Source organism: Durio zibethinus, chromosome 18 (genome assembly GCF_047325235.1).
Source record: "Durio zibethinus cultivar Kanyao isolate XHJ-2024 chromosome 18, ASM4732523v1, whole genome shotgun sequence".
Lineage (NCBI taxonomy): Eukaryota > Viridiplantae > Streptophyta > Magnoliopsida > Malvales > Malvaceae > Durio > Durio zibethinus.
In genome coordinates, this window is record NC_143179.1 from 17,573,731 (window position 1) to 17,645,819 (window position 72,089).

Genomic DNA, 72,089 nt, shown 5'->3' on the forward strand with positions numbered 1-72,089 from the left:
CTCCAATAATTCAATAAATCTATTTCAAAATTCTATAAATAGTATTGAATTTTACTTACATAAGATGTATAGAGCTCCATTTTTCTAATAAGTTCTTCAATAACCGTAATATTCTTGCCGAGTAATCACCAAAATAAACCTTGACCACTTAGCAGATCAACCTACCAAAGCCACCCAATCAAGTCTCCAACAAAAAAATTAACAATGAAGGAAATCGAAGTTTAATAGAAAAATTAGCAGAAACAGAAGCCACAGCAATAGCAGCGACTGCAGCTAGAGGACGTTGAATGATTCCAGATAAGGAACCCATATTGAACACCTAGAATAGAAACTACCATACCAATATGAAGCAGTCCTAAAAAAAAAAAAAGTTAATAACCCAATCCAAAAGCCAAAAAAACTCAATCTGGTCAATACCCTGAAAGCCAAAAGAAACTTTAAATGCAAGAATCACCTGCACAAAATAAGAGGATCAAATTATGACCTAACAAATTGCATTAAATCAAGAAATAGAACATGCATGAAATAGAATAAATAAATAAATAAACAAACAAACAAACAAAAATAAAAAGAAATATTCTCGATGATTCAAACTTCGTAATTCAGATTAGAGAAAATAAATCCGGGATCTTGAAAATTAAAAAAAAAAAAAAAGATCGATGGGCAGAATCAAAATTTAGGGTTTTAGATTAAAAGAGACAGGGAGAGGGAGAGAGAGAAACAACTTACAGTTAGGGAGAGACGTAGGGATGGAGAAGACGACAAATCTGTGAAGCTGAGTTGTGCGATAAAAAGAGAACAAACAACACCACCAGAAAACAACACCAAAAGAACTTTGCAAACAAAATAGACATAGAGAAAAAAAAAAAAAAAGAATTACTACATTTTAATTTGGAAATTAAAAGAAAAAAGAAAAAAGAGAAAATAATAAAAAAATTATTATTCCTAAGTAAAGATTGAAGAGATCGATAATGGCGAATCAGGGGGGTGAAACTGATAGATTCGAAAATTTGCAGTTGCTGTCAGTGATCTGTTCAACAAAAAAGATACCATTGCTCTGCATGCTCCAAACGAAGTTTTTGGAGAAGCTATTCAAGCTTTTGGAGAAGCTTCTAGATCCAGAAACTTTTTTGCAAACTTAACCCTTAATTCCATTAGCTTTTTCCAAAATTTACCCCTCAAGTGATTTGATTTACATTGCTTAACTGTCTACATTCTCATCTTAATGGAACAGCTTTTATATATAGTTATAAATATCAGCAACTTTTTATATTTCATGGCTTTTTTTAAGTACATGTAAGGCTAAACCCCCCCAAACAAAGAAATAAATTTAAATAAAATGAATATTTATATATACTATCATTGCTATGTCCTAATTCCTTTTTAATACTTACAAGTTTTACTTTTTATATGTTTAAATAACTTTTTTACCCAAAAAACCATGGAACATCAATATTATAAAATTTTTGCAATTTTAATATAAAACTACTAAAATCATAGCATTTTTTAGTTTTGTTTCTTTTGTCAAGTAAAAAAAAAAAAAGAACATTCAATTTTGACATAATTAAAACTATAATGGAATACTGTTAAATGCCATTTACAAAATAAAAAAAAGACATACATAGGAATTGATATATACCAAAAGCTATATAGAAACTCCCTTAATTAATTAATTGATTGATTGATTAATTAATTCTATTTATAGTTTTGAATTAATTTTACGGAAAACGATTTTGTTAAACTTCTGTGCAGGTGGTGGAAAGATCTGTGTCTTGGGGAAAAGTTGAAGTTTGCCAGAGACAGGCTGGTGGAGAGAATTTTATCGGCAATGGGCGTGGCAACTGATCTTCACTTTGGTAATTGTAGAAGAATTCTGTCTAAGATTGTTGCACTAATAACAATTATAGATGATATTTATAATGTGTATGGTACCGTGGATGAATTACTGCTCTTCACCGAGGCTGTTAAGAGGTTCGTACGGTTCTCTAACTCTCTACTTTCTATAAAAGATGACCAGAGAGAATCAGTGATTTTTTAAAAAAAATTTAATAGCTAGGTTTCATAATATTTTTTAATTACTTTATAGCTCAAATCACTGAAAATTTAAGCTTAATTTAGTTTGTCCATTAAATTTATATTTAGCATTAAAATTTAAAACAATTGTATTAACATTTTCAAAATATTTTTAATTAAAATTAAATTAAAAAATTTTTACTGAATCTAAAAAATTCTATATGTATTTAGGACCCGGATTTCAATAGATTAAATCCATAGCTCAACCAGTGAACACCTCTACCCTTATTCCCAACAAAGCAAAGCCTTATGTAAAATGATTATTTTTTTCTGTGTCAAATTTTAACTTTATGATTCCAGATATACAATGGAGTTGTTTCCTGAATATATGAAGATATGTTTCCTTGCTCTTTTTAACTTCGTAAACGAAACAGCCTTTGCCATTCTCAAGGGGCAAGGATTCGATACCATACCTCTCATGAAGAAAATGGTACTCAAACCCTTCTATTATATATCTACTTTTGAATTACTTTTATTTCATGATCTTTTCCTTCTAGATTTCGATTTTGTTATTGATCATGATTTCTATCATAAATGTACAGTGGGTAGACCTAGCTTACTTATTGGAGGCGAAGTGGTATTATAATGGATATACACCAACCTTGGAAGAGTATCTTGAAAATGGACTGATTTCCATTGCCATTCCTGTAATACATTTTCATGCTTTTTTGGCTACAAATTCAATAAGAAAGGAGTGCATGGAATGCTTCGGAGAGTGTTCCAACCTAATCAAGTTTTCATCTGTGATTGCACGACTTGCGGATGATCTTGGAACATCATCGGTATGAAATATACAAGCATGATTGCTTGCTGTGAATTGAAATATATTTATGTAATGCTTTACCCTTTGGATTTTCTTGATTAGGATGAGTTGTAAGGAGGCAATGTTCCTAAATCAATCCAATGTTGCATGCACGAAACTGGAGCTTCGGATGAAGAAGCCCGTCAGCACATACGGGCGTTGATTGATGCATGGTGGAAAAGGCTAAACGAAGAGCGATTTGCTCATTCTCCTTTTTCTCAGACGTTTATTCAATTTGCATTGAACGTGCCAAGGATGTGTCAATGCATGAACCAGCATGGTGTTGGCCATGGGATTGGAGATCGTGAGACTAAGGTTCGTGTATTAGCATTAATAGTTTTTCCTATTCCATAGACCAAAATAATTGGAGGCGAGGTGACATAGCAATCTTTTTGTAGTAACTTTTTTCAATTAAATTCCAAATGTTGAGCCTCTATAAATATAAATTCAAATAATTGAAAGTTTCCTGCTCTTAGCAGGTTTATAGGTAATAAAATTTCTATCTCTATCCATATTAATTAGCTTTGTGATAATTTTGTTACCCTTGTCACTTAATTCCTTAAACTCATTACATAAATGTGATTTGAGTTTTTTTCATTAGTTTATCTTTAAGCAAAAACTTTTAAGTTTGTGTCTAGAACAACTTGAAATATTATTTTATTTTATTAAATAACAATTAGTCTACATAGATTTTAATAAATGACTTATATGAAACCTTGAATAAAATTTTAAAAGCATCAAACAAATATGTTTTATCTGATTTTATCCATAAATACTTTTAGTTAGATACTATGCATTTTTTTTTTATTCCTTACAACATATATAATTAAATCACCCTCTCCTAAGACCTCCGGATTACCTCAAGAAGCACCATACGTGTTTAACTTAACCACCCCACCAAACTTGTCTCTTAAGTATCGTTGACTCCCTTACATAAGGCATCATGAATTTCTGAGGCTGTTTGAATAAGAAGCATATCAATTATAATTTTTCAGTGCACTATTAATCAATAAAAATTTAATATTGTGTGAGATTTATTAAAATTCTTTATAAAACTCACACTTTAAAATAGTGAATCTCCTGGTTAATTATATCATTTTAGTAGAAATAATTGTAAGTGAATTTCTTCCATTTGAATAATGTTGAAGACCGTCGCAAATTACAATCTTATCAAATTGCTTAAAATAGGTCATATTTAATATGAATATAACTGGTCCAGTCGTTTAAATCATATTAATCATGCATGTTGCTCCTTATAACTTTGATTCATCTGACCTGTTTAAATATTCTTTTAAATATAAACATATGAGTAATGCTTCATTTAGAGTAGTGTAAGCCTTGCACTTGTTTTTATTATTGGATCAAAATTAAACCTTTGACTAATTTAAATTAAAATAATATTTTTAATTTCAATAATTTTGATCCAATAAGAAAAAAAGTGTAACACTTAAACTTGTATATATGCATCTCTCCTCTTTCTCTATATATAAACCATTTCAACCTTATATAAAATTATTTTTGAAAACTTAATTGAAAGGAAAATTAGTAAAATTGTCAGGTTAATCAAGTCATTAGAGATCGGGCTCCCCCTCAATCCAAGCAGAGCCATGTAGGGTTCACTAGAGGCTTGAGCCCCAATTAAGGTAAAAAAAAATATTGAAATCATGTGTATCTTAGACAAAATTTAAAGAATCCTGGTTAGTTTAGTTTATTAGTTGTTAAGACCATAATTATTAGAATTGGACTAGATTATTAGTTGGATTGATCGAATTTATGATCCTGACACCTAAATCAGTTCAGTTTTATTATTAGATCAAATTTTTAATTAATCCACTTCAAACCATATTGAATCACTAATATAATTAATAAATTGGTGAACAGATTGGGTTTTGTTAAATCATATGGGTTTTAAATTTTCTAAAAAATAAACTTAAAATTATGATTAATTAAGTTTTTATAATTAAAATATGGATTGTAGCGTAATTTAAATAAAATAACATATTTTAAAGTAAAATAGAAAATCAATAAATTAAAATCTAAATAAAATGATGTTACCTTCCTTTACATTGTATGCGCACTAAAGATCAACATAAAAAACATAGCCCCTTTAAACATTTTTATTGGTTCATCAATTGACTTGTTGACCTAACAAGTATATCATTGACATAGTAACCTGACACTTTGAATGATTTGTTATTCGTATTCGGTTTTGATAATTATGGTTGAGATTAGCATTGTTCTACCAATTGGTATTGTCACCTTGGAGAAAGCATTTTTAGTAATGAACATCTTAAAAACTTGTTTACATAATTGAATGGGAGATCAATGATTAAATGATAGTTTAGTTGTACATTGAAAAGATGTATTCAAATGTATTAATAAAGAAGTTATTGTGCAACATTTTCAAAATATGAATCCACATGAGGATAATTATAAAATTTTTAACAATTATGACTGAACATGAAAGTTTTAATTTTTCATAACTCTTATCAGTATTATTGTTATTGTTCATTTTTTATAATTTATTATATTTTTAACAAAATGAGATTCAGATGAAAAAGAAAGATTAATTCATTATAAAAAAAAATATTTTCAAGTGAATTCATTTCTACATCAAGAATATAAATTGACCTAAGAACAAAAACGGAATCAAGAACAAAAATATAAAAATATATATAATTTTAAAAAACACTATACAATGATTTTTTATCATATAAATTTATTAATTGTCAAGATAAGAGAGACTCATATACTTATGGATCGCTGTTACAAGTAAATAAAAAGGAAGAGATTTTTTATAATTACAACATGGATAAACAAAATTTTTTTTGATACATTGGGGAATATCCCTATCCATAATTATCTATAAAAAAGCGATATACTAGATACTATGAAGAAATTTTTGCATAGAAAAATTTTCAATTGAAGAATTTTTCTTTTTTGTCTTAGAAAGAAGGTCGATAATGAGTCTTGAATTGATACCAACACAAAGAGTATCAAAAGTATTAAGACTGTGGTTAATATTTTTAATAAAATTTAATATATTATAATTAATTCCTTAATAAATAAAATTTAGGACATTGCAATTGCCTTTGATTATTGTGACATACACCCATCATCATCACTATTCATCACCATTAGAAAGTAAATGACATATTTATGAATTGTGAAATTTTTATTAGTGAATGATGACTAAGGGTCTATTGCACCAATAGTGTATTAAAAAGCAATAAATGGAAGATAAATTTATATTTATATTAGTAATGAAAATATTATTAATTTAAACAACTTTAAAAAAGGTTAAAAGGTATAAAAAATCCTTGAACTAAAATTAGAAAATCATAGAAGACTTTCTTTTTTATTACAATTAGTTAACCTCTCTAATTTTTTTTTTTTTTTTTTTGCATCTAATTAAATCCTTATTTGGATGAAAAAGTTAACACAATTAATTTTATTACAAATTAAGATAAGATTTCATGTGATATAAGTAAAACAAATGAATACTTATCACATGATGCAAATAATATATATGAAAATTAAATAAAATAAAATTTTTTCTTTTTTGATTTCTTCTTTATTTTTTCTTCCTTCTTTCTAAGATCTCTATAAGGGTTCAATTGAATATAGTTCAGGGATTGATTGATTAAATTTTGCCACGCAATTAGATTTTGTTCATTTAAGTGTTGAATTGAGTTGAAATAGAAAATTAAAGGCTTAATTGTTCGTAATAAAATATGAAAAAGCTTAAATGATTATTGAATTGTATTTTAAGAGCATTTTTTACCCTTTAGCCTTTAAAAGAAGTCTTTTATAAACAAGTTTAAATAGGTCTTTGAACTAGTCATTTGTTAATTGCTCTACTAAAACCAATTTGTTTAGTTAAATATTTTTTAACAATAAGTTTTGTATCATTACCAGAAAAATAGATTTTATCGACAAAAAATCCCATTAGTAAAAGCAAATTTTCTGTTGATAATAACATTACCGATGGAATTTACCAACGGAATTATTTGTCAGTGATTAGACAAGTCAGTAATGCTTTTATATCGATAATAACTAAAATCCATTAGTAATTATCGATGAAATTATTACCGATGGAAAATTTATTGATAAAATCCGTCGGTAAATTCTGTTGACAATACTTATTTTCAATTACATTTAATATATTTTATTTATACTTTTTGTCATCTTATTTTATTTTTTAATTTATTTTTAAATTAATTACATGAATACTAAATACACATAAATAGAAAAATAAAAGAAAAAACAAAATGCTCCATTTTATTTATAAAAGAATGTAAAATATTTTACAAAATTATTTATGAATTTTATTAAATAAAAATAAAAAAATACATATATGTTACAAATTTCGTACAAACATTTGGTAATACACGCAACTCAAATAAACAAGTATTTCCAATATACAATAAGAAAAATACCTACAAAACATGTGAATGTAGATAGCCCTTCTTTCTCTTACCCTAACCTCCACCTGGAAATGACACCAATACAAATGTAAAAGTTAGAAGTTTACTTGAGTTATTGCTTAAACAATTTAGGGAAAAAACTTTGTCTATAACAAGTTATATTAACACAACCTGGTGAAAGATTTGTGCAAGCATATATCTGTCCATATGTATATATATCTTATCTCATGTCTAATATGAGTTCTACATATAAATGTAAAGAAATAAAAGCTTAGCATATAAACATGAAAAACAATGTTTGACAAGAGAAATAATAAATATCACTTCATAACTAATAAGAAGCTCTTAAGCATATATATGCAAAAACAAGAAAATGATCAATAAAATAAATAAAAAAAAGCTTAAAATTAAAATTTCAGCCTCCTCAATCTATCATATTTACCTAATATAAAGTATTCTAATTTTCATGATAAATTCTATCGAAAACCTACCAAGTTTAACGAGCACATGTTTTATGTATAAATGGATGAAACATTGGACCCCATTCTTCATGCAAGTATAGATTTAATAGGGCACTGTTAACACAAGTAAAATTTTTACCTAGTAGGTAAAAGGACTTGTAAGTTCTCATAGGAATTATGCAAATTAAGTGATTGTAGAGAAACTTGAGCAAATAAATAGGGAAAATAAGTCAACTTTAAGTGTAAAAATTTACTTTTGCAGGTTGGGTTTTAGGGCTTGGTAATGAGCTAGGGCATAGTTCTTTCTTAACACAACATGCAAAGGTAGGTGGGGTAGGTGTCAATAGGAAGAAGCTTGTAAATGGTGGCATCAAAGAGCCAGGTGGGGTGAATTTAAGTTTATTATGTAGATCATTGATCTTTTGTATAAGCTCATTTAAGTAAACAATGGTGTCCTTAAGTATTGAAGCCCTATCCATTTGAAACATAATAAGCGCAATGAGTCGTTAGCTGCCAGACTTAGTAACTTCAATTATTTAGATTTTAACGTATTAAAACTATAATATTGATAAAGTGCTTTTTGAACAAATTACTAGAGAAGACTAACAAATCGGGTAAAACAAGCTATTTTAGGAAAACTTTTAGCTTTTATAAAGAGACAGTTACAATAGTGTCAAGCAAAATGTTTTTTTTTTCATTGTTCTAGGAACTATAAGATTGTGTTCTGCTAGATATTCCAAAATGTATTTTTTTTTACTAGAAAAATAAGCTTTGGAATATCCAGGAAAATGCAATTTTATTCCTAGATTGAAAGTGTACAAGTAATGCATTTTTATCTCTTAAAAGAATTATAAAATATTTCCATTAAAAGAAAATGAATAAGTATATAGCTAAATTGATTCTATGATCCACTTTCTAAACCTTAAAATTGCATAAAACTAATGAAATTATCCATGTATAATTTCATGACTCTATTAAGTTATAGTTAGAGATGGTACTTGCTATTTGATGCTTCATGTTCCTGATAGAGTAAGATTTTACGTATTTGATAAATGATTTAACTAGATATGAGCAAGTGGAAACTTAAGTTTATGTTTATTCATCATAGCCATTAAAAAGGGTGGATTTTAAAGCCTTTATTATTAGTTTTTCTTTGTAGTAAATTTTCCTTCATTATTTTCTATAATTAAAACTGATGTTTAAAGAAAAAGTCTTTGCTTAAGTCATTCCATCCTAGACCCAGTTCTTATAAAAAGAAAAAACTATATGTAGTTAAACTTGTTTAGTTTATGCTTCATTTGGTTATTATTTTTATAATTTACTTTTTTTATTTTTGTAATAGAAAATTGAAAAATTAATTAAAAAAACTAAAAGTAAAGAATGAATAATAAAAAAATAAAATAAAAACACCAAAAGAATCTTAATTATGTTATCGATCTTGCTTCAATATATTAGCTAACTAGAGGCTCATAGCCCATATCCAAATTTTATTAGTGATTAATAGTAGGCCAGGTCTTAAGGCCCAGCATATAAAGGTAAACATGAGAATGAAAGAACATATTGGGCTTATAAAGGTTTCTTAAACAAGTGCAATACAAAAATACATGTATTACACAGTCAAATGTTGGTGGTAATATGATCTATTTCATTAATAAAGAAAAAAGCATAGACCCTTATTATTTGGATGTTATTGATCTTGAATTTTGCATCTTCTTTTTTTATCTATTAGTATTCATAGTTCAATTTTACAAAATATCTAAAACAATATGAAAAATCCATACAATTACCTAATAATCAAGAAGAAAAAAAGTTTCGAGCATTTGACAGGTTCTTAAGAGCCCTTCTTCATTGTTACAGACAAATTTGTATATTGATTTGAAAGCATTTCATTATAAGAATTATTTACCCAAATATACAGAAACTAAACCCTAAACACCTTAAAATGAAAAAAATTTCAAGTACATCAACTCATAATTCTATTGAATGCTACAAATTTTACCAACCTTTTATCAATACAATAATACAATAATAAAAAAAAATTTTAATAATTATTATTAAAATTAAAAATATATAAAAAAAGTTTAAAAACAAATATAAATTTAATACACGTCAAACCCAAATTTAACATAAAATCAATGTAAACTTTTTAATTTCTATAACTATTATTAAAATTAAAAAATATTCAATATAAAAACTTTTTAAAACAAATATAATTCTTAATACACATCAAATCCTACATGCGATAAAATCAATATAAATTTTACACTTCTAAAAGTTAATAAATCTATAAAAAAAAAAAATCAACAAATCTCAACAATACTTAACAAATAAAAAAAATAACTCAAAATACTAAAAAAATTCATCAAAATTAACAATACTCAATAAATATTAACAAAAAGTTTAACCCAACAAAAACTTAACAAATATATAACAAGAAACTCAACAAATTTATAACAAAAAGTTTAACAATAAACTTAACAAATAAACAACAAAATACTTTAAAAATGAATAGGTAAATTAACAATGATTGATGAAGATAACCAGCTAATCGGCAAGTTGAGAAGGATAATTGATAGTGAAGAAATAGGAATTTAGGTATTTGGGGTTTAAAGTTTGGGGGGAAAATTGTTTTTCTTAATTCTAGGAAAAAGGTTTAGAATTTTATGTGATTTTTTTATGGATTACAATGAAAATTACATCGGTAATCAATAACCATAAATTTTTTTGTAATTTTTTTATCGACAAAATGTTTCCATCAGTAATCCATCAATAAATAATTATCAATGAAATGTTAACAAAAATTGACAAAAAGTATAACCCAATAAAAACTCAACAAATATATAACAAAAAACTAAACAAATCTCAACAAACTTATAACACAAAGTTTAACAATAAACTCAACAAATAAAAAAAATAGTTGAAAAATTAATAAGCTAATTATCAACAATGGAAGGAGATTACCAACCAACTAGTAAGCTGGGAGGGATGATCAATGATGAGTGAGAAAGGAAATGGGAAAAAGGGATTTAAGGGTTTAAAATTTGGGAAAATTTGGTGTTTCTTGATCTTGGGAAGGGAGTCCAAATTTTATGTGATTTTCTAATGGATTGCCAATGAAAATTTTGTAAGTAATTGATAACCATTAATTTTTTTTCATAATTTTTTTAATGACGAAATTTTTTCGTTGGTAACAAATGGATTACCAACAAAAAATATTGTTGGTAATTTTTTACATAAATCACTTCATTTGTTTACCTATGGATTACCAGTGAAATTAAACCCAATGGTAATCTGTATTTAGGTCTTTGATCTCCAGGGTTTTGCGTTAAACCTTTTGGGGTACTATCGTAAAGTTTCATCAAGTTTTTGTCTCACGACTAACAAGCTTATAAAGGAGTGTATTATGGCCCTGCTACTAAGAAAATAAGCCAAAAACTATGGATTTAATGTGTAAGAGCTATCAAAGAAAACTACGTGTGGGTTCTATCCCATAGCATTGTAGGAACAACTCTCATTTAATTGTATTTGAGACATTATAAAGGTCTATAAAGGTCCTGAAATGGTCCAGGTCATCTTCGAGGTTAATGGTTCCATTATAGGTCTCTTTAAGTAGTTTTAGGTAGGAAAGAATGTCAACCTATCTTATAAAGGTGGATAAGGGCTTATGATCATGTTCTAACCATTGTAAGTCTTTATTTTTTTCTTTTTTAATGTCTGCCAACTTATTATAAAGAGCAGCAACTTGCACTATGAGTTCATTATCAAGGTTAGGGTTGATAAAGTTTTGTTTTATGTTCTAAGTAAGGGTTAGCTTTCAGTGTACTAAGGAAAAGCTTGTGGTGGCTCTAGGAAAAATAAGGCAAAACTTTTTTTAAGTGGATTATTTTTGTGATGGTTGTTATGTGGCTTGCTAATAATATTGAAGTAATTTTTGTTAGTGGCTACTTGGACATTTGAGAGCCAGATCTAGGTCATTAATGCATGGTAAAATTCTGCAAAAACTATTTCATGTTTGTTTGGTACATTAGGATCTATAGGGCTGAAAATGTAACTTGCACTATAAAGGTGACAGGGGAAGTTTTTGCTAGTAAGTTACATTTATTGGCTTTAAAGACTGTATTTGTTATGGGGGCTATATAGTTGGGTTTGAGGTTCCAATAGCAGCAATATGGACGAAGGGAGAAGTCAGGGTCATACTTAGAGATAAAACTCCCATTAAACTTTGATAATAGCTTGCTAGCTCTAAAGTCTAAGCATTTAATGGCATAGGGTTACTAGGAAATTGGATAATAGTATCATACCTTGGTGTCCATGGAGTAAAACTCCTTCTATTATCATACCTTGGTGGCCTACGAAATCAGAGTTGAGTTTGGAAGTCAGTTACACGTGGGAAAGATTAAAATTACAATAGCATCTGTTTAAGATGGTACTAATTGATTGCATGTTATTATTTAATTTTGGTAAAAATGGTTCTATTTTTCTTAATGTTTAAAATTAATTCCTTTTTTTTCTTTCTTCTTTTTTTTTTCTCTTTTTTGTTTTTTGTTTTTATTTTTTGAAACAAAAATAATTCAAATTTAAAACAAAACTTTTTTTATTTTTATTTTTTTCTCTTTTTTTTAAAACAAAAACAAATTAAATTTAAAACAAAACTTTTATGCTTTTTTTTTAAAATTTTTGGATTAAAGTGAAAACACTTTAAGTATTCTCATTTTGATATTTTCTTTTTGTTTTTAACCCTAATTTTGCCTAAAACTCTTCCTATAGTCCTAGATCTAGCCTAAAAGTGTCAACTTCAAACTAAAAAATTTGCACCTTCCACCATTAGAAATGCTATGTGCTTTCAGTATATTCATCCCCTCACCAAAGACTTCTCTTTCTAAAAAAATCAAGCCTCACAAATCCTTCCAAACACTCCAAAATTGAAACCCTTTTTTGTGGCTTTTTGGTGCTACTTTTCCCCGCTAGAAGATGTGTTGTTTGTTTTTATATGTGTGTGTGTGTGTTTTTTTTTGTAGTTTTTGGTGGTGTATGGTGGCAATGACAATAGATAGGGCCTCAATGGTGTGGGTTGTTGGTTTTAGATGAAAGACTATAATGGCATTTTTTGGTGAGAAGGGTCTTAAATAGGTTAGACTAATGAGGTTGTTATTTTTGGTTGTTCAAGGTTTAAGTGTTGATGGCATGGTGGCAGTGTTTGGAGATCATAGCTGAATCTCTTTTAGCTTCTAGAATTGACATCCTTTTTGGTTGATTTTTCCACCTAGTTTTATAACTGTTTCCAGCTTTTTGGATTATAGCAACAATTAAAAAAATAAGTAGAAATCTTATAAGTAAAAAAAACTTGTTCACAACTTAATGTTAGTTGTAATAGTGGCTATAGAAGGGTTGGATAAGGTGGTTGGCAATGAGTAGGGTGGTTGTAAGAGGTGATGGGTGTTAGTTCCATGCACGACACCATTCTCTAATTTCTATATATTTTTTTAATTTTTATATTTTTTTAAATAAATAAAATTTTAACAAATTTGCACTTAAAAAGCTTTAGGCTTCACAAATGGATTTAGGGCTTTAATTGTGGGTTTAAAAAAACATGATCACAATAAAAACTAAGCCCAATAAAACCCAATTAAAATGTTTAAATGGGTCTCAATTGTGCAAGTCAAAATCTTGAACGAAAATTGAGATTTACACGGATAAAAATTGGTGCCTACAGTTGCTTCTCTTTTCACATTACTAAGAATCAGGAATAGGATAAAGATATAAACAACAATTTTGTCTAGTCTGACTATTCAGAGCTTTTTTTTTTTTTTTTGAAAAAACCCATCTAAACAAAAGCTCAACAACTTCAAAATTTAGAAGAATCATTTGTCATAGCTGGGAATTCAACCTGAAAGTCTTACACATTGCTTTTTTTTTTTTGCTTTTTTTTTTTTTGTAAATTTTGGAAACTAATCCCAATAAACTTAAAGGTTGACTCACTAGAGGCTTTACAACTTTTTAAAAATAAATTGAAATGAAAATTGCTCCCACCAAAGGGTCCATAACTTTTTAAAACCAAATTGAAATGAAAAATCCTCTCACCATAGGCTCCACAACTTTAAAATAGATTGTGATAACCTAAAAATTATGCCCAAGGTCTTACAAATCTCGACACTAAAATATATTAGCTTAAAAGACTTATGATGTGGAGGACTTGAAAACTATGTTCGAAGGTCATATAAAATTAACACTAAAATATATTCAACTTAGAAACTTATAAATCTTGTCCAGATGACTTAGAAAATATACTCAAAAGTCTTATAAATCTTGACACTAACACAGATTCTATTAAGGATACTTATGAATCTTGTCGAAGGACTTAAAAATTAAGCCTAGAGGTCTTATAAATCTCAACACCTATAAATGCTCATCTAAATAGGGGTTCCATAACTTTAAATTTTCATTTGAAAATGCTTTTCCTAAACAAATGCTAAGAAATTTTGAAAGTCTTATTTGAAAAAAACTCCTTTAATCAAAAGTATTGAAATTTTAAAAATCTCATCTGAAAAGAGTTCATCTAATTTGAGGTATTAGAACTTTAAAAATCTTATATGAAAAAGGCTTCTCGAATTAAAGGCATTGAAACTTTAAATATCTTATATGGAAAAAGTTCTTCTAATCAAAGCCATTAAAACTTTAAAAATCTCATTTGATAGGAACTCCTCTAATTAAAAGGATTATAAGTTTAAAAATCTCTTTTTATGCTAACTTAACTAGGCTTGATATCCATATGTGTAAACTAGATTGCTCTTAAAACTCTCATCTTGGACTAACTTAACTAGGCTTAAAACTTATGCCAGCTAGATTGGGTTTGGCAATTCTAATTGATGCCACATGTTTAAAATCTCAATCGGTGCCATGGGCTTAAATTCTCAACTTAATACATCTCATCTTGAAAATCCCAAAAAAAGGTTTTAACACTTTTCCCTTTTTAAGAAAAAATTTCCTCATTCTTTTTGTTTTGCAAATACCGTAAACATTTTCCAAACTCTTGGGAAACCTTTTGCTTTCCAAACAATCTTTCCTTTCTCCTCTTTATTTTGATTTTTGACAAACTTTTTTCATTTTCTTTTCAATAGTTGAAAAAAGAAAAACACCATTATGATGCAAATGTCTATTGTAAAAATGATGGTGCAAATGCAATGATCCTTATGCAAATGCAAACATTATGCCAAAAATGATTACCAACAATAGAAATGCAAGTGTTCTTTCCATGTTACAAAAGCCTCATACAAAAGCAACTAATTATGTAGATGCCTTTTAAAAAGATGTAAAGGCAAAAATCCAATGAAGATGCATGAGAAAATATATTAATGCTAAATTTTTCTTTTGAAAACAAGTCTTTTCTCAATACCAAAACTTAAAGATTCTCATTTGAAAATACACGTGTAAAAAAAAAATTCACACTTGAAAACCAAATATTCACATTTGAAAAATTTTAGAGATCTACATCTAAAAGTTAAAGATTCTTATTTGACATACAAATATCAAAGATTCTCATTTGAAAATTTTCAAATATTCATATTTAAAAGTAAAACATTCTCATTTTAAAAGATTCATATCTAAAAATCAAATATTCACATTTGAAAATTTTCAGAGATTAATATTTTAAAGTAAAAGATTCTCACTTTCACAAGTAAAAATAAAAATTCTCATTTAAAAATTTTAGAGATTCACATTTAAAAGTAAAGATTCTTATTTGAAATATTCAAAGATTATCATTTAGGAAAGTTTAGAGACTAATATCTAAAAGTTAAAGATTCTTATTTTAAAAATTCAAAGATTCACATCTAAAACTCAAATGTTCTCATTTGAAAAGTTCAATGATTCACATTTGGCAAAGTTTAGAGATTTACTTCTAAAACTTAAAGATTTTTATTTAGGAAAGTTTAGAGACTGATATCTAAAAGTCAAAGATTCTCATTTTAAAAATTCAAAGATTCACATTTAAAACTCAAATGTTCTTATTTGAAAAGTTCAATGATTCACATTTGGCAAAGTTTAGAGATTCATTTCTAAAAGCCAAAGATTCTTATTTGAAAATTTCAAAAATTTACATATAAAAATCATAGGTACTCATTTGAAAAGTTTAAAGATTCACATTGGGAAAAGTTTAAAGATTCACATCTAGAGGTCATGCATTCTTATTTGAAAAATTTAGAGATTCACATCTTAAAACCAAAGGTTTACATTTAAAACGATCAAATATTCACATTGAGAAGGTTCAGAGATTCACATTTAAAAGTCAAAGATTCTTATTTAAAAAATTCAAAGATTCACATTTGGGAAAGTTTAGAGATTTGCATATAAAAATCAAATATTCTTATTTGAAAAATTAAAGGATTCACTTTGAAGGTTCAAGCTTTTCATTGAGCGTTTGAGATTTTATTCTCAAAATCAAATCAAAATCTCATCTTTGGCAATTTTTCTTAATCAAGGTTGACTAGTTCAAATTATCTTTTCATGAAAGCTTCTAAGGCTTTCTAGTAATTCGATTTCAAAATTCAAAGTTGAAACTCTTATTTTTCTTGTTTATTATATGCAATGCAAATGCCGCTTCTATGATGCAAATGCCTCTTTCAAATGCATGAATCCTTAACATTGATGAACATGCTTTCTTTTTTTCCATGGTGCAAATGCTCTATGCAAATACAAATGGACCATGCTTCACCTTTTGTCTATATGATTCAAATGCCTTTATGCAAATATGAATATCTTTTCGCACAGATGCAAATGCGAACATCTTTTTCATGCAATATGCAAAGATGAAAATGTTAATGTATTTCCCAAGATGCTAATGTAGCATGTAGAAATGCAAAAACAAGCATTCTTTCAAGATGCAAATGTAGATGATTGACTACTATAATGTAAATGCAATGATTTTTATTATTTTTCATTTTTTTTTTAATTTTTATTTAAATTTTCTCCTTTCAAGATATTACTTTTTACCAAAAAGTGATATCAATATTGTATATAAAATTCTTGACTATTCTTTAAACTTTTCCAAAGTAATCACAAAATTACCCTACATAATGTATTTTGTAATCAATGAAAGTATTACAGGCACATAACATTTACATATCGTGAAAATTAGTGATAATTATTAGAAATATCCATAGGGTCGATCAACAATTTAGTTTTTTTTTAAGGGATTCACTAGGATTGCAATTCAATAAGAAATGGGTTTTTCCTTTATCTAGGCTCACAAATGAATTTTCTTCAAAACATTTTCTTCCTTAAAAACCAAACACAATTTGTCATTCTCTCAATTTCTCAGCATGATACTTTGATATGTGTTAAAACTAGCATTTATTTTGAAGCAATTCGTAAAGTTTTAATGACTTGCAGGGAATAAATAAAGGTTTGAATTTTGGGTTTTCAACCTTTTAAAAAATATAAGATCTACAATCATTATTGATCTCTCAAAAGTCTTCAATATTTATTGATACTTCCTTCATGACTTTTTTTTTTCTGGTTAGAACCTTGGAAACTCTTTGTTTAAGAATCTCATATGGCACCAAAATAGTTATTTTTTCTCTATACTGCCTTTTTAGGGTTTTCACTTTAAAATTTCATTATTCATCATTTCTTTTTTCTTTTTTTTAATGGTTTGATTATACACCTTAATATTCAAATTCCTCATAATAAGAATTGATTCACACAACACAAAAATTCATAACATTAAAAGGGAAAATGAAATATCACATATCGATAACTGATAGTATGATTCCCAAGAAAAAGCCTTCAATTCAAATGCCCATATTCGATCAAAATGGGCTTTTCAAGGCATGTAATATAGGATAGGGTTATAAAAGAAAAGGATAAATTGGCCCAAAATATGTATTTAAGGTTAATGAAACCAAAGATCATGTCATTTCTTACAAAGCATTTTAAAATATTTATCTCTTTATTCTCATAGCCTTTGTCTCACCATTTCATCCTCATTTTTTTACCTTTTCAATTTTTTTCAGTTTTTTTCTTGTTTTTTCTTTTCCTCTTTTCAAATTTAACACTCAATTCATAGACATTTGTCTCTTGAAATAAAACATTCTTTTTTTCTTTGATAAGGCTTTATTATACCTGAATCTTGAATATACAATTCATTTACCTTCTATGTGGAAAGTGATCCTTAGTCAAGGTTCATTTGAAAAAAAATACTTTGGCAAGTTCAAAAAAAGTAGCGAAAGGATAATTTTTCTGTGTATGAAACATTGAGAAAGATAGCCATTCATAATTTTAAACACAATCACTTGAACTAAAAAGTAGACATTTGTGAAAAGTGGGAAACATAAATTTTTTTTTCATTTTTTAATTTTTTTGAACTTTTCATTTTTGGGATTTTTTTGAGTTTTTTTTTTTACTTTTTTTGAATCATTTGAATATTTTGAGTGCATAATTTAACCACCAACAGTTTTTTTTTTCTTTTTGTTTTTTTTTGCCATGAATGGTGTCTTAATTGTCTGTCACTTAAATGAGGGTTCTCAAAGAAAATCATGTTACATGAAATGTCTTGACTTTCATCTCAAAGTTCAAAAAAAGGTTCATTTTGGTTCCATTTTTTTTTTTTTTGCATATTTTCTCAAAATGAGAGGAAATGTATTATGGCATGAAACAAATTGTTTTAGGCAATAGGGAATTTTGCTTTCTTTGTTAATGTGCCTTAAGACATGAAATAATTACTGCTTGCGGGAGAGAGTTCTTTCATGTCTATGGCAATCAAAAAGGATTTAGGTGGTTTAATCATTTTAGCAAAATTTTGACAAGTATTGACTTACTAAAAATTTGAAAAAGCATCATGCCTGATTTTCGAAAAAACTCAAAATGACTTTTCAAAATTAATCTATTTTGTTCATTGTCTAGATACAAGCTTTGCTTTTGGGTATCGAGAAAATTAGGTTCATGAAGCTTAAACTCATGCCCTTTAAAGTATTAAGCCTATTTGGGATTTGAAACACGAAAGCATTTGGTGAAAAGAATGATTTCTGAGGTAAATTCATATCTAACAATGATCATCAATTATTTAGAAACTCATAAATTTTTTTTGTTATCTTCCTTATTTCCATGATCCGGAAGTCAATTTTCATGGAGCTTTTATTCCAAATAAGTTTTCGATTCCTAAAAATCATTTTACATATAGAGTGAATGATCACTTAAAAGAAATCATTACATTATTTTCTAAAACATTTGTTTATATAATGTCAAAGTACAATGTTAACCATATGCAAATTGCAAACTAATAAGAAAAAATATGTTTCCTTGGTGATTAAGAATTCAAATCAAAATAGAAATGTCCTGTAAAGATTAAATTTGTGATGTATAAGAAAAGAAAAAGTTAGTCTTCTAAAACTTTCTTTTTGTTTTTTATGAAAAACTCAAAAACAATTTTTTCCTCTAAAGCATACATTGACAGATATACCCTTTTTCATTGAAATGGAATGCAAAATATTTATAAAGATGATAAGGGATTTATGTACATATAACCAATGAAATGCAACAATATTTTTAGTAATAAATCATGTATTTGCATAATTGATTGTGTACCTACAATGTAGCAATATTTATAATGATGAAATATATGCTTGTTTGGTTGATGATGCACATGAAATGAAATAATATTTACACAACAGTAAAAACATATTAAAAAAATGTAATGTATTTACTATATGTTGCAATTGAAAATTTTATTATTTTCTTTTTGCTTTTTTGTTGTTATTTGTTTTACTTTTTTTTTTTAAATCACACATTCTTATTTTCTTCAAGAAAATGAAATGAATTGTTTTTTTTTTTTTCAATTTAATTGAAATAAAAACTTTATACAATTATAGACAACAAATTCAACATCACACAAAAGAAAACTAACATGAAAATAAAAAAATACAAAAAAGCTTTTTCTTGTGCCCTAATAAGGAGCATTTTATGAAAATCCGGCATGGCTGTATTTAGGGTTGGCCTCTTAAGATGCACTATATATTGGGGCCGGATTGACACTATCTAAATGTTTCCAAATTGATCCTCACTATAACTTATGTTGGAATAGTAAGGTACTTCGATCTTCACCCATCATAGGTTAGAAAAGAAAGAGTTCGATATGAGTAAAAGTATTTTGCTTGTCGTTATAAAAGTTAGCATTTCACAAGAGTATATGTACTTTACTTTCTCATATAAGGGATGGAGCTCGAGTATAAAACTCATTCATGACATGAATATGCTATGTGTAGATGAGGAAAAATAACACTATAATCTCTATCCTAAATAAGCCACATTTTATATACAAAACATAAAATAATCAATGAACAAATGACATAATTAAAATAATTGCTAGTAATTTTTCTTTTTTTCCTTTTTTAATTATTTTTTGAAGTGAAATCGAAACCAAGGAAATTAAAGTCAAATACTAATTAAAACTATTAAATCAAAATTAAAGATAACACATAATTAATATTTGGTCGACTCTCAAAAAATAATTTTCAATTAAGTCACTAAACTATCATAACGATTTTTTTAAGACTAGTAGATGAATTTTTTAAAAAAATATGGAGTCATCACCAATATTTTTTTACTATATATGATTGGCCACCTAAGAAAATTTTTCTTTTTAATAAAATCTTGAAATTAATTAAACTTTATTAAATAGATAATTTTTTATTTGAGAAAATAATTTGAATTCGAGAGTACAGTTATATGTGGAGAAGAACTAATACCCCTACAGTGTTTATTTTAAAAATAATACAAATTAATCATGTGTTATTCTTTAATCTTAACAAAAGTGATCTTGATTTTGATATTTAAAATTAATTTCTTTAAACTCCTTTTTATTATCACAATTTTGGTTTTTTTTTATTTTATTCACAAAATTTTCTCTTTTTATTTTTCCCTTAAATAAAAAAAATATTGTTTCATTTTTATTTAAAAAATAAACTGAATCTTTTTATTGAAAAATTCTCAAAATTTTTTAGTACATTTGCAACATCAAGAAAAATTATCTTATCTAGAGATTTCTTTATGAATCATTACTTGAATTTTCTTATAATTCAAAGCTTAGAGGCTCGTATTTCTTTTCGTTTTTTTAATTAATGCAAATAATATCCATGCATTATTACATGTAACTTTATTCCTAAAAAAACTCTTTTCTTTTATTTTTCTTTCCTTTTTTATTAGAAAAAGTAAATGAAAATCTTTTTTATTTGTTGAATATCTTTCTAAATACTCAAGTATTTTGGTAGCATTTTAAAAAAAATCATCACCTAAAGATCTTTAAAAGATCACTATTTAATTTTTCTTAATATCTTATCCTCAAAAAAATTTTCATTTTTGTTAGGTTTTTTTAACACTTGTTTTATATATGTTTATTTTAAAAATTTAGAATTTAAATGTTTATAGATAAACAAATAAATAACTTAACAAAAAAATATATAGAAAAAACAAAAAATAAAATAAAAAATTATCTAAAAAGGTTAGTCAAAATTAATCAAATCAGTCAAATAATTTGACGCTGGTTCATGCAAATAGTAGAGACTCGGGTTAGTTGAACCAGCTTAGGGCTATTAGCAGAGCCAAGCCTTGAGTTGGGCGCACGAACCCTTGGTTTGGGTGGGGTCCACGCATGAATCCTTGAGGTAAGTTTTTTTTAGTCATTCTCAAAACTTTCCTTAAAAAAAAAAAAAAAAAATTCTTTAATAAATCCAACAATAGCCAGCCAGTTCAAACCCCAAACCATATTCTAGTCACTAGCCACCGGCTGGCCACCTCCTCCTCTACTTGTTGTCGCTCGTCGATACCAGATCTTCACCGAATTACAGTCCTAGACTCCTTTTGATCTTTTTTTTTTGTTTCCAACCATAATTTTGCCTAAAACTCCTTTTACAGTCTTAGATTTAGGCTGAAAATTTCAACTTTAAACTAAAAAATCTCCACTTCTCATCACTTGAAAATGCCGAGTACTTCCAGTATGCTCATCCCCTCACCAAGGCCTTCTTCTCCTTTAAAAATCAAGCCTCAAAGCCCTTCCAAACACCCTAAAATCGAAACCCTTTTTTTATGGTTTTTTGGCACTGCTTGTCCCCAGCAAGGGATGTGTTGTTCTTGTTTTTTTTTTTTCTTTGTGTGTGGTTTTTTTTGTGTTTTTTTTTTTTTTTAGGTCGTTTTTGATGGTGTGTGGTAGTAGTGATAATAGGAGGGGTCTTGGCACTGTGGGTAGTTGGTTTGAAAGGGAAAACTATAACAGCGTTTTTTAACGAGAGGGGTCTTAACTGGGTTGGACTAGGGAGGTTGTGATTTTTGGTAGTTCGAAGGTGTTGTGTTGATGGTATGGTGGCAGTGTTTGGAGGTCTTGGCATAGTCTCATTTAGCTTCTGGAATCGATATCGTCTCTGGTCGATTTTTCCACTTAGTTTTATAATCATCTTCAGCATTTTGGTTCATAGCCAAAACTAAGAAAACAAGTAGAAATCTTGTGGGTAAGATAAGGCTTGTTGGCAACTTAATTTCAACTACAATGGTGGCTGTAAGAGGGCTGGATAGGGAGGCTTGCAGTGTGTAAGATGGCTGTAGGAGGTGATAGGTGCTGGTGTCGTCTAAGGCACCATGCTCTAGTTTCTATTTTTCTTTTTTAATTTTCAGATTTTAAAAAAAATAATTAAAATTTAAACAAATTTGAGTTTAAAAAACTTTAGATTTCACAAATGAATTTTAAGCTTTAACATTGGACCTAAAAAACATTATCCCAGTAAGTAAAGCCCAATAAAACCCAGTTAAAATTTTTAAATGGGTTTCAATTGCGTATGTCAAAATCTTGAATAAAAATTAAGATTTATTTGAATAAAAATTAATATTTATATATAAAATTATCGAGTATTTATCAAATATAATGATCTAAATATCATATATAAATCATCTTGATTTTTGGAGTGATTTTTTCATACCAAACATTAACCTAAAGTAGGACAATAATTAGTCTTAACTGTTGATTATATCTTGAATGTTAATGAATCGTGGGCAATCATAATTAACAAAGTTTAAAAGATTGGATTTTCTTGTCTAGTCCAATAATTGATCAACCAAGTGAAAAGGCTTTGAACCTAGGAAAGAAGTAACCGCACTGTGCATAAGTTTTGACAATGTATAAGAGATATGGGTCCAACTTCTCCAAATGATAATGAACACATAAAAATTAAGAATTTATTGGTGATTAGTTTAACTATTTGCTATAATGCTATTCAAGCTGTTATACCTGCTACCACTTAAAAGGCTAGCTCAAATTTTATTCCAAGTACAACCTTGAGTAAGTAGGTCAGGGTTAGGAAAGTCCAATTAGCAATCAATAGAGGGAAGAAAAGGGATTCTTATGGACTTATGGGGCCATTGGATAGCTTTGAGCAATTTTCTTGCTAGCAAGGAAATTTTAGATTCCCATAAAGCCGACAATGCCCGCAACATGACAGTAGAGTGTAGCAATATATTGCTTGTGCGTGTCAGTACACAATTGAATATTCTAAAAGCTCATGATTTAAAGTTTTAATATTTGTCAATTGCAATGTTGAAACTCACATGTGATTTGAAAGAAAGTGGTTATGGTAAATGATTTATTCAATTAATTATTAAACATTAATCATCTCTTTATCATTAGATTAAAAAAAAATCAAAGTTAAAATTTGAGTGTAAACTATTTAATTTTATATGATGCTTTCTCAATTAATAAATTTGATATATTTAAAAAAATAAAAATATTTTTACTATTGTAAAATATTACTTTAATCTCCTCAAAGTTAAATATGGATCGTTTAGATCTTTGAAGATTCATGTGACACACGTGAAACACCTTATATATAAATTGTTTCTCAAGCAATCTCATAAAAATAGAACATATACTACTATCAAGCTAAAGCTTTCACCATGGTTATGGCTTGTTTCAATCCCTAGCACCAGTTTCATCAGGCCGTATAGGAAAGGCATCTCGAACATATCAAACCTCAACAGCTTCAGTGTTCTTCAACCCACCAAATTTGTTGCTACAGCCAAGGTTTCAGATCCAAAAGTGCTAGGCGATCTGCTAATTATCATCCTCCCATTCGGGAGTACGATTATATTCAGTCGCTCAAAAGCGACTATCTGGTATGTATACAAGTTTTTTGTTGTAACAGCTACCAATAAATTCATAATTATTGAATATTAAATTTAGTTCATGTCAGGAAGCTGAGAAAATTACTTTCCATGCAGGGGGAATCATGTAATGAACGAGCAATCGGACTAGTGGGAGAGGTGAGAATGATGCTTAACGAAGTGATAGATCATTTGGTGAAACTTGAGCTACTCGATTCCTTGCAGAGACTCAGATTATATCATCACTTTGAAAACGAAACCAAGAGCAGAGATTCAAATAGCGGTGTTACAGAGGAATAACGGCCGTAAAATCACGATAATATCACCGTTATTAAGAAAAAAATGGTTGAAAAATTTAATCACGATCAAAACGGTGTGTAACGGTCTCTAAAAAATGGAGTAACGGGAATAGCGCCAATAATGGTCCGTTATTGTCGCTATCCCATTTTTTCCGTCTACACTCAGCTGCTCAGCACAAATTATAATAATAATAAAAAAAACTTTCAGATTTCAATAGTAAACAGTCAAGATTCTCCACAATCAAAATAAAACAAGAAGACTGTAAAAACAAAAATAAAGACAAAAGTCAAAAGAAAAAAATCCCTGCTCAATGCCTATAATTCAGACTCGTTCTCTCTTTTTTTAGATTCAAAATTCATTTAAAAAATCTTAGATACTATCAATCATTCAATCAATAGTTACCTAAATTCAAATTAACTTCAAATCCTTCATCAGTAATTAAAATAAAAAAAGATAGGAAACAAATTAAATTACCTATTTTTTTGTGAAATTTTTATAGAATAATATTGATATTTGTATTTGTGATAATCTGATCTGCTAAGAAAGATGAAGGTATGTGAGAAAGAGAGATAAAAAAAATAATAGGAAGTTTGGTTGAGTTTATTTGAAAGATCCATCGTTGATGCCATGAAAAAATGAAGAGGTGCAAAGAAGAATTTGGGGCTGAAATACATAGGGATTTTAGATAAAAAAATTTAATAAATTTTTTTATATAAGTTAGATGAAAAATAATTAAAATTAAATATTATATTTTAATTTTGTTATTTACTAATTTATAATTTTATATTTGAAATTTAATAATTTTTTTGTTGTTTTGGTATTTATATTATTGTCAATTCTTTTGCTATTAAATTAATTCTTATTAATTTATTTTTATTTTTATGTAATTATTGAATATTCTATTTATTATATAATATATTGAAAGTAAATTGTGATAAAAAAATTTTTTACATCAATTAGTATATCAAAAAGATTAAATTACTTAATAAATTTAGCATTTTACGATTTATTACTTTTAAGATTAAAATTAAAAATTAAAAAATTTAATGTAGATTCAATTTTTAATGATGAAATAAGTAACATTAATATTTTTAAATATAAGTTTATTTTGTTTTTATACAAAATAGTAAAAATGCCACCACGTAAAGAGTTCTCAAGCAAAGGAGTAGAGGGCACACCAAGTGATGATATAGGTTGGCATTTTGGAACACTCATGCCAAATATCAAAGGAAATGTTTTATGCAAACTTTGTGGTAAAGTTGTAAAAGGCGGAATAATACGTTTCAAGAAACACATTGCTCATAAAATTGACAATGTTGCACCATGCCCCAACGTTACTGGTATGTTATGTTTTTATAATTTCTTTAAAAATATTTTGTTAATTTCTCAATAAAAATTATAAAATTACATAAACATGTACAACTAATTTTTTCTTTTTTCTTAACTATATTATTAATAGGTTTAGTAAGAGAAAGTATGATGAAACTTATTCAAGAAAGCAAATTAAAGAAAGTTGAGAACAAAAGGATAAATAATGAATTCTTATCACAATTAAGAGGGGAAGACTATGACTATGAAGGTTTTATTGATGAAGACATCGCTACTAGACAAGCCATGCAAGATAGTATCCAATCACAATATGAGTGGCACCAAAGACAAGAATTCAGATAAAGAACTGGTAGTTGGAGTAATATACATGACGAGGGACGAAGCTCTCATGGTTCAGTTGCTGAATATTTTAAGAAAAAAAAAAAAGAAATCAACTCCAAGTAAGTCTGAATTTTCATTAAGAGAGGCTATACCTGAATTAGTTAGAAATAAGAGTTCAAAACAACCAAAAATAAGCGATTCATTTTTAAAGACATTAAGAAGAAAGATGGGTGAATCGGTATCAAAATTTTTTATATATGATCGACTTCCTTTTCAGTTAGCAAACTCTTCATAGTTACATAATTTGATTTCTGTGACAGTAGAAATTGGCCAACATGTGAAACTTCCAACGCCTTATGAGGTCTTAGATGTGTATTTAGAGTCTGAGTATCAACAAATTCATGAATGTGTTAATGGATTAAAAGCTCATTGGAATGAATTGGGTGCCACTTTGATGTGTGATGGTTGGACCAACAGTTTAAATCAAATGCATATCATTAATTTCCTTGTTTATTGTAATAAAGGGACCATTTTTTAAAAATCTATAGATGTCTCAAATGTTCGTAGTAGAAATGCAAACTTCTACTACAGATTTGGATGAAGCTGTAGAAGAAATTGAGGAAAAATACATTGTTCAAATAGTCACTGATAATGAGGTAGCACTTAAAGCTGCAGAAAAAAGACTAATGAAGAAGAGACAGCATTTGTATTGGATAACATGTTCGGCTCATTGTTTGGACTTGTGCCTTAAGGATATTGGCAAGAAAAAAAATGTGGTAAAAGTTTTGGAGGATACGAAAAAAGTGACTTGTTTTATAAACAATCACATTTGGACTATTAATTTGATGAAGAAATATACATAAGGGAAGAAAATACTCCGTCTTGCTCTTACCCGATTTGTCACTCATTTCATACAGTTAGAAGAAATAACAAGGCAAAAGCAAGGTTTGAGAGAGATATTCAATTCAAAGGTTAGTACTTAGTAATTAATATAACTATTTAAATCTAGCATATTTTTTATGATATCATTGTTTAAAATATTAATTTAAAATATATTGCTCTAAAAATTTATTATTGAATATATAGGAATTTAAAGAATTAAAATGGGGACAACAAAAATCAAGGCTTGCTTATGAAGCCAGAAAAATCATTTTGGAAAAAGATTTTTGGAAAAAAGCAAGTGATATATTAAAAAATTTATGAGCCTTTGGTAAAAGTGTTACACCTTGTTGATGGTGATGAAAAACCAACAATGGGATTTATTCACGAGGCAATGGATAAAGTTAAGCAAGTAATTCAGCAAATTTATCGTTATTCTACTGAATATGAAAAGATTATTGATAATAGATGGAGTTTCAGGCATTTTGACTTACATTCAGCTGGTAAGTAAACGAAGAATATAGATTGTATTTAAAAAATATGTTTATTTTTTATGCTTAAATTGCTCATATATTTATTTTTTATTACTTTAATATAATATTGTTATGAATTATTGGCAGGTTACTATTTAAATCCACAATTTCAATTTGGAGTGGAGCATTCTGAAAATGTACTTAAAGAAACATTAGATAGTACAAGAGCAATTATTGAAAGATTAGAATCTTATATAGATACTGAAATCAGAATGATTAATCAAGTTAGTATTTAATACTATTTTATAAATTTGACATTTATTTTATGTATTAAAAATAAAATTATTGTTTATTTATTCATTTATTATTGTATTTTCAATTGATGTAGTTGCTATTATTCCGAGACAAGTATGAAACATTTGGTACTCCACAAGCACAAAGAACTTGGAAGCAAATGAATCCAGGTAATTAGTAAATTAAATAATTACAATTTATTTATATTATTTAATTGAAGAGTATATTCAAATTTAATTTAAATAATTTTATACAACTGAGTGGTAAATGATATATGGTACTTGTGTTCTTGAATTACAAAAATTAGCAATCAAAGTGCTTAGTCAGACAACATCTGCAACAAATTGTAAACGTAATTATAGCACATTTAGTTATATTCACACCAAAGAAAGAAACAGATTGAAGTTTGAAAAACTTCATGAACTTGTATATACCCATTACAACATGAGCTAAGGATGAGACATAAAAAAAGAATGAGCATTGATGAGATAAATAATAGTTTTAATCCTATTAGCCTTGACCATATTTTTGAAGAGGATGACCTACTAACAGAATGGCTGCAGGAGAAAGAAAATCCTCTGTTAGATTATCAAAACTCTAATTGGTTACCTGCAGATAATTTTGATAATGAAATGAATGTTGAACAATCACACCAATCTCAAGAAAGGAATGTGTCTCATTCAAGTTCAAGTCCGACACCAAGTCAGAGTGATGATGGTGGGGGTTTAAGTTCAGATGATGCTGATGGTGATGGTGACGGTGCAAATTTTTTTGGTAATATTGATGCAAATCGACCTTATAGCCCACTTGGAGGAGAATTTAGCCTTGCTGCTACTGATGGACTTTTTATTAACATGCAGAATATGGAGTAAATCCATCTACTGAATCTAGTGGGGGTCAAAGTGCACATACAGCTCGATCAAAAGGAAAAGCCAAGAAGCACCACTATGATATTTCTAGAGGTTCTTCATCTTCAGGTAGGAGATCAAATTCTGGTAACTTTGAGTATAGTGAATCATCTGCTAGTACTCAAAGACATTACTATCTACCGGAACAACCTAATTTTCAACCTTCCCATGGTTATCCACCTTTTATATAGTTATTATCCACCACAAATGTATCCTCCACCTCAAACGTATCCTCTACCTCAAATTATTCTCCCCATCATATGTATCCCCACCACAAATATATCATCCTCAAATATATCCTCCACCTCAAATGCATCAAGAACAAAGGCCACAGGGATAAAGATGGAGTCAACTTGACTCTCAAAATGAAAATAGAGAATTTGATCGTCCTCGTCATTCTACCATGTGGTAAATTTTGAAATATATATATCAATAGTTATAGTTGATAGAATTTGAAATTATTATATTTTTAAGTTTGTAATTTTATTAAATATAGATGCTTGGTATTTAATTATATTATGTTTTGTTAATATCTTGATTTGTCTAGAATTAACATTTAATATGAACTTGGCTCAAGCAAAAATTTTGTTGCTTAATCAAATATGAATGTTTTATTATAATCTAACTAAAATTGTGAATACTTTTTTTTTTAGAAAATAAAAAATATAGTATGATATATTTTAAAAATCATTAAATAAGAGTTTTTATGATTATAATTATAATTATTATATTTTATAAAAAATTGTTCAAAATTAAAAAAAATTCACAACCGCGATGACCTTGATGACCGTAATGATCTCTGTTATATCCGAAAATACGATAAACGCGATGCGACTGAAAACGTAACTGTGATCGCTATTTAAATCCCTGACCAAGAGGACTTTGGAAAGAAGAAAGGCTGATCAAAGAAATGTATCCTGGAAGAAGAAAGACAATTTATATGCTACAGCACTTGATTTAGGCTCCTAAGGCAGCACGGCTACAAAGTAACTCAAGGTAAGGATAGTAGAAAATTTTGTATAAACGAGAACTTGAGCTTAGTTCAGTTTTTAGAAGTTGTCATCCTGCAGATCTAGAGTTTGAATTTATAACTCTTTTCTCTTATCTTTAGACTCTGGCCTCCTTCCTACGAAAAAATTTTGCATAAAATAAAAATTTTCTGAAAATTTTTATACGTGCAGAGGTTTTCTCTAGTTTTATTGAGAGAGGGAATTTCAAGGCGGATCTTTGCGAGGATTGCAAAGGGTTGCTTAACTTGTATGAAGCTTCATACCTTTCGGTAGAGGGTGAAAGCATACTGGATACTGCAAGAGATTTCGTAGCTAAACATCTCAAGGAATACCTGAAGCAAAACAAAGATCAATATCTTTCCTTGCTAGTGGACCACGCTTTGGAACTTCCGCTGCATTAGAGGGTGCTAAGGTTGGAAGCTAGGTGGTTCATAGATGTATGTGAGAGAAGAGAGGACAGAAATCCCATCCTTTTGGAGCTTGCCAAATTGGACTTTAATATTGTGCAAGCTGTGCACAAGGATGATCTAAGATATGCTTCAAAGTGCATGAATTTTTAAATTTAAGAATAATTATCCATTTAGAGACTTAAATTTTCAAGATATTTTCCTTTGATTTTTTTTTCTGTTAATTTCAAAGTGTAATAATTAGGGATAAAGTGTCCAGTATTTAATATTTAACTTAAATTATAATGCAAAATCAGTTTTCATTTTGATATAATTTTATTGGTTGAGAATTCCTCCTATATAAATTCAGAGTTTAACTCAATTAATTTATAATTTCATACAATTACCTTTAAAAAATGATATCCAACAAATTTGAAATTCAAATCTCAATATTTGTAACATTTTTCTCTATCCCCAGTTTAAGGTTTTTTTTGTAAAAATATATATATTTATATATATATGATACTTAAATTTATTTAAGGGTTAAATATATGGCAGAGTTAGTATATAATTAGTTTTGTAGAAAACTAAAAATGATTTAATTCCTTTATTATGATTAACTTGTGCAGTTGGTGGAGAGATTTAGGTGTTGCGAAAAAGCTAACCTTTGCCAAAGACAGGTTAATGAAGAACTTTTTATGGACAGTAGGCGTGACATATGATCCTCAGTTTGGGAATGTTAGAAGATTGTTTACAAAGATTAATGCCTTAGTAACAACTATAGATGATGTTTATGATGTGTATGCTACCTTTGATGAGTTACAACTTTTTACTTAAGCTGTTGAGAGGTAAATGTGGTATATATATATATATATATATATAATGCTTCATGGACTTTAACTCTTAGGCTTTGCTTGGACTGGTGGTGTGAGTTTGCAGCGATGGAAGTGCTAGCTCCCACGGCACCATATCGTCCATCCAAACATAAATTTAGTGACAATGGCACGATGATATTGTAAAAAATTAAATAACTGCGGACATGAGAAGATCTAATTCCTTGTCATGTATGTCACGTGACAACATTTAATTCCACGTCATCTATGCTTTTTATTGACCATGTTTTGCTAAGTTTTTTTTTATGAGAATTTAAGTATTAGTGTACATAGATAAATAGAAAATGATTATATATACATAACAACTTCATAAATTTCAAAAACATACAAACATAGTTGATAAAATAAAATCTAAGTTGAAAAAAAAAATAGTGCATATATATATGTATTGTAGACCCTAATTTTGATTAACTAATTTTTTTATATAGTTTAATATTAATTAATATTTTAAAAAAAAAGTAAAAAAAAAAAGTTTGGGATTTCAACTTTGGCAGCTGAAATCAAGTTGCCAGAGTGATATTTTTTTCTTTCTGACACTACCTAATTCGGCTGCTGGTCACCGGATATACATCAATTTTTCACAAAAAGATATTAAGAGATTTGATATTTGAATTCCAGAGGCTCTATAAACAGAGCCAAATTCTGCAAAAATAGAAAAACATAGAGAACAAGGAAAAAAGGGGAATACACAATAAAAAAAAAAAAACAAATCACAGTCCTCTTTGAGGAACCAATAGAAAACAAAAAAGTTTTTTCCCCGAGAATAAAATTTGAGATTTAGAAAGTTTGAGATTTTTTTTTTTTGAAAAATATGGGTTTGAGGGAGTGTTTAGAAAGCAAAAAGGATTATTGGGAAAATTTTTGGGAATTTTTAAAATTTTTTTTGGGTCATCGAAAACTGAAAATTTTAAATTTTTCGACAACCGTTTAATTTTTCAGCATCGAAATCTGAAAAAGTTTGAATTTTTCGATGACCATTGAATTTTTCGATCACCGGTGCAGGCGGCGATTGGTCGAAAATTGGGTTATCATGACGACCGACGGAGGTGTTAGGATTTTAGACAGAGGGGCTTTGGGGTAGAGAGAGAGGGGAAAGAAAAAATAAAAAATAAAACTGAAACAAGTCTTTTATAGGCCCTCCGAAAATGATGTCATTTTGGGCATTTGAACTGGACTTGACCCGCGCGTCGACCCACGGGCCAACCTGACCCGATTCGTAGGTTTTTTCTTTTCTTTTTTTTTTATTTTCTATTTTGATTTTGATTTTGATTTTTTTTTGTTTTTATGCTTTTTTTAATATAATATTATTGTTATTATTATTGTTATTTTATATTATTACTAGTAATAATTTTTATTTTTTAAAAAACAAATAAATAGAATAAAAATAAAACTGAAATAAAATAAATACTTAAAAATATAATATAAAAAAATTAGTAATAACTTTTTTAATGAAAATAAAATTTTATTACAAGCAAAAATATTATTTAAATTTCACAAAAGTGTTGGGATAATTTAAAAAATAATTTTTACTAAAAAATGATAAATAAAATAAAAATAAATTGTTTAAATGAATCTTTTAAATGTAATTTTTAAAGAAAGCTAAAAGAGTTTAGTTTCTTTAATTATTGCAAGTAAAAATAATTTTTTCGGATGTCACCATAAAGTTGGGATAATTCAAAATTATTTGTACTAAAATAAAGATTGATTTAGACAATGTAAAACAATAATAAAAATGAAAATAAAAAATAATAGTAATTGATATTTTGAATTTTTTTAAAAAAAGAAATAGAAAATTGAAAGAGTTCAATTTTATTTAATACGAGTAAGATATAAATATTTAGATTTCTATGGTGAGTCGGGATAATCTAATTTTTTTATAATAAAAATAATTAATAAATAATAAAAAGTTTTTTTAAATAATCATAATAAAAATTAATTAATAAATTCCTTTAATTATAAAAAATAATTTTATTTAGAATCTTGTCAATAGGTTGAGATGATCCTAAAACTTATTCAAAACTTTTAAGATTTCACCGAAAAGTCGGGATAATCTTAAAACTTGTTTAATAAATTTTAGGAACTCACCAAATAGTTGGGATGTTCCTAAAATCCTTTTCGAAACAAATAAATAAAGTATCTTACGACGAGATTTCAAGAATTTTGTGAATGGTTAATTTTCTCGAAATATTTTTTAAATAGTGATTTTTTATAAATTTCACCAAAGCGTTGGAGAATTTATAGGATACGAAATAACAATAATAATGTTGATTTCATAATAGAAATATTTTTTAAAAAATAAATTTCAAAAAATTAAATTTAAATAAAAAAGATTGTATTATCAAAATTAAAGGATTACACATGTTTAATTGGTACCATTCTTTGAACGGGTGACATGAAGGTGCTAATACCTTTCTCACTCGTAACCATACTCCCGGACCTAACCTTGATTTCACAGACCTAAACTTCTTTTAGTAATTCTTAATTAATTTTAAGATTTTTACTAAAAGATGATATTTTGGGTGGCCAATCACACCCTATAAAAAATTGGTGGTGACTCCAAAAATTTTTATCAAGTCTAGCGATCGAGTCCCCCCGGATGAAAAATCGTTACGACAGCTTGGCGACTCCACTGAGGGCATTTGAGAGTCAAGCAAAAAATTAAACATGTGTCATCCAAATTTTAATTTGATGGTCTTTTTGATATTTAATTTTAATTTCTTATCTCAACTTTGAATATTAATTTTTTTTATTTGGTTGTGATATGTTATTATTTTATTATTATTGCTAATTATTTATTAATTTTATTTGTTATATTCCTTCACACACGTGCACATTTGCATTCATGCACGAGCTCTTTACCCAAGCTCCCGAATATATCCATTTTTAGGAAGGAGTAGAGTACCTACGCTTTTGTGAGATTATAATGCCTCTGATTGGGTTAGCGAAATACTTTCACTTAAGTTGAACCCTTTCTGTCAGTAACCCATTATGGGTAAGGATCGGGGGCCTTACTAGTCTAGAGTGGATAACAGTTAGGATCAATTTGGGAATCTTTTTAGCCTATGTTAATTACCAAACCATGCATATAGTGAAACTTAGGAAACCAACCTTAGATAAGGCCATACCTTTTTTGTAGATTATACCCCGAATTAAGACACATGAGGGAATATTTATCTTAATATGATCACTAACCCTATTTTGTTTTATTTTCCTTTTTGTTTCATGATCATGCATCATCATAAACACTTGCATATGGGATGTGCTTATCAAAATACCAATATCAGTAAGAAGATTTTCAATCTTGTTTTGAAAACACCATCATGATGTTTTCAGCTTCGAAGCTCGCCATGTGTGAAGAGACTAATGTGGTGATAACTTTATCATTAGAAGCCTAAAGTAAAATGGGAGATTGTTTGAAAGAATCTGAACAAGAAATTTTGTCTGAAGAAATCAAGTTGGGACTTCAGTAAAATGACATCTCTGAGTTGGTCAAGATTTGGCGCTGTGTAACAACTCCTAGGAAGATGGCTTTTGAGGAAAAATATAGTTATATTGCTTCACTGCTTGAGGTGCCTATGAAAAATCAGTTGATAAGAGCTTTAGTTCAATTTTGGATCTTGCATACAAATGTTTCATATTCAACGAAATAAATATGACCCCGACGATCGAAGAGTATACTATATTGTTATGGTTACATCTTTCCAATCCAGATAAAATCTATTGACGAGGTCAAAAACTTGGATCTTAAAAGAAGCTTGCCTGTATGATGGGGGTCTCCACTTAGAATGTGAACTCATATATCCAAAAAAAAGGTAAAAATGATTGCATCTTATGGGAAATCTTACTTGATTACATCATCAAACACTTAGAAGATGAACGAGGCATGAAAATGATAGCTTTGGCAATTTATGGCTTAATCATTTTTTCCAAAGTCCTGGGGCATATTAAAGTATCAGTGATTAACTTTCTCGAGCAGGTGGACAATAAAATCAATTTTGTTTCTTTTATACTGGTAGAGACCTTTAGATAATTGAATTATTACCGAAAAAGAAGAGGATGCTTCATAAGGTGTGTATAGTTACTCTACATTTGGGCAAAAATTCATCTTCAATATCCTGTGGGTAAAGTTTGTCCTACTTATAGTAATAAAAGTAGGCCAATTGAAGAATGCTACAATGTTGAGTGGCCAGAATCAAAGACCAATGAAGTATGGGTATTGATTTTGCAAGATCTCACTAGTGTTCAAGTTATATGGAGAGCTTCATGGATGCCACGAGAAGCCATGTTATACAGGTGTGGTGACAAACCATGGGTTCTACTCTTAGGACTGTGAGGAGGTATAAGCTATGCTCCAGCACTAATTCATTGACAATTAAGGTCAAAGCAATTTGTCCCAATGACCCATGGGCTTCAAGAATTGAAATTTTCTTTTGAGGAATTAAGATTTCTGGGAAAGATAAAAGAGATTATCAAAGAGTAGAAGCAGACACAGAAAGTAGATCGTAGGGGATATACAGACAAAATTTCCCCTAAATATCTTATATGAAGAAGTCAACAGGTCACAAGCAAAGTTGGTCCTAAAGAAAACAGACTATGCCACCAAAAAGACACCAATTGTGAAAAGATTCCTAAGGATATGAAGATTATGAAGCGTAGATTTGAAGAAGAAAAAGAAATATGAGAGCTTAAAAAAAAGAGGCTTCAGCATGAGATTAATGAATAGAAAGACAAGACAGATAAAAATGATGCAAAATCTCGAAGGCTTGAAAGAGAACAAAAAAAGATCTCTAAAAGCTGGCATAGGTCTATCGCCACAATGACTACAGAGCTTGAAAAATCCAAAAAAAAATGTAGAATAGTTTCAGTCCAATTTATTATCTAAAAAAGAATAGCTTAGTCAATCTATAGAAGAAAAAAAAAAGGTTGACTGCAATGACTAAGTTCGTGGAGAAAAAAAGAGAAAAAAAGGTTGGCTCGTTTTCTAAGACAAGAAGTAGAAATTGAAAGCCTATCTTTTCCTCCCCTTTATGAGACTTACATCTCAACCGGTTATATTAATCCAAATGTAGCAGGCAACATAGAAAAAGAGTTCACACTATCGTTGAAAGATATCTTCATTGAATTTTTAAAACAAATAATGGGTGAAGAAAAGAAGAACGAAGATCCAAGCTATCCATGGGTTTATCTTACTCCTCATGGTACAGAACTAAAAAAATTGGCATATTGAAGAGCTACTTGTTGTTTTTAAATTTTTTTCAAAGTAATGTGTTGAACCTAATCTAAATGCTTTTGTTAAAAGCATTAAATGTCTTATATGTGTTTGTTTCCTCATTTTTAATTGAATAAATGACAAGTGTAGTACATTTGTCCATTTATTTTGCCTCTTTCATTTCAATTCCTTGCATTACTATACATCCTTCTACATTTCGTCCATTTCACTTATTTTCAGGTATTTGAATAATGAATATGAAGATCATCATGACAATATTTCAGGATTTGATTTTGAAAATTCTATTTATATTGATGAACTCGATGATGAAAAGAATGTGGAAGACCTTGCCATATCCACAAAAATATTAAGATTAGTGGGGCAAAAAGATAAGCAAATCATGCCTCATCAAGAAGCCACTAAAGTTGTTAATTTGAGAGATAAAGAAACTAAAAAAGAGGTTAAGATTGATACTTCGATTTCATCACCAATAAAGCATGAGTTGATAAAATTACTACATGAATATGTAAATGTATTTGCTTAGTCGTATCAAGATATATTGAGGCTGGATACTAAAATTCTAGTGCATAAGTTACCTCTGAAGCCTAAGTGCAAACCAATTAAATAGAAGCTGAGAAGAATGAAACCTGAAATGTTGTTGAAAATAAAGGAAGAAGTGAAAAACCAATTTGATGCAGGATTTTTAGAAGTAGCCAAATATCCCGAATGGGTGGTGAATATAGTCCTAGTACCCAAGAAAGATGGCAAAGTGAGAATGTGTGTTGATTATCGAGATCTGAATAAAGCAAGTCCAAAAGATAATTTTCCATTGCCTCACATTGACACTCTAGTGGATAATACTGCTAGGCATTTTTTATTTTTATTCATGGATGGATTTTTAGGCTACAATCAAATTAAAATGGCACATGAAGATATGGAAAAAGCTATTTTTATGACATTATAGGAAACATTTTGCTACAAAGTAATGTTTTTTGGTTTGAAAAATGCTGGGGTAACTTATCAAAGAGCCATGGTAACTCTATTCCATGATATGATGCACAAAAAAATAGAGGTGTATGTGGATGACATGATTGCTAAATCCCATGAAGAAGAAAATCATGTGACTAATCTCAAAAAGTTATTTAAGAGATTAAGAAAGTTTCAGCTCAAGCTCAATCTAGCTAAATGCACTTTTGGTGCAACCTCAAGAAAATTATTAGGATTTATTATCAGTAAGAGAGGAATAGAGATGGATCTAGATAAAATACGTGCCATCCAAGAGCTACCACCTCCACGCACGTAAAAAAAGTAAGGGAATTTTTAGGAAGATTGAATTATATTGCTCGTTTCATTTCTCAACTTACAGCCAAATGTGACCCCATATTTAAGATTCTTCAAAAACATAGGTTAGGAGAATGGGATAAAGATTGTCAAATGGTGTTTGAAAAAGTTAAAGAATACTTATTAAATCCACCAGTATTAATGCCGCATGTTTTTGGAAAACCTCTTATCTTGTATTTGACAATGTATGAAAAGTCAATGGGATGTGTTTTAGGGCAACATGATGAAACAAGAAGAAAAGAACAGGCCATTTATTACTTGAGCAAAAAGTTTACTGATTATGAGTCAAAGTATTCACCATTGGAAAATATGTATTGTGCATTAGCTTGGACAGCTCATCGACTCAGACAATACATGTTGTATCATACCACTTGGCTTATTGCAAAATTAGACTCAATCAAGTACATCTTTGAAAAACCTTCATTATCGGGAAGAATAGTAAGATGGCAAGTGTTACTTTCTGAATATGACATTATATATGTGTCCCAAAAGGCAATCAAAAGAAGTACTATTACTGAATTTCTTACAAAACGTGCTCATGAAGATTATATGCTTGTGACATTTGATTTTCCAAATAAAGACTTAATGTCTATACTGCACATAGATAAAGAAGAGAATAATGAAGATATATGGAAGATGTATTTTGATGGTGCATCAAATGCTTAAGGGCATGGTATTAAAATAGTTTTGATATCTTCAAAAGGGGATTACTAACCGATCACTACGAAACTAAATTTTGATTGCACCAATAATGTGGCAGAATATGAAGCATGTGTTATGGGTCTTCAAGCTGCTCTTAAAAGAAAAACTTATGCTTTAAAAGTTTATGGAGACTCTACCTTAGTCATATACCAATTACGAGGAAAATGGGAGATCAGAGACTCAAAATTGATTTTATACCAAAAGTACATATCAGAATTGATCAAAAAATTTGAGAATATTTGGTTTCATCATTTACCTCGAGAAGAGAATAAGATGGCTGATGCATTGGCTACATTGGCAGCAATGTTCAAATTAAATGCAAATGCTAAAATCTAATTCATCAAATTGAGCTTGTGAGAGAAACCAACTCACTGTTCAAATGTTAAAGAAGGAGTTGATGGAAAATCATGGTATTTTGACATATTATAATATGTTAAATATCAACAGTACCTAGAGCATATTTCAGAGAATGATAAGAGAACGTTGAAAAGGTTGGCAATGTGTTTCTTTCTAAATGAAAAAAATTTATATAAGAGAAGTCGAAACCAAGCACTATTGAGATGTATGAATGCTGCTGAAGCCAAAAAGTTACTAGAAGAAATTCATGGAGGTGTTTATGAAACTTATGAAAATGGTCACATGATGACTAAGCAAATAATGAGAGGATGATATTATTGGTTGACAATGGAAAAAGATTGCATTGACTATGCTAGAAAATGCCATAAATGGCAAATTTATGCAGACAAGATTCAAGTTCCTCCAACATCCTTATATGTTATGTCAACACCTTGGCCTTTCTCTTTATGGTGAATAAATGTGATAGGGTCCATTACACCGAAAGCTTCAAATGGACATCAATTCATTTTAGTGGTAATTGACTACTTCATAAAGTGGGTAAAGACAGCTTCATATGCCAATGTGATAAGAATGGTGGTTTGCAAGTTCATCAAGAAAGAGATCATATGTCGATATGACCTTTCAGAAAGGATCATTTTGGATAATACTCTTAATTTGAATAATAAAATGATGACTGAGGTTTATGCTCAGTTTAAAATCAAACACCATAAATCAACGTCTTGTCGTCCAAAGATGAATGGGGCAGTTAAAGCGGCCAATAAGAACATAAAGAGAATTATTGAAAAAATGACAGTTATGTGCAAAGATTGACATGAAAAGCTACCATTTGCATTATATGCTTATCAAACTTCGATTCGTACATCTACAGGAGCTACACCATTTTCATTGGTATATGGGATGGAGGCAGTGTTGCCATTGAAGTTGAAATTCTTTTCTTGTGCGTTTTCATGGAAGTTGAGTTAGAAGAGGCTGAGTGGGTTCGCGCTCGATATAAATAATTGAATCTCATTGAAGAAAAAATATTAGTTACACTTTGCTATGGCTAACTGTATCAAAGAAGAATGATGCAAGCTCATGACAAGAAAGTTTACCCATGATAATTTCAAGAAAAAAAATTAGTATTGAAGAAGATTCTTTCTAACCAACATAATCCTCAAAGAAAATGAACTCCTAATTAAGAAGGCCTATATATGGTGAAAAGAGCTTTTTCTGGTAAGGCATTGATCTTGGCAAGAATGGATGAAGATGATCTGCCAAATCCAGTCAATACCGATGTAGCAAAAAAGTATTATGCTTAAAAAAATAAAAAAAAACAAAATAAGTTGAAAAGATATCTGAGTTGAAAACCTAAAAAGGTAGCTTAGATAAAAATAAAAAGGATAGTGAATGGAGTGGCTCAATTCTCAATATGTGCCAAAAGATCTCATTAGTTTTAAGCTTGCTTGGTTTATTGCATTTTTGAAAAAGTCAAGGGCACCAATCACAAGTTTTTAAAAAAGAATCCATGATGAATTAGTTCATGATGATCTAAATATTTGTTATATGATTACTTGTTGTCCTTGTTTTATCTTTTTTTATAATGCATGAAACATTTCTCTCTTTTACCAAAATAAAATACCATTTTGTTTATCCTTCCTTTTGCCCCTCTCATTAAAAAAAGAGAAATTTGCAATGTGTTATAATTGTTTGAAATTCAAAAAATGATGAAGGAATAACAATGACCATAAAAGACACACATTATTTTGAAAGAGATTTAAAATGATGAGTAAAATAGCAGGGAACAAAGGTTAATGAGAAAAATGGCCTATAGGTCATAAAGTGGTTGACATGGAATATGAGATATAAAGAGAAATCTTTTTCATCGAAACTTAATCAACTGCAGGAATGCATGGGATTTAAGAGAAGAAGAAAGAAAACCAACTTTGAGAAATTTTGAGAATTAAAGGAAAATGACAATGAAAAAAAAAAGAAAGAAATTAAAGGAAAATGATAATGAAAAAAAAAGAAAGAAAGAATATGGTTTTTTCATTTGCATAACAAATGCATTTGCATCATGATCATCATTTATTGCATGGCATTGCAAAAAACATGAAAATGTCATTCACGCATTCATGTGACATGACAGATGTATGGGTCTAGGATAATCCAAGACCAATAAAAGAAAAAGTCAAAAGCAGGAAATATATGAATCCTCTGTTCAGAGAAATCTTTCAAATGCCATTGCCTCTAAGATTTTTGGATTTAAAGTCCATTACTTCTGGTCAGAGGAGCTTTTAATATTTAAAGTTTGTTGCCTTTGGTTAAAGGAGCTTTTGAAATTTAAAGTTTGTTGCATTTGGTCAGAGGAGCCTTTGAAATTTAAAGTTTGTTATCTTTGGTTAAAGAAGTTTTTTGGATTTAAAGTTCGTTACCTCTGGTCAGTGGAGCTTTTAATATTTAAAGTTTGTTACCTTTGGCTAAAAAAGCTTTTGAAATGTAAAGTTTGTTGCCTTTGGTCAGAGGAGCCTTTAAAATTTAAAGTTTGTTGCCTTTGGTTAAATGAGCTTTTAAGATTTAAAGTTTGTTGCCTCTGACGAGAGGAGCCTTTTGAATTTAAAATTTGTTGCCTTTAGTGAGAGGAGCCTTTTGAATTTAAAGTTTGTTGCCTCTGATGAGATGAGCCTTTTAAATTAAAAATTTGCATAACCTCAGTTTAAAAGAACCTTTCAAATTTTCTTTCAAAAAAAAAAAAACTTTATGTTCAATGTTTCATCTTTTGTCCAAATCAAATTGGTTTCTTTTTTGTCTTTGCTTTATTCCTGATTCTCAGAAATAAGTAAAGATGGACAGTTGTAGACACCAATTTTAATTAATTAATTTTTTATATAGTTTAATATTAATTAATATTTTAAAAAAAATAAAGTTAAAAAAAAGTATGAGATTTCAACTCTGACACCTGAAATCAAGCTGCCAGAGTGACATTTTTTTTCTCTCTGACACTATCTAATTTGGCTGGCTGACATCCAGTAACCAAAAGTCACCGGATAGACACTAATTTTCCATAAAAAGATATCAAGAGATCTGGGATTTGAATCCTAGAGGCTCTATAAATGGAGCCAAGTTCTGCAAAAATAGAAAAACACAGAGAACAAGGAAAAAAAGGGAATACACAATTAAAAAAAAAAAAACAAATCATAGTCCTCTTTGATGAACCAACAAAAAACAAAAAGGTTTTTCCCCGAAAATAAAATTTAAGATTTAGAAAGTTTAAGATTTTTTTTTTTTTAAATATGGGTTTGAATGAGTATTTAGAAAGCAAAAAGGATTATTGGGGAAATTTTTTGGAATTTTTTAAAAAATTTTTGGGTAGTCGAAAACTGAAAATTTTTAAATTTTTTCGACGACCGTTGAATTTTTTGACACCAAAATCTAGAAAAGTTTAAATTTTTTGGTGATCTTTGAATTTTTCGGCCACTGGAATCTGGGGATCGTTGAATTTTTTGGTACCGTTAAAGTTTTCGACCACCGGTGCACGGCGACGACTGGCCAGAAACTGGGTTATCATGGTAACCGACGAGGGTGTTGGGATTTTAGAGAGAGAGGCTCTAGGATAGAGAGAGAGGGGGAAAAGAAAAAAAAACTAAAACAAGTCTTTTATAGGCCTTCCGAAACGACACCGTTTTGGGTGTTTGAACTGGACCTGACCTGCGCAGGATCTGCGCGTCGACCCACGGGTCAACCCGACCCATTTTGCAGGTTTTTCATTTTCTTTTTATTTTTCGTTTTGATTTTGATTTTGATTTTTTTTATGTTATTTTTTATGCTTTTTTTTAAATATAATTTATTGTTATTATTATTGTTATTTTATATTATTACTAGTAATAATTTTTATTTAAAAATAAATAAATAAATAAATAGAATAAAAATAAAATTGAAATAAAATAAAGACTTAAAAATATAATATAAAAAAATTAATAATAACTTTTATAATGAAAATAAAATTTTATTACAAGCAAAAATATTATTTAAATTTTACGAAAGTGTTGGGATAATTTAAAAAATATTTTTTGTTAAAAAATAATAAATTATAAAAATGATAAATAAAATAAAAATAAATTGTTTAAATGAATATTTTAAATGTAATTTTTAAATAAAGCTAAACAGTTCTAGTTTCTTTAATTGTTACAAGTAAAAATAATTTTTTCGAATGTCACCATAGACTTGGGATAATCCAAAATTATTTTTACTAAAATAAAGATTGATTTAGACAACGTAAAACAATAATAAAAATGAAAATAAAAAAAATAATTGATATTTTGAATTTTAAAAAAAATAAAAAATTAAAAGAATTCAATTTTCTTAAATACGAGCAAGATATAAATATTTAGATTTCTCTAGTGAGTCGAGATAATCTAATTTTTTTATAATAAAAATAATTAATAAAAAATAAAAAGTTTTTTTTAAATAATCATAATAAAAATTAATTAATAAATTCCTTTAATTATAAAAAAATGATTTTATTTAGGATCTTGTCAATAGGTTGAGATGATCCTAAAACTTGTTCAAAACTTTTAAGATTTCACCAAAGATTTGGGATAATCTTAAAACTTGTTTAATAAATTTTAGTAACTTAACAAAGAGTCGAGATGTTCTTAAAATCTTTTTCGAAACAAATAAATAAAATATCTTATGACGAGATTTCAAGAATTCTGTGAATGATCAATTTTCTCGAAATATTTTAAATAGTGATTTTTTATAAATTTCGCCAAAGCGTTGGAGAATTTATAGGATACGAAATAACAATAATAATGTTGATTTCATAATAGAAATATTTTTTTAAAAATAAATTTCAGGAAATTAAATTTAAATAAAAAAAATAGTATTATCAAAATTAAAGGATTACACATATTTAATTGGTACTGTTCTTCAAACAGGCGACGTGAGGGTGCTAATACATTCCTTACTCGTAACCGTACTTTCAGACCTAACCCTGATTTCGCAGACCTAAACTTCTTTTAGTAATTTTTAATTATTTTTAAAATTTTTACTAAAAGATGATATTTTAGGTGGTCAATCATACTCCATAAAAAGATTAGTGGTGACTCTAAAAATTTTCACCAAATCTAGCGATCGAGTCCCTCCGGACGAAAAATCGTTATGACTTGTATAATTTATGCAAATGAAATATATGTATATAGCTTTGTCCTATATAACATTATGTCCATATATAATTTCACGTGGGATATCAATGCGACGGAGCTGCTTCCAGAATATATGAAGTTATGTTTCTTTGCACTTTTCAACTCCATAAACGTAATTGCTTATGACACTCTTAAGGAACAAGGATTTGATCCCCTTCCTTGAACAAATGGTACTAAAACCTCTTTTCTTAGTCTAACAACTAATTTTCTTCATGATTTTTCCTTTTCATTTTCTTTCCAGATTTTATTAATTTGACGCTTTTACTTCAGTATGCTTAAGCTTGTTGGATATATATGTAGCGTTTTATCTTTACTCCCGCATTTCTATATTTATTTTCTGGGTGATCTTTAGTCTTTTTTTTTTTTTTAAGCGAGATCTTTTATCTATCATTCGAATTTTCGATTTTTATTTGCTTTTTTTTTTTTAGCAATTCCTTTGTTCTGATCTGCTTTTGCTAACACAGAGGCTACTTTAAGTAAATTTTTTTCTGCCCTTTTGGTTTCTATTTTGGAAATAAATTCTTTTGGGTTGAGCAAAAGAGATATATTTATGTTATTCATGGTTTAATCATGGAGTGTATAAATTTTCAGTGGGCCGATTTGTGTAAATGTTATTTATTGGAAGCACAATGGTACTATAGCGGATACAAACCAACCCTACAAGAGTAAATTGATAATGCATGGATTTCATTTTCCGCTCCTTTAATTCTAGCTCATGCCTATTTGGTTACAAAACAAGAAAGGAGTGCTTGGACTACTACAGTGAATTAATAATCTACTGTTCCTCCATTATTTTTCAACTTGCAAATGATCTTGGAACATCATCGGTACGTGATTTGCATTATCCACTCATCATGTATATGCTTACAGAAAATATTTTTTTCTCCTAATTAAGATATATTCCTTTGGAATTTTTTGCTTAGGATGAGTTAAAAAGAGGTGATGTTCCTAAATCGATCCAATGTTACATGCCTGAAATTGGAGCTTCTGAAGAAGCAACCCGTGAACATATAGGGAAGTTGATTGATTTGGCCTGGAAAAAGATGAATCACGCTCGAATTGCTCACTCTCCCTTACCTCAAATGTTTATTCAAGTTGCAGTCAACCTTGCAAGGATGTCTCAATGCATGTACCAACATGGTGATGGCCATGGGATTGGACATCTTGTGACCAAGGATCGAGTACCATCATTACTAATTTCACCTATTTCTTTAATTTAGGCATCGTACTTTATAATTATTAAAAAAAAAAAAAAAAAAAAAAACTAGAGCAAATATGTAATCAAGACATGCTTCCTCATCCTATCCACTTCCTCACCTGTACCCTCACATGGCAGGAAATGGCCCATGGACAGTGACTTTCCCGCCTCATCCTTGCAAGTTCATGAATGCAGCAAGCGTAACATCCAAGTGGGAAAAACGCTTTCCAATTCTTCACTTTTTTCTTAATTAATTTCAGTTTTAAAAAGAATTTCATCTTATCGAATTTCATGGTCGAAAAGAATGGTAATTGTTGTTATTTTGATGAGTGGTGCCAATTACTGTAACATATTCGCATATAGCTATTTAGTCGAAGAACTCGCATATATCCTTTACTAATTTATCTGTCGGCAGGCATATGGGTTTTAGGCTATGATAATAATGTGAATTTTGATCTTATGAAATTGATCATTTGAAAGTTACTACAAAATTTTGATCTTAATTAATCATAATTATAAAATCTTAATTAATAATAAATGTACTTTTATTCAAAAAATAAAAATCTAATATTTTTATTCTTTAATAAAAAAATTATGTATCCACAAAGATATAGGTTCTGTTTGAAAAAAATGATGGGAGCATTCTTATCAAATGAAAAAGTGCATTTTATGACAGTATTTCAGTTACCGGAAAAGGATTATATGACGGTATTACTTTTTAGTGCATGACAGATGGCTCCGATTTTCGGCTTTCCTTGGTAATGCTAAACTTTGGGCAAGCTAAGAAAATCTTGTGCCCTGTGCGTACAGGTTGAATCATATAAGGAACGAGCAAGGAAATTGATTGCAGAAGTGAGAATGATGCTTGGCAATGTGGTGGATCTTTTGGAGAAACTTGAGCTGATTAATGCCTTGAAAAGATTTGGAGTATCCTATCACTTTGAGGATGAAATAAAAATATATATCAAAACAATAAAAAAAAAAAAAAAAAAAAAAAAAAAAAAAACCTTTAAAGAAAACAAGTACCATTATTTGTGTTGTACGGAAAAGACAATTTATATGCTACGCAGTTACAGCACTTAAATTTAGAGTAGGGCGCCGATTAATTTGCGAGTTCTTAAATTTTAAAAAGATAAATGATTTCAAAAAAATCAATAATTAAAAAAATAGATGATTTTTGTATTTTATTAATTTTAAGAAATATAATATTTTTGCATTGAGTTTGTGAAATTTAATATTATTTAATGAATTTTTTTATTATATTATTTTTAATGACACATAAATAACATATGATATTCATAAAAATTATTTATATATTTCTATCACTTTAAAAAAATATATATCGATTTTATAATTCATTAATACAGTAATACGTTTTATTCTTTGTGTATTGAATATATATACATAATATTACAAACAATTTGATACGTCCGGTTAATTCAATAAATTAAGTATAAAAAACACTAAATTTTCTTATACAGAATCTGAGCATTTTTTTACTTATATTTTTAATTAATAATAATTATAAATATCAAATTTTATTTGAATTAATTTGAAAATCAAGTCAAAGCAAATTGCTAAATGATTTTCATTTCATTTGAATATACTGGGTTTGGGCCAATTCAAACATTACAATTGATCATTGTACTCATAAATTTTTTGGATTTAGTTGGCTACTGAATGGGCCAAATAACCAAATCTAATTCCAAATTTTATTTAAACCAGGTGAATGCCCGCACGTTGTCATGGGTGAATTTTTTTTTTATTCTGTCATCTCTATTTTTTTTTTTTTTTTTGCAAAATTTACTTAATTAAAAATAGTGAAAGATAAAAAAAATAACAAACCCAATTTGGATGACACGTGTATACCTAAATTGACCTCATATTTTTAAAAAAGCATATCTTAAAAAATAAAAATCTAAAAAAATAAAAAAAAAAACTCATAAAGGATGCCATACAAACACCCCACTGAGTTTAAAATATAATTTTTTTTAACTTAAAAGTATAAAAAATAATTTATTATTATACTATATTATATAAATAAAAAATTCAATTAACAATAAAATATAATTTTTTATACACACTCTGAAATAAGTAGAAATAAAGCATCCTAAATATGTTTTTGTCTCAATCTTATTTCTCATAAAAAATTTAATCCATCCCAACTCAATCCCGATTTTAAAATAATAGTCCCTTATTAAGTATGAATAGATCAGAATCTATCATATATAAATTATTTTGATATCTTTATCAATTAACATTTTTGTTGCAAAATTTATTTAATTAAGAAAATACAAAAAAATGCAAAACAAATTAAAACAAATAGGGTACCATGTGAATATCTCTATTAGCCTTATTTTTCGCAAAATTAATTTAATAAAAAGATATAAAAACAAAAGAAGATAAAAAAAGGAAAAACAAAAAATAAAAAACAAAAAACAAAAAAAAAAAAGGAAAGAAAGGAAAAAAAGAGCTCATTGGGATATTATGTGGGCATCCTAATTGAGCTTAAAATATTAATCTTTTAAATTAAGACATCAAATAATAACTTTATTAATAAAAAATAAAAAAAGAATTAAAAGGAAAAAGAAAAGTAAACCAAAAAAAGGAAAATGTAAATCATTGAATTGTCATGTGAATGTTAAAATTGAGTTTAAAATGTTAATATCTAAAATATAAAGTAAAAACTTTATTATTATAATGCATATATAAGTGTAAAATTAACTAGACAATACAATATATACTTTTATATATTCTAGAAGGTGACTTGAGGTAGAATATTGTAAATTTGTTTTTGACCCATCCCTGATTTCTATAAAAAAAAATGACTCAACTTGATTTCATACATATTTTTTATAAAAACACCCATATCGGATTGTGATGGATAGAAACCTATAGGATACTAAAACTAATTTTTTTTTGTAAAATTGATCTAATTAAAAAAAATAAACAAAAACTAAAAAGTACAAAAGTAAATTAACAAATGGAGTTGATATATTGACACCTTCGTTAATGTTATTTTCTTACAAAATCTATCTAATTAAAAAGTTATAAATGAAAAAAACGAGAAAAGCAACAAAACAAAAAATGCCACTATCAGATCGAGTCATATTAAAATTTATCGGATATTAATTATTTTGCTTATCCATTTACTCATTTTGTTGCAAAATTTATGTAGTTAAAAAATTTTTAAAAATCAAATTAAGATGCTGCATGAATGCCTTGGTCAATTTTTTTTAATAACCTTAACTAAATGAAAAATTAAAAAAAGTTGACAAAAAAGAAGAAAAAAAAGAGTAAAACAAAGAAAAGAAATATAAGGTGTCACACCAATATCTTGAATGAGGATAAAACAAAAGTTAAAATGAATAAAATTTACATAATGGAGGATGAATGAGATAGATAAATTACATTTTAATTATGTATAAATAAAGTATTTTTATTAAATTAAGATATTAAATAATAACTTTATTAATATTATACATATATAAATATAAAATAAAATAAATAATTAAAAAATATTTTTATATATATACTTGAGGCAAGAAAAATAATCTTAAAACTACTTCCGACTCGACCCTAACTTTAAAAGAGAAAAAGTTTGACCTGATCTCGACTTTTTAAAAAATCATATATATTAGATCGACCAAAATTGAAACCCATGAGATATTAGTTGTTTTGTTATCCATGTATTGATTGACTATTTTCTTACAAAATTTATCTAATTAAAAGTTAATTTTTTTTAAAACAAAAGGAATAGCGAAAAAAATAAAAGGAAGGCAAATAGAGATGGTTCATGGATTTATTAAATTCATATATTAACTAATAATTTAATAATATAAATATAAAATTAAATACAAAACATATATTTATATATACTTGGACGGGGTGAAACACCTTAAACTCATGTAGGTTCTAAAGCAATATTTGAAAAAAAAAAACTCAATTTGATTCCACATAGAAAAAACAAACCTATTGGATTTGGATAAATCGAAATCTATTGGACTTGGATTATTTTGTCATCTATACCTCCTTTAACAATTTTTTCAAAAATTTATTTACCAAAATTTTTTAAAAATTGATCTAATTAAAAAATAAAAAAAAAAGTGAAAGGAAAAAAGCAAAATAAGGTGCTGTGTGAGTTGTACGCGAAAGGGAAAAATAAAGAAAGTTGAGTTATCACCCAATATCAGCATTTATAAGTTTATTTTTTCAAAATTTATTTAATAGATTTTAAAAAACAATAACAAAAAAAAGAAAACTAAAAAAAGAAGACCAAAGAGGGGAAATATTAAATCTAGATGTGATGTCAACACTTTGGTTAATATCTTTTTCTTAAAATATTATAAAATCAAAAAATTAAAATACCAAAAAGGGAAAATATTAAATCTAGATGTGATGTCAACACTTCCATTAATATTTTTTTCTTATAATATTATAAAATTAAAAATTAAAATAATTTTTAATATCAATGAACCCCACATCTAGATTTAATATGAAAATGCAAAAACAAAAAATGCAAAGGTAAAGACAAAAAAAAAATGAAAAAGCGAAATATGAAAAAATGTTTTGAGCCATTGAAGCAACCAAAATTATTCTCTATGCCTTTGTCCTATTCCTGATTTTCTTTAATATACAAATAGTGACTTAAAAGCCAAAAGCCCATTGAATAAAAGTATTTTATTTTCCTTTCTAATTAAAGAACTAACCAAAATTGAATAAAAAAGAAAACGGATGTGCCATGTATGACACCAATAACATAGGTTGTAACATTTACATTTAAGCCATCCTACTTACCAAACCATTAAGCCACTCTACTAGCCACCATTGTAGCCAAAATTAAGCTGCCATCAACCTTCCATCTTACCTATAGCCTTTCACCTTATCCACCAAATCTCTGCCTTAACCTAAAAGCTTAAAATGCTCATACAAATTGAACAGAAAAATCAACAAAGGGAAACCATTTTTTCTTATGGTGCCAAAAGCTCACTAAAGAAAAACCCCTGAATGACCCACCCTTACCAATAACCTTAAACTACAATCACCAATGGCACCATTGGCCACCCTAGAGGACAACATTGTCGCAAGCAAAAACTAACCACTAGTAAGTAAAAGCCCATCCTGCCGTGACCCTAAAAGATTAATTCTCCACCATCAAATAATAACCCACTTACAAAGACCATTATCAACCACTAAAAGCCAATAAAAAATGAACATAAACAAAAAAGAGACATCCCTTTTGCAAGGAACAATTGCTGAATACACCAAATTTTTTTTTATAAATATCAAAATTAGAATTTTGAATTTGTGATTGTTAGGGGCATTTAATGGTCAAAAGGGTATTGTAGTTTTTCCCTCTTATTAGAGGCTGTCAATATACAACCAGAGGCATTTTGGACATTCAAGTCAACTTGACATATTCAATGCCACGCCAGTTCCGCCATGTCACTATTGTCCCCTATGGGCGCTTCATCTCTTGCCTATAAATATGGACATTTAAGACCATAATTTCATTCCATATCTTACTCCAATTCTAATTTGGAAAGCCAGGTAGGGACTTTGTATCCATCAATCAAGCCAAAAGTTATGACGCCTAAGAAAAAAGCCATTGAGGAAGGAGAGACGGTAATTTTGGTTGGAAATGAAACATAATATAATCGGCATATAGACCGACTTGCCCCACAACAGGCTATTCCAACCATGGAACAATTTCAAGCCTTAGTCGAATAGATACAAGTTATGAAACAAATGCTACACACCATAATCCCACCCAAGCTTTAAAGGTACCCAATATAGTCACCCCTGATGGATAAGCCGTAGAAAGACAATTGAGCTACAATGAAGTAAAAGCTTTATCGGCTTCCAAGGAATAAGAACATGATATTTTGACTACCCATCATTATCCTAGCCATAATTCAACGCATGTCACAACCCAAAAGTCAAAACAAATAGACCTAAAACCCTAACCGAGTAGAGACTTAGAGGTTGGGATACAGGCTATAGAAAAAGAACTAAAAGGAAAGACAGTTGCTTTCAAGGATGAGCTTAAGTTCTTAGAGACCTTACCTTTCACTAAAGAAATTGATAGAGCCATACCTCCAAAAGGATTCAAGATGCTGACCTTGGAGACTTATGATGGTAAATTTGATCATTTGAAACTTTATAATGGTACAAAGCGTAGATGAAGCACTCATGTACAAAGGACTGATGATTACGCTCAAAGGGGTAACTCATCTTGGTATAACAGTCTTAAGTCGAGGTTAATCACAACGTTCAAAAAGCTCAGCCACTATTTTTTTTTTTCATTTTGTAAGCAGTCGAAGAACCAAGAAGATGACTTTAAGCCTAATGTCAATTTATTAAGGCAGAAGTGAGTCATTGAAAGTTTTTTACATATTTTAATGCAAAAACTCTATAGGTGAAGGATTTAGAGCAAATAGCAACCATAGCCACCCTAACAAATGGACTTAGTGATAAAGAGTATCACTTTAAATAGACCTTGTCCCTAAAACCATCGAAGAAGCGGGCTAACATCTTACTTATGGTAAAAATATATATAACTACTAAAGTTACAATAAGAAATAACTGAGATGAGAGAGGCTCATCTCCTCTTTTCGGTAATAAAAAAGATAAAAAATTTTATGATTTTTTCTTAAGAGGAGATGACATAGGGCCAGAAGCCTTAGCAAAAAAAGAAGCTACACCATACTGAATACCTTTCGATAGAGGATTTTGATGCAAATTGAGAAAAACCTAGAGCTCAGTTGGCTGAAGCCATTGAGATAACATACAAAAATGGATTTGATTAAAAAATATATCTTTCTTAGAAATATAGGCCATAACATCGTGGATTGTGTTAATCTAAAGCATAAAGTTAAAGCTCTTATCAGGAAATGCTAGTTAAAAAGGCTTATCGATCAATAAAAATAAAGTTAGAATAGGTCGAACTATAAAAGAGATCATAAAGAACCTATAAGGAATAGGAAAGATAGACTAGAGAAAAATAAGAAAAGAAAAGTTTAAAGGGATGAACTGAGATAGGACAAAGGTCGACTTATCGATATTGACCTATTGCTAAAGTAATTAATGTGATCATCGAGAGAAATTCCACCTCAACCAAAAATAAGTTTGATCAAGGCTTGGTCATAGCCATTGGTTTTTTGACAAAAAAATAGAAGAATTGCAAGAACAAGTCAATCTCTTTCAGCTCAAAAGATATAGAAAAAATTTGATATCTTTATGATGATCCCATAGTAATCACAGCTGTGTTGTACAATTATGTGGTTAAGAGGATCTTATTTGATAATGAAAGCTTGATTGATGTCCTATATTATACCATTATAAAAAAATAAGAATCAAGAAAGACCAATGATAGCCAGTCACCACCACTTTAAATAGATTTGTGAATAAGCAAGTGATCATTGAAGGGGCCATCAAACTGTCAGTTTTTCTAGGAACCGAGCCAAGAACGATCACTTCGGTTATAGAGTTTATGGTTATGGATGCCCCATCAATGATTGTAGACACCCAATTTGATCCAAGCCCGGATCAATTAGGTTGGTCCAAATGGGTAAGCCCATTTTTATTTTATTTTTATTTTTTAAAATTTTTATTTAATTATTTATTATATTATTATTATTTATTAATATACATATATATTTATTTATCTATTAACATATATTATTATTTATCTATTAATATATATGTTTTTTATTATTATTTATCTATTATTATTATTATTTATCTATTAATATTTTTTATTTATCTAATTATTTTCTTTTAGTTATCTATTAATATTTTATTTTTATTTTTATTTTTTTCTTTTTCTTCTTATTCGGCTAGGATTAGGATAAAAATTTAGAATTCTATCGTGAATTTGAGATTCAATCAGAGTCCAAATTGGATTCAAGGATTGAATCTCAATCCAAGAGGGAATTGGGATTGATTAGAAACTCTTCTCATCAATCCCTATAAATAGATCCAGAAATCACAAAGAACAGAACACACATACACACACAAAGGAAACAAAAGCTAAAAAAAGGTTCTGGTGCGTTAGAACAGCTTTAGGAATTTATGGGAATTATTTTTTGAATTTTTGAAGTTTTTTTTTGGAAAATTTTTAGAAAATTTTCAAAATCCGGTGAAATTTTTCGGCGATATTCAAGTTTTCTAGTGAGATTTCGACCAACTTTGAACTTTTTGACAAGTTACCTAGTTTTTGGTGTACTATTTCCAGAAACCAACTAATTTTTCGATGAACTTTCGACTAAAAACCTAGATTTCGATGATATTTTCTAGAATCTGATGAGATTCAACCTGAGTTCTTGGTTCGGGTAGAGAGAAAAAAGAGGAAAGGAAGGAAAGAGAGAGAGAGAGAAAGAGAGATCTACGAAAAAAAATAGAGGTTAGGGCCTTTTATACTTGCTGAAAATGACATCATTTTGGCTTTACTATTCCCAGAAGATTCGCACGTTTTGAAATCGGGTGACCTAACCTGAGTGCCAACCCGCGTTTGACCCAACCCCTAAAGCTGAGCTAAGCCAAGTCGACGTCCCCGAGTCGCGTCTTCAATCCGCCCTTTCTGTCTTAAGCCGAGCCATTTTCTAGCTGAGTTGAGTCGTTCAAAAGGTTTTTTTTATATTTATTTATTTATTTACTTATTGATTAGATTAAAATTATTTAGTATTTCTTATTTTTTATTTTTTATTTTTAGCTTCATTTTTATATTTATCTTATTTTATTTTTTGATTTTCTTTAAATAAAATTCTAAAAAATATTTTTGAGGAGAAGTTGAAAGTATCAATTTTCCTTGAAAATAAGTTTTCTAAAAAATATTTTTGAGAAAAAGGTGAAAGTATCAATTTTCTTTGGAAATAATTTTCTAAACAAATATTTGTTTGAGGAAAAGTTGAAAGTATTAATTTTTCTTGTACAAAAGCAATGAGTTTTGAAGAGAAAAAGATTTATATCTAAACCTGAATTTTTTTTTTTCATTTTTGTTTCTTGAATTTTCTTTAATGATAAATAATCCGACGATAAAGCCTCTACAAGTGGAACAATAGTCTCCTTGCATACTCTTGAGGTGAGGAATTTTTTCAAATTTTTGTTAAAAATATTAGAGTCAATTGAGAATAATTTCCAATAGTTAATTACTTGGTAAAAATTTTAAGGCTTATTGGATAATACAAAATTAAGCTGGTACTATCTTTTGATGGGCGTTGTGAGGGTGTATAACCTTTCTCACATGTAACCGTACTCTCGAACCCTGTTCTGGTCAACATACCTGAACCTATTCTTTTAGGGACCCTTAAGTTTATGTGTTCCTCGAATGGATAGATTCCTTAGGTGGCTAATCGCACCTAGATAAAAAAGATTGGTGGTGACTCCTTAAGTCAATGTCTAGCGATAGATCCCTAGATCTAGACATTATAATAGTTTGGTGACTCCACTGGGGACGTCTGAGAGTCAGGCCAGCAAATAAATTTGTGTTATCCAAAAACCTAATAAAATTGAACCTTTTTGTATATATTTTTTTATTCATTCATGGTTATTTACTTTATTAATTATGTCATTCATATGCATATGCATAACATGAGCTCTATACCCGAGCTCCGTCCCTCTATGAGGGAGTAAAGTACATATTGCTTTCGTGAGGTTTAATGCCTCCGTAGTGGCTAACGAAATACTCCCACTCAAATTGAACCTTTTTCGCTTGTAACCTATAATGGGTGAAGATTAGGGTGCCTTACTAGTCTGTGATAGACAATGATGTAAGGAGCAATTTGATAACCTTTAGACTTTAACCTCAAACCATATATAGTGAACCTTAAGAGTGCCTAACCTATAGATAGAGCCATCATTCTTCCCTTTTAGAATTGACTAAAAGCATAGGGTTCATTCCTCTTATTCTATGTGATGTTTTAATTTACTTAGTTATTTATTTATTTCTTTTTCTAGGTATACTAACATTTTCTCTCATTCTTTTGCATTGGTTCATGCTCATATCATAAAGTTGCATAAAGAACATTTGCTTGAAAGACAGTCTTCAACAAAAATTTTTCATGGGCTCCACAGAACGACTAGTTTGTTCTTCATCTGTATTAGCTCCTTGAAAGTCACCCAACAAAGTAAGGGTCCAGTAAAAAAATACTCAATTAAAGATGAGGGATTGTTTACCAATCAGATATGATTCTACCTTGTCTCAAGAAACATCTATCCTCCTCAAACAAAATAATCTAGAGGATTTAGTTGATATATGAAAGAAGATGAGTCCGTCAAGACAAGAGCAGTTTTGTCATAGACATGAGCATATAGCACGCCTTCTCGTAGTAGTTGTTGATGATCAACTAATCAGAGCTACAGCGTAATTCTAGGATCTTACATACAAGTGTTTCATCTTTAATGAAGTTGATATGACACCAACCATCAAAGAATATTCGACTTTGTTGGGTTTGCACCTCAAGGCTCCTGATAAGATATATGTCAAAAAACACAAGTTAAGATTTCGTAAGGGTTTGGCTCAACTCATGGGGATAGACAAAGAAGTTGTGGATTCTCATACAAAGAAGAAATAAGAACAAGTTTGACTACCGTGGAAGTTCTTTCATGAGTTTCTATTGCAACATGCCAACGAAGAACGAGGGTTAGATGTATTTGCCTTAGCTATATACATAATAGTGATCTTTCCAAAGATTTTGGGTTACATTAAAATAGTGGTCATTGACTTCTTCGAGAGTGTGATCAATGGTTATAACCCTTCAACAATAATATTAGTAGAGACTATCAGATCTTTGAGTTACTGTCATTGAAATGGAGGGCACTTTATAGGCTGCATATAGTTATTATGCTTATGGATGAAAAACCACTTTGAATGGAGAAAATGTGTTTTTTTAAAGCTTTATGTTCGTAATCGAGCTTCGATCAAGAAATTCTATGAAAGTGGGTGGTCAGAACAAAAGTCTAAAAAAGAGTGGATAGCTTTCTTACAAAAATTGACCAGTATTTTAAGTAAGATGGTTAGTCCCATGGATGAATCGTGAACCTATGTTGTATCAGTGTAGGGATAATATTGTGATCTCACTTTTAGGTTTATAGGGAACGACAAATTATGCACCACTCCTAGTGAAAAGGTAGTTTAGGGTAGAATAGTTCATTCTTATGATGCATGAGCTTTATTAGTTAGATTTCTCTTCTAACAAGCCAAAAGCATTTCAGAGGATGAATGAGATGATTAAAGCACCCCCGAAGAATGAGTCCTGGACCGTTTACTGATAAAGTCACCCTAGGGTATTTACCTTGGAAAGCAAAACGAAGATAGAAAATGATATTCACTTATGAAAGCTTTCAACCTCCAACAGGAGGAAAGCTTGAAGAGACACCATTAGAATTAGAGCTTACGACAAAAGAGTTTGAGTCTGAAAAAGATAAGTTAAAGCAAAAAATCTAGAAGCTTTGAGAAGAAAAAGATCAATGGAAAGATAGAGCTGAAAGACATAAAGCCAGAGTTTGCAAGATTGCTAGAGAACGTGATACAGCTGTTGAAGACTTAGCAGAGCTACACCAAGAATATAAGAGGTTATGTATGAGAGAAAAAGCCAAAGAGATAACAATTATTGAGCTGACTGAAGAAAATGCAAGATTGAAACAAGAATATGCTGAATTGAAAGAAAAAAGTACCCAAGTATAGACAGAGAATAACATGCTGAATAGCTACCTAAACAGGTTGAGACAAAAGTTGAATGAATAAGAAGACCATATTGCTGTATTAGTTAGAGAGCATAGAGAGTTATCATATCAAGTCCGGTATGGTAAAAGAGAGAACTTAGAAGGACAAAAGTACATTGAGCACCTAGCAACCTAAATTTGTAAAGGGGTATGCAAGGCAAGAGAGATAGTAGAAGAGGTTGAGGCATTAAAACTAGTGGTGGCCCCAGTAGATAATATGGGCAGCGTCTATTGAACTTTATCGAAGAAGCCAAGGCCTAATATAAGTAGATCAAATGATTTTATGATTATAACTCTAGGATGATAAACTTAATGTAAATAAAAGTTCTTTGGAATAAATGAAATCTTTTAGTTAAATACAGTCTTAAGGTAAATGTTTTTTGCATACATGCATTTTCATTCATTACATTCTCACTCATTACACTTAACAAAGTAACCATGAGATAGTCATATAAATTTACTAATTCTAAGATATGGTATTCAAGGTTCAAGGATAGCTCTATCTAGCGAGAACCCTGTTCATCGATATAACACAAAAGCTAGAGCCAGAAATGGAGCAAAAAAATTCTCACAGATTTGAAAAGCTGTAGAAAGCATAGGAAAAGATTTAGAATGAGTTGAGCAAGATTCTAGATGCTCTCAATAAGCTGAACAAGGAAAAAAATAGAAAAAAATACAAGCTAACAAGGCCTCTCATCACAAGAAATGGCCAACCCTTTGTATCCTCCAAGTTTTGGTCCACAACAAGCCCCGCCCACACAGGATATTCCACCACAATAATTTTCATATCCTGTATACCCTGAAATACCATCAACTTCGAATCCAGGGCATTACCATAGCTATGTAAATCTTGTCTTTACTAAAAAGGCAGTAGAATCGATTTTTGATCTAGATGACTTGAAAAAGAAAGAGAAAGAAAAAGTAAAAGTGACGGAGTCTCAGGAAGATCCAAATATTAGTATGCTTGAACAAAGGTTACAGGCTGTAAAAGAGATTGGATGTTATAGTTCTGATGATGCTATTAGGTTGTGCTTAGTCTCGGATATAGTCATTCCATCAAAGTTCAAAGTACCAGAATTTAAGAAATATGATGGTACGAAATGCCTAAAAACTCATATCACCATGTATTACCGAAAGATGGCAGCCTATGCCTATAATAAAAAACTATTAATGGATGTTTTTCAAGAAAGCCTTATAGGCTCTACTGCTAGGTGGTATGTCCAGTTGGATAGAACTCACATTCATTCTTGGAGCGATATGGCTCATGACTTCATCAGTTAATATCGACATATTATCTATCTAACTCCTGATCGTTTGTCTTTATAGAACCTAAAGAAAAAGGTAAATGAGTCTTTTAAAGAATATGCCCAGAGATGGAGGGATGTAGCTTTTTAGGTATAACCTCCTCTGACTGAAAAAGAGATTATAGTGCTATTTGTCAGTACTTTAAAATCTCTTTATTATGAGAAGATGATAGGGAATGCACTAAAAATTTTACTGATATGGTAATTTTGAGAGAAATTATTGAGAGTGTCATCAAGAATAGTAAGCTAGAAGAAAGTGAAGCATCCACTAAAAAGGCCTCGAAAAAGAAAAAAATTGAAGCTTAAGCTGTAAGCTTCGATAGGCAACAATTCATGGGTTATCAACCCTACCCATCATAAGGATATCCCTCATATTACCTTGATGTGAATAACACCTCTCATTATCTATACCAACCCATCCCATAGCCATCCTATCCCCAAACATATCAATCTTCCTTTCGACTTCAGAATGTCACATATAGTCCCAACACTTAACCTACCTTAAAACTTTAGACTCGTCCAGCCAACCTAATGGGAAGCTCTCGAGAGCAACGAACTACTTACAAAAAACTTATATTTGACATAATCTCAATGACCTATACAGAATTATATCGTGAGCTTTACAACAATCATCTGATTGCTCCTAGTAATTAGAGCCCCTCAAGCCACCTTACCCTAAGTGGTATGATCCCTCAGCCTATTACGACTATCACTATGGGATTGTTTGTCACTCCACTAAAAATTACACTACCTTAAAACACAAAGTGCAATGGTTGATCAAAGATGGAATGATTAACTTTGATACAGGAGGGGTGACTGCACCAAATGTTAGTGGTAATCATTTGCCTAATCATAATATGAATGCTTTGAGTGAAAAACATAGTGCCATTTGAAGAAAGAAGTGACAGATATTAAGACACCTTTCAGTCAGCTATCTGATGTTTTTTGAAAAGCTGACATGATACAACCAGTGAGTCCGCATAGCTATCATGGAGTATATATAGTAGGCACTAGTTGTAAATATCATAATGGGGCAATGGGTCACTTTATAGAAACTTGTGAGCAGTTTCACCAAGAGGTGCAAAAGCTCTTGATTCATACCAGATGAAGGTCTATGAAAAAAGAAAAGATTTAAAAAGTGTTGAAGTATCCATAACTGATAAGCCTGCAAAGCTATTTCCAAAGTCGGTGACAATTCATTATGGGAATAAGCCAAAATCAATCCTAGATAAACTCATTCCCAGGTCAGTAACTTTTAAAGTTTTGACTCCATTCTTATATAAAGATGATAAAGCTGTACCCAAAAAATATGGCTACGATACAGTAGTTCAGGGGTAATAAAGGGATGTCTCTAAAGCTGACGCCTCCAATATAACTAGTGTAGGAGGCATTACCCGAAGTGAAAGATGTTACACTTCAAAAATATTGAAAAAGGTTAGAAAAGCGAAAGCTAAGGTAAGAGAATGATGAAATAACCCTGAAGTAGAACCTGAGGAAGCTCGCCCGAAGTCGGTGTCAGAAAAAAAGGCTTGTAAATTCTTGAAGTTAGTAAAACATAATAAGTATTCGGTTGTTGAACAGTTGAACAAGATGCCAGCATAAATCTCATTATAATCATTGCTATTGAATTCAAAACCACATTGAAATGCCCTGCTGAAAGTATTGAACCAAGCATATGTGGCACATAATGTATTGGTTGAATATGTGAACCATCTGGCTGGAAATCTAGTCATGCCGAATTATATTTCATTCAACGATGACGAGATTCCCTCGGAGAGAAGGGGAAATGCCAAGGCTTTGCATATCACGGTTAAGTGTAAGAGCCATATCATAGCCAAGATTCTTCTTGATAATGGTTCCACTATCAACTTCATACTTATGTCAACTTTGGTAAGTTTACCCATTGACTACTTTCATATGAAAGGCAGTCAAATGATCGTGAAAGCTTTTGATTGGACCAAAAGAGAAGTTTTGAGAGATATCAAGATGCCCTTGTAAATTGGGTCGTGTATTTTTAATGTGAAGTTTTAAGTGATGAATATCTCTCTATCTTATAGCTATCTACTGGAAAGGCCATAGATTCACATGACAGGTGTTGTACCCTCTATCTTGCACCAAAAGATCAAGTTTAATGTAAAAGGTCAATTGATAGTGGTAGTTAGAGAGAAAGACATGCTAGTGACCCAACCGTTGAATACTCCATATATAGAGGCTATCGAAAAAGTAATAGAATGCTTATGTCAATCTTTTGAACTAGTTAATTTTATAGGTGAAGGACTTAAAAATAAGTTTTTTTCAAGAATAATGATGAGCCAAGTCATCAATAAGGGCTGATATCCAGGATTAGGGCTGAACAAAAACTTACAAAGAATAAGGGAACCCCCGACGGTGGTAGACAATAGTGAAAGGCTAGGCCTAGGCTATGAAGTAACAGAATGGGAAATCAAGAGAAGGTTAATAGGTAAAATAGCAAGACTAATGGTTATCCCACACCTGTATGAGACTTTCAGATTTGGAAGATTCATGTACCCAGATACAGAAAAAAGTATGAAAAGAGCTTTTGCCCAGTTAACCATTCATGCTATTGAAGATGAAGTGGAGCTTAATCAAGGAGGGTGGGTTCATTTTTGTTTGCCAAATTATGAGCTGAACAATTGGAGTGCCATTAAAATGCATTTGACCTTTGAAACTAATTCAATGTAATTGTACATCTTAATAGTTATTGCCCAATGCATTGGGGTGATCTTTCTTATTTGTGCCATTTATCTTTTATTATTTTAATAAAAATTAAGAATGATGTATTTTCATTCATTTCTTCTTATGTCTTCATTATTGTCATTTTTCCAAACACATCTTGCCAACATATCTCATTTCATTTTTAGGTCCTTAAATGAACATGAAGATAATTATGATAACAATAAAGAGGTTAGTTTTGAGAATTCAATTAACATTGATGAACTTGACAATAAAGAAAATTTTGAGGAATATGTTATGCCTCCAAACCTAATGAGATTGATTGAATAAGAAAATAGGCCAATTGAGCCTTATTAGGAGATAGTTAACATAGTGAATCTAGAAGATGAAGAGAATAAGAAAGATGTCAGAATTGGCATTTCACTTTCATCAGGAGATAGGCAACGTTTGGTAGATCTATTTCGAGAATTCATTGATGTGTTTGCTTGGTCTTACCAAAATATGCTAGGGCTGGGCACGGAGATAGTCGAGCACAGATTGCCCCAAAAGCTAGAATGTAAGCCAACCCGATAGAAACTAAGGTGAATGAAGCCTGAAATGTTACTAAATATCAAAGAAGAGGTGAAAAAATAGTTTGATACATGTTTTCTACAAGTGGCTAAGTATTCAGAGTGGGTAGCTAATATAGTACCAATTTTTAAGAAAGATAAAAAAGTATGAATGTGTGTAGATTATCATGATTTGAATAGGACTAGTCCAAAAGATAACTTTTCTTTATCTCATATTGACACATTGGTAGATAATACCACTAAACATTTAATTTTCTCTTTTATGGATGGGTTTTTAAGGTACAATCAAATAAAAATAACTACAGATGATATGGAAAAAACTACTTTCGTGACTATGTGAGGAACCTTTTATTATAAAATCATGTCTTTTGGGTTAAAGAATGCTGAGGCAACATACCAAAGGGCTATGGTGACACTCTTTCATGACATGATACACAAAGAGATTGAGGTGTATATAGATGATATGATTGCAAAATCTTGTGAAAATGAAGATCATGTCACCAGCCTTAAAAAGTTATTTGAGAGATTGAGAAGGTTCCAGCTCAAGTTAAACCCAGCCAAGTGCATTTTTAGGGTAAAGTTAGAAAAGTTACTAGACTTTGTGATTAGTGAAAGAGGGATTGAAGTCGATCAAGACAAGATACGGGCCATTCAAAATTTGTCACCTCTGAGTACACAAAAAAAAGTTCGAGGTTTTTTAAGAAGATTAAATTATATTTCTCGGTTCATCTTTCAGCTTACCTATAAATGTGATCCCATATTTAAGCTTCTTTGCAAGAATAATCCTGGAGAGTGGAATGAGAAATCCCAAGTGACTTTTGATAAAATTAAGCAATACTTGTCAAATTTTCAAGTGTTAGTGCCACCTATTCTAGAAAAACCTTTAATTCTATACTTGACAGTGTGTGAGAATTCAATAGGATGTGTGCTGGGACAGTAAGATGAGTCTAGCTGAAGAGAGAGATCTATTTACTATCTGAGTAAAAAGTTCACAAAATATGAATCCAAGTATTCCTCATTGGAGAAAATGTGTTATGCATTAGCATGGACTGCCAAAAGACTCAGACAGTATATGCTCTATCATACCACATGGCTCATAGCAAAACTGGATCTAATTAAATATATCTTCGAGAAGCCTTCTTTGTCTGAAAGAATTATTGGATGCAAGTAATGCTCTCGAAATATAGTATTATATATGTAAGCTAAAAAGCAATAAAAAAATGCTATAGCTGAATTTCTTACAGATCGTGTTACTGAAGAATATGAATCAATGAGATTGGAATTCTCTGATGAAGATCTAATGACTATTTTCCAACTAGAGAAGGAGAAGCATGAAGAAAAATGTTGAAGAATGTATTTTGATAGAGTTGCCAATGCCTTAAGACATGAAATTGGGGCAATTTTGATTTCTCCATAAGAACAATACTATCATGTAAAACCGAGGTTAAACTTTAATTGCACAAATAACATCACTGAATATGAGGCATGGGTCATGGGTTTACAAGCTGCTATAGATAGAAGAGTGAAAATATTAAAAGTGTTTGGGACTCAGCTCTAGTTATATATCAGTTGAAAGGAGAATGGGAGATGAAAGATTCAAAACTTGTTTCATATCATAAGTATATTTTAGAGTTGATAAAGTAATTTGAAGATATCCATTTGATCATTTACCTCACGAAGAGAATCTGATTGTCGATGCATTGGCTACTCTGGTTACAATGATTCGAATTAATGACAATACTGACATTCAACCCATCAGGCTAGATGTTAAGGATATGCTAGCTCATTGCTCCAATGTAAAAGAAAAAAAAAAGATAGGAAGCCCTAGATTATGATATCTTATAGTATATTAAGGATCAGCAATACCCAGTTCAAGCAACAGAAAATGACAAAAGGGTCATCCGAAGATTAGCTATGAGCTTTTTCCTGGATGAAGATGTTCTGTACAAAAAAAGTCGTGATCAAGTATTACTAAGATGTGTAAGTAAGGCTGAAGCAAAGAAAATCATTAAAGAGGTACATGATAGAATATGTGGGGCACATGCTAGTGGACATATGATGGTGAGACAGATCATGAGAGTAGGATACTATTGGTTGATGATGGAGAGTGATTGCATTGACTATGCTCGTAAATGCCATAAATGCCAGATATATGTTGATAAGATCCATGCTCCACCATCTACTTTACATGTTATGGCACCACCTTAGCCATTCTTAATGTGGGGCATAGATGTCATTGGTCCTATCACCTCAAAGGCTTCTAATGGGCATGGGTTCATTTTTCTGATGATAAATTACTTCATAAAATAGGTGAAGGTAACATCATATGCAAATGTAACATGATCGGTGGCTTGTAAGTTCATAAAAAAAAAAGATCATCTGTAGATATAGAGTTCTAAAAAAAATTATTTCAAACAATGTCAAGAATCTAAATAGTAAGATGATGCAAGAAATATGTGCTCAATACAAGATCAAGCATCATAACTCGGTATCATACCATTTGAAAATGAATGAAACAGTTAAGGTAGCCAACAAGAACATAAAAAAATTCTTGAGAAGATGATCGAGATTTATAAAAATTAGCATGAGAAGTTACCATTTGCACTAAATGTATATCGAACGTCAATGCGTACCTCTACTAGGGCAACCCTATTTTCTTTGGTTTATGGGATGGAAGCTGTCTACCAATGAAAGTGAAGATCCTATCCTTGAAGGTTCTAAAAAAAGTTGAATAAGAAGAAGTTGAATGGATTTGAGAACGCTATGAATAGTTAAATTTCATAAAAAAAAAGATTGATTGCATTATACCATGGTCAGCTATATCAAAGAAGAATGATGAGAGCTCATGACAAAAAGAATCAACCCTATTGCTTTTAAGAAGGAGAGTTGATCTTGAAGAGAATCTTCCCAATCCAGCACGATAATAGAAAAAAATAGACTTCGAATTGGGAAGGGTCGTATGTGGTGAAACGGGCTTTCTCGGGTAGAGCATTAATATTAACTGAGATGGATGAAAATGATTTATTTCATCCTATAAATTTTGATGCTGTGAAAAAATACTATGCTTGAAAAAAAATAAAAAATGAAATGAAAAAAATGAAAAGAAAAAAAAAAGAAAAAGTGAATGAAAAAAGAAGACTCAAGGCAAAAACCCTAAAAGGGCAGTTTGAGTCATAGGAGGTTTATCTAAGTTGAAAACCTGAAAAGGTAGCTTAGATAAGAAGAATACAATATCGAATTTGAAAATTCGTTAGCATGGAGACTAGCAAATTCGGAGGAGCTCTAAGTTGTTGAATGCATCAGATGGTTGGGTTTTCAGAAAAACCTTGAGATGTGTTATCATGATTATCTAAATGTTCATTTTTTGGCTTTGTCTCCCCATACTTATCTTTGTAATTCTTTCTTGACCAAAGTTTGCCAACATTTTGCTAATAAAAAACATTCTATTTCACTATTTGTATGCCTTTTTGGTTGACAATTTTTAAACCATTCTTATTCTTTTCTTCTTAATACCCTACAATGAAAAAAATATGCAAATGCATTCTTACTTTTTGAGTTTGAAATAATGATTGATAAATGAATAATGGCATAAAAGATTTTTACATTACATTGAAGAAGTCAAGAGTGATAAAGGCAGAATCGAGGCATTCAATTCCTGATAAGGACGTTGGATTTGGAAAGAGATTTTTTACAGAAAGAATGTGAGAACTAAATGGAAGAGATGATTTAGAGTTACATTGGCTCGATCTTAGAAGAATAGCGTAACTTGGTCTTTGAAGAATCAAGGGTTCGAGGTCCAAGAAAAAAGCTTAAGAAACTTAAGTACCACAATTGAATAAGAATTAATTAGCCAACATTTACATAGCATGCATTGAATTTCACACACATTGCATAGCATATACTACATTCAAGAAAATATAGTGCATAAATTCAAGAAGTAGGGGTATTCCAAAATCCCACAGAGAGAAAATAGATGTGAAGACATTTTTAAATTTGAGAAAAAGCTTGTCAGGTAAGTTTTTAATCCTTGAAATAGGGTTTCTCTTGGTATCAGGGTTGATTCGTAAGACTTTTAGGCATATCTCTTGAAATTCTTTCAAACACGATTTTTATTTCCTTTGGACATGATTGTTAAGGAGCATTTATTTTTCAAAGTTGTGGTGCCTCTATTTAGAGGAGCAATTAATTTTTCAAAAGTTGTTGAGCCTTTGATTAGAAGAGCAATTTACTTTCTCAAAGTCGTTGAGCCTCTGATTAGAGGAGCAATTTACTTTCCAAAAGTAGTTGAGCCTCTGATTAGAGAAGCCTTTTATTTTTCAAAGTCATTGAGCCTCTGATTAGAGGAGCATTTTATTTTTTAAAGTCGTTGAGCCTTTGATTAGAGGAGCAATTTACTTTCCAAAAGTTATTAAGCCTCTGATTAGAAGAGCTTTGTTTATGTTTCTCAAAGTCGTTAAACCTCTGCTTAGAAGAGCTTTGATCAAAACTTTAACACAAAAAAATGAAAAAATGAAAAAAAAAGAAAAAAGGTCGAGTGGAATCTTGAATGGGTGTCTACGTCTTTGCGTAATTTTTGTTTTACAGAAAATGTGCAAAGAAGGGCAGCTGTAGACACCCAATTTGATCAAGGCCCAGATCAATTGGGCCTGGTCCAAATGGCTAAGTCCATTTTTATTTATTTTTATTTTTTAAAATTTTTATTTAATTATTTAGTATTACTATTATTATTTATTAATATACATATATATTTATTTATCTATTAACATATATTATTATTTATCTATTAATATATATATGTTTTTTATTATTTTTTATCTATTATTGTTATTTATCTATTAATGTTTTTTATTTATCTAATTATTTTCTTTTAGTTATCTATTAATATATTATTTTTATTTTTTTCTTTTTCTTCTTATTCGACTAGGATTAAGATAAAAATTTAAAATTCTACCATGAATTTAGGATTCAATCAGAGTCCAGATTGGATTCAAGGATTGAATCCCAATCCAAGAGGGAATTGGGATTAATAAAAACTCTTCTAATCAATCCCTATAAATAGATCCAGAAATCACAAAGAACAGAACACACACACCGAGGAAACAGAAGCTAAAAAAGGGTTCTGGTGCATTAGAACAGCTTTAGGAATTTGTAAGAATTGTTTTTCGAATTTTTGGAGTTTTTTTCTAGAAAATTTCTAGAAATTTTCTAGAATCTGGCAAAATTTTTCGATGATATTCAAGTTTTTTGGTGAGATTCCGGCCAACTTTGAACTTTTTGACAAGTTACCCAATTTTCGGCATACTATTTCCAAAAATCGACCAATTTTTCAGCAAACTTTTGACAAAAAACTTAGATTTCAGTGATATTTTTCAGAATTCGATGAGATTTAACCGGAGTTCTTGGTTCGGATAGAGAGAGAAAGGAGGAAAAGAAGGGAAAAGAGATAGAGGGAATGAGAGATCTATAAAAAAAAAACAAAGGTTAGGGCCTTTTATACTTGCTAAAAATGACATCATTTTGGCATTATTATTCTCAGAGGATCCGCTCATTTTTAAATCGAACGACTCGATCCGAGCGCCAACCCACGTTTGACTCGCATTGACCCGACCCCTGGAGCCGAGCCGAGTTGACGTCCCAAAGTCGTGTTTTTCGAGCCATTTTCTTCTTCAAGCCGAGCCGAGCCGTTCCAAGATTTTTTTTATTTATTATTATTATTATTATTTATTGATTAGATTAGAATTATTTAGTATTTCTTATTTTATTTTATTTTTATTTTATTTTTTGATTTTCTTCAAATAAAATTCTAAAAAAAATACTTTTGAGGAGAAATTGAAAGTATCAATTTTCTTTGAAAATAAGTTTTTTTCTAAAAAATATTTTTAAGGAAAAGTTGAAAGTATCAATTTTCCTTGAAAATAAGTTTTTTAAAAAATATTTTCAAAGAAAAGTTGAAAGTATCAATTTTTCTTGTACAAAAGCAATGAGTTTTTAAAGAGAAAAGGATTTATATCTAAAGCTGAATCTTTTTTTTTTCATTTTTTTTTCTTAAATTTTCTTTAAAGATAAATAATCTGATGATAGAGCCTCTGCAAGTGAAATAGTAGTCTCCTTGCATACTCTTAAGGTGAGAAATTTTTTCAATTTTTTGCTAAATGTATTAGAGTCAATTGAGAATAATTTTTAATAGTTAATTACTTGGTAAAAATTTTAAGGCTTATTGGATAACACAAAATTAAGTTGGTACCATCTTTGATGGGCGTTGTTAGGGTGCTATAACCTTCTTCACACGTAACCGTACTCCCGAACCCTGTTCTGATCAATAGACCTAAACATATTCTTTTAGGGACCTTTAAGTTTATGTGTTCCTTAAAAGGATAGATTCCTTAGGTGGCCAATCACACCTAGATAAAAAAGATTGGTGGTGACTTTTTAAGTCAATGTCTAGCGATAGATCCTCAGATCTAGACGTTATGACAATGATAACATGATATTTGGTTGACCTAATCGATTTGTTATGTAACATATAGGCTCAGTTTACCATTTAAAAGTAAAGTTCCCAATGCCTCATAGGGTTGGAGAGATTAGAGGAGACCAATTCATGACACGACAATGTTATATTACGATGATAAAAGGAAAAAAAGAGAAACAAACTGACAATACTAAGATTAAAAAAAAGAAAGAAGAGAAAAAAGTAACAGAGACTAAAAAAAAACATTTAAGCAAAAGTAAACACATGTAACAATCGAAAATCGTTTTAAAAGAAGTATGCTCTTAAGCTGCTCTGAGCTTTTATGCTTCACACTAGTACAAACCATACTTTTAGCAAGTTTTGTAACTTTTGAATAGATTCTATAAGAGATCAAGCTTTTAAGTTGACACGAACACTTACATGTCAATAGGACTAACCTAATATGCTTGCCAAAAATAATAAAATTGAAAATACATACATTTTGTTCAGCTATACATTCTTATCACTTATCATTTCATTAACAACGTGCTAACTGCCATGTTGAGATCTATACCCATAAAAAATACTCTCGACCTAATTGAGTATAAAAAAATAATTGACCATAGACCTAAGAAAGATAAGAACTGACTTAAACTGAAAGAAGACCTCGTGTTTATACCATTATGAGAGATTACTTCAAAAAAATGTATACAAATTGAGATTAAACTTGAACATAAAAAATAATTAATCCAACTCTAAAGAAATAATGTTGACCTATTTGTCTTGACGCCATCGAACATGCCAAAGAAATGACCCTAAGGTATTGGTTCATAAGTTGCATACCAATTTACATATGAAACCAGTTTGGCAAAAGAAAAAGATTTTTTCCTAAAAGGTAAAAATCTATCAAAGAGGAGGTCGGTAAGCTATTATAGGAAGGCTTCATTAGGGAGGTCTATTACCATGAATGGATAGCTAACATAGTCATAGTCAAGAAGAACAACAAAAAATGGAGAATGTACGTTGATTTTACAGACTTTAACAAAGCTTGTCCAAAAGATAGTTTTTTTTTCCCTAGCATACATTGACTGGTAGATGATAGTGTCAAACACGACCTTTTTAGTTTCATGAATGCATATTTTGGCTATAATCAAGTCAAAATGCTAAAAAAAGATGAAAAAAGAATGGCTTTCATCATGAAAAAGGCCTATATTATTATAAGGTAATGCCATTCAGCCTAAAAAATGTAGGAGTGACTTGCCTAAGATTAGTCAACAAGGTTTTCAAAAATTAGATCGACAAAAATATAGAAGTATATATAAATGACATGATAATAAAGAACAAGAGTTCAACCAAGCACTTGAAAGACCTAGAAAAGATCTTTAATACCCTAAGAAAATATAGCATGAGACTTAATCTGAGTAAATATGCCTTTGGAGTCATGTTAGGCAAGTTTTTTAACTACATAATCAATAAAAAAGGGGATAAAGATAAACCCAGAGAAGGTTAGGCCATCATAAATATGAAAGCATCGACCTCAATAAAGGAGGTACAAAGGTTAACGAAAAGAATAACCACTCCAAGCAAGTACATGTCCAAGTCAAAAGAATGTTGCTTACCTTTTTTTCAAGATTTTCAAAATATTTCTAACTTTTGATGGACTCATCACTATTAAAAAGTATTTGAAGAGCTTAAAGAGTTTCTTTCCTTTCCATTCATTTTCTCTAAATCGAGATCTAACGATATATTACATTTGTATCTAGCTAGTATCGACCAACCTATTAGCTCGACATTGATTTGAAAAAAATAAGAATGATAAAGACTAATTTATTTTGAATACGGTACTAACGGAGTTAGAAATGAACTACACTAGGATAGAGAAGTTGGCCTACGCAATGGTTTTGTCGGCTAGAAAACTGAAGCCATACTTTCAAGCTTACACAGTTCATTTGTTGACTAACCAATCGTTCAGGCAGGTTTTACAAAAATAAAAGCTATTAGGTCAACTAATCAAATGAGTAGTAAAACTTAGTGAATAAAACCTATACATGCTTCTCAAGTCAACCCTAAAATCTTAAGTCCTAGTAGACTTTATTGTAGAATACACATCAGCTCAAGTTGACGAATAGCCTGAATAGAGTAAAAAAGTCAAAAACAATGAAGTATGGAAACTATGCATCAATGAATCGGCTATTATCCACAGTAATGGGGATGACCTCATTCTGATTAGACTTAGAATTATAATAAAACTAACAATTGTAAGACAAAAATCAAGTTGAAATGATACTTATTACTTAGAGGGACTATAACCTTATAGAACCTCTTAACCATATCAACACTCTCCAATGAGTTCTCGCTAAAAATGTACTCCTGACTCGTACAAATTTTTTTCGAGTTAGGTCTTAAAGCTTAGGCCTTAGGGTTTCCTAAAAAGGAAAAAGCCTCGATCATCTACTTTTTGGCTAGTGGGGGGGCTGTTACAGTGACCTCCTTATGTGACATCATTTTTTGCATACCTCGGGTGATGGCATAAGCCTGAGTTGATGAGCTTGATTGCTTGCTAGAATAGGGGTTTATTGGCTTATACCCTATCATAAAGGGATAATAAGCTAAAATGGTTACTTCTTATTACCTTTCTTATGTTTTAACTTATGCGTATATAAATGAAAATTGAAATCTTGAAACGGTCGGGAAGTCATCTCTACAAAGACGAGCTAAGAGTTAGAAAAAATTAATAAAGTCAAAGACCTTACAAGGTTACTCTACACCTACCCCAGTATTTAGACTCATTTACCACCTTAAAAGTGGTCAGCTCATATGCATCTATAACCAATTTCCTTCTTCAAAAGTAATCGATTATTTTATCCTGATCTATGAGGTCAGATGTGGAGAGAGTGATGGGCACATTAAGGAAATTCCCAAATTCATTCATGATCTCCTATACTTCTAACTCACCTTTCTTATTCTTCTTCTTATTCTGAATGCAGAAATAGTTATTATAACGTATAGACCCATGGACCTATCGTTAGATATAGATTTTAGGAGTCACCACCAACCTTTTTTATTTAAGTGCGATTGACCACTTAACCGAATCTGTTCCATTTTAAAAAAAAGTCTTAAGCTTGACTTAGGTATCTTTAAATGGTAGATTCTAGTTTACGAAATCAAATTTAAGTTCGAGAGTGCGATTATATATGTGGAAGGTTATAGCACCCTTAGAGCACCTATCTAAAAGATAGTACCAGTTTGATTTTAAGTTATCCAAGCCTAAAAACATCTTTATAATTTGCCAAATAGTTTAATTATCAAAAATTAATTCTAAAATTACTCTTATAGTCTAGTAGTAATTTAAGATAATTTTTTCACTTTAGAAGTATTCATGAAGACTAGTTTCCTACTTTGAAGAGGTTTTGTCATTGGATTCATTTAAATTTTATTTAAAGAAATAATCAGTCAAATTTTTTAATAGTTTGGTAAGATTTATTTTGATGTAGTTCTTTTAATAGTTTAGTGAGATTTTATTGTAAAATTATGTATGAAATTTATTTTCAAAAAATTCATTAAATCTTCTAATAGTTTAGTAAGATCTAATTTAATATTTAAATCCTCCAATACTTTGGTAGGATTGAAAATTTTATTATTATTTTTTATAAAAAATTCATTAAGTCCTCCAATATTTTGATAAGACTTAATTCAAGATTCAAATCCTTCAATAGTTTGATAAGATTAAAAATTTTATTATTATTATTTTTAAAAATTTATTAAGTCCTCCAATAGTTTTATAAGACTTAATTCAATATTTAAATTCTTCAATAGTTTGGTAGGATTAAAAATTTTATTATTATTATTTTTAAAAATCATTATGTCTTCCAATAATTTGGTAAGACTTAATTCATGATTTAAATCATAGACTTAATTTAAGATTTAAATCTTCTAATAGTTTGATAGAATTGAAAATTTAATATTATTTTTTTTCAAAAAATTCATTATGAAATTCTTAAATAGTTTAGTAGAATTCATAATTTAAAATTTTTAAACCCATGAAATAAAAAATTCATAATTTAAAACTCGCAATCTTTAAATTTTATTTTAAATATACAAAAAAGTGAAATAAATGAATAAATATATAAATAAACAAAAAATGAAATTACCTTAATGGATGGAGACATGCTTAGGTGGAAGTATCCTTTGATCTATAGTGGCAGATATTCACCAATTCCAACTAAAGAATTCCAATTCCAACAAAAGAGCTTAAATATAAATTACTACCCATCTATTTCCTAATGGGTTTCCTTTTTTTTTTTTGTATGTGTGGTTGATTGATGTTTCTATAAGGCCTTATGTTAAGAATTTTAGGGATTTGCATTGAATGTAAAGGATCGCATATCTGATTATGCTCTGAATTGATTTTTTCTTTATTTTTTTAAAAAAAGATTTAATTAATTCATGAATTGTCTTTATTTTCTTTGATTTTCAAAATCCCTCAAATTTTTTTAAATTAAATTTGACTTTGATTCCCTAATTTGATTTATTTTCAACATTTATTTAATATTTGAACAGATCATGTTTTAGTTTTAATTGCGAAGATCACCCTTGATTAGTGCTCAAATTAGTCCACAAATTTTATTGACATGATTTATGATAAAATTTAAAACTAGATAAATAAAAGA

General features: G+C 29.5%; 1 pseudogene; it reads left to right on the top strand.

Moving 5' to 3' along the window:
* The first annotated feature begins 2,983 nt into the window (after nucleotides 1–2,983).
* On the top strand, nucleotides 2,984–45,069 carry LOC111300640 (terpene synthase 10-like; annotated as a pseudogene).
* Nucleotides 45,070–72,089: the final 27,020 nt, after the last annotated feature.